The sequence below is a fragment of the Marmota marmota genome, unplaced genomic scaffold (genome assembly GCF_001458135.2).
Source record: "Marmota marmota marmota unplaced genomic scaffold, marMar, whole genome shotgun sequence".
In the NCBI taxonomy this organism is placed as follows: domain Eukaryota; kingdom Metazoa; phylum Chordata; class Mammalia; order Rodentia; family Sciuridae; genus Marmota; species Marmota marmota.
In genome coordinates, this window is record NW_026000051.1 from 9,714,287 (window position 1) to 9,771,889 (window position 57,603).

The following is a 57,603-nucleotide window of genomic DNA, read 5'->3' on the forward strand; positions in this document are numbered from 1 at the left end:
TGGTGGAATGAGGGGAATGAATGACTGTGAAGATATTCTTGTGTTCAGAAACATGGGCATATCTTTGTGGTGATGGAATATTTTGTATCATGGTTGTGGGTTTGATTACAGGAGTTTGTTCACATGATAAAATGGCATGGTACTAAACACACACTATGTACCATTGCCACTCTCTTGGTTTTGATACTGTACTACAGTTATACAAGTTACAACTTTGGGGAGGAACTGGGTGAAGGCTAGCTGTAACTCTCTGAACTATCTTTGTAAATTTTTGTAAATATATAATTATTTCAAAATAAAAAGTTAAAAAAAAAACATGTAACCTCAGTAAGGTCTTGCATGCCTGGCATTTTAAAAAATGCAATCCAACCTATTTCCTTCCTATCCCTTTCTCTAATTATTTTCTTTTTAAAAAATTTTTTTAGTTTTTTAGGTGGACACAATATTTTATTTTATGTGGTGCTGAGAATCGAACCCAGTGCCTCACGCATGCTAGGCGAGCACACTACCACTTGAGCCCCTTCTCTAATTATTTTCATCATAGCACTTATCACCATTTAAAGTACTAAACATTTATCATTTATTTATTTATTTTCCCTCACTAGAATGTAAGCTATGGGGGCAAGGAGGGCAGGACCAAGGTTGTGGGCTGTCTGGGGGGCATAAGTGCCCAGGGGTATCTTAACCAAACAGAAAGGCTTCTGGCTTCATTCTTCTTTTTCCAAGATTGTCCTGGTTCTTCTTGATCCTTTCATTTCTATATCCTAGAAGGTATTCATATTCAATCAAATTTATCAAACGAGCAAATGAATGAATGAATAAGTGAATGAATAAACGAACAAATGACAATTTTGGAAACAGTCCTGATTCTTAATTCATCTGCCTTCTTTCAATCCTCTAACTAGGACACAAGAAGTACATAAGAATTGACACTAGATGGCACAACATAACAAAGAAAGTAACCCTAATCAACACATGAATGAAATTGCTTCCGGAGAAGCCAGTTAACCTTGCCTTTGTTGTAACAACTCAATTTTCACTGATTAATGCCCCACATGCCTGGCTGGATATTATTCTGCTCTTCTAAGAATTTCCATTCTCCCGTGTGCCAGTACAGGATACCAAGTTCTTCCTTCTCCCTCTTCCCCGTTTTCCCCATCCCTTGCAACTCTCCCAACCTATAGTCAACTGAACTTTAGTATACTAAAGCCCTCAAGTTCCAGAGCTGTAGGTGATCTATGTTGAGAAAGAATCTATCCCCTCTGGGTTACAATCTGTTAGAGTGGGTTACAGATTAGTGAATCAGTTCTTTTGTATTTTATTTCTAATCTCTTCTCCCCCTGGAAACTCAGATTGAATACATTGGGGAATGGATTTAAATGGCAGCTACCATGCAGTAAAATTACCACTCCCTCTGACCACTAAAAGTTCTTACTGGGTCATTGGTATCCAAAGTTTCTTAGTGCTTATGTCAATAAGCTCCTGCCACTAATATTCCCACCCATATTACTTTAGTGTGACCAACTTGTCCCAGTTTGCTAGGGACTTTCCCAGTTTCAGTGCAGGAACTCTCATATCCCAAGAAACCCCTTACTCTGGAACAAACCAAAACAGCTGGTAGCTTTAAATTAGCTCCAGATCTGTCTGAACCTAACTCAGTCTCAAACCAGGATTGTGCCACCCAGATATAAAATTCTTTGATCATATATATTAATTCTTGTCCTCTTCTCCAACACCACATGTAGTCACTTACCAAGTCCTTTAATCTCACCTCCTATGTGTCACTTAAATTCATTTTCTCCTCTAGATTCTCACTGCCCTACTTAGTTCAGGCCTCATCATTTTACCTCAAGATTACTAAGGAATCTTAAACAATGATCCCACCCCCAGAATTGCTCATCTCTGATTCTCCCTTCTTTTTGTTACAGATTATCTTTCATACAAACTGGATTATACTATAACCCTACAAAAAATCATCAACTACATTCCTTGAGCCCCTCCCTAGAATATTGTTCATAATTTGGCATGATACATAAATCTCATTGCAGTATAGCCCTACCCAATCCTTCCAATTTTCTCTCTCACCTCTCCACTCCTTATATGGAGTGCTACTTCCCCCCAAATGCTACTTCCTGCTCATACTGAACAAATTGCTGCTCCCAGAACTCACCATGCCTACAGACCTTTGCTTCTGTAGTTGTCATTTTCTAGAATGCCTTCTATCTGGTAACTTCTACTCATAGAAATACCTACTTGGGAAGGGAATTTTGCCTACAGTAGAGGATGCTTTGTATACAAAGGGAAAGGAAGAAAAAGAAAAGAAAAGGGAAAAAAAGAAAAGTCCTCTCAATTCCACCCTTAGCTGGAAGGATGAACATGTACCCTTCTTCCTTCTTACCATCATATAAGTCCCAAAAAGCTCCTACCTAACAAAATGTACTATGCTATGTACAACCACATATGAAGAGAAAGCAGACAGTTAGTTACATCTAGTGTGACCAACTTGTCCCAGTTTGCTAGGGACAAGTAATGTTATGAAATCCTTGTTTTCCAAGTTCAAAATCAATAGCATGCCAGTCCTGGGCCTCTTTAGACATTGTAGGTACAAATGCACCACATTCAGGTGAATATCTCTGACTTGTTTATACCCAGTAATTTCCATGGCTGCTACTTCTGGATAGTGCCTGGAACAGAAGGTGGCTCTGGAGTAGGACAGGGCAGTGGTAAGAGCCACACTCTCACTACAGTCTATCCAATTATGCCCAAATTGTCAGTGATTAAGAATGCTGCATGGCTCCTCTGCAAGCCTCTACAGGAAAATTAAAGAATAAATATCTATGGTTTTGAAAGAGAACCATGGCCTTCTTATGCTGGTAATTATTCTTCTTTAGAGAAGGAACTCATAGCTTACCACTATGCCCTGGCAGGAACTGAATGTTTAATGTGGAATTCAAAATCATTATATGACCTATACTGCCCATTATGAACAAGAGTTATCTGGGCAAGACATTAAAAACAGTGCCAAGGCTGGGCATTTGCAGTAGCAATCTATCATCAAATGGAAATTGTATATATAAATTCAGGGTCAAGCAAGTTCAGAAGACACAGTAGTACATGAACAAGTAGGTAGCTCAGGCCCCCACAACCTATTCCTGCTGCCTTGTGGTCCCTCCCACCCCACATTTATGGTTTCATATGACCTGCTGAAGAAGGAAGAATAAAAACCGTGGGCCTAATTTACAAAAGAGTGTCCACACTCTGCTGACACCAGCATACTCACTCAGGAATGCCACTGAAGGGGAACAGTGAAGGAAAATCCTCTCAGAGGGAAGAACTTCTGGCAGTTCAACTTGTAGTCCCCTTGGCCAGGAAAGAGAAGTGACCTATGATATAGGTGTATACTCATTCAAAGACAGTAATACTCTAGTAAATCAGGAACTTGAAAAAACAAGCCTAAAAGACTGAAAACAAGGAAGTCTAAAGCAGAGATACATACATGATCTTTCAGAAATGAGCACAAAATATGAACACTGGCCAATAAATAGCAACCACAGAGGAGGTCTCAATAATAGGGGTGAGCAAGACAGCTTGTCTTGTGGCTGTCCGTCATCATCCTTCCTTACACTATGTTTAATAGGCCTGTGTACAAAGTATCTATAGCGGAAGGGATGGAAACAGACTCAGAAACACAGAGACTTTTCTGCATTTGAGCTAACCTGGCTATTGGCACTGTTGAGTGCCCAAATTACCAAGAGCAGAATCTAAACTGCCAGTACCCAATACAGCACCATTTCTCAAGGGGGATAAGTCAACCATATGTTGATAGATTCATTACAGTGTACTTTTCCATCATGGAAGGGAAAGCCATTTTTACTGAATAGATGCCTATTCTGTTTATGGATATGCTTTGCTGCTCATTGTGTTTCTGCCAATACCACCACATGATCCCTCACTAACTGTCATAATATTCTACTCAACACAGCTTCTGACCAAGGAATCATCTCACAAGAGAATTGTGACTATGTTTTATAAATTATAGATTTCACTATTCTTTTTTAAAAAATATTTTTTAGTTTAAGGTGGACACACAATATCTTTATTTCATTTTTATGTGGTGCTGAGGATTGAACCAGTGCCTCACGCATGCTAAGCGAGCACTCTACCACTGAGCCTCAACCCCAGCCCCAGAAATCACTATTCTTACATACACCCCATCACCCAGAGACAGCTGGCCTGATCCAATAATGGGGTGGCCTACTGAAGACTTGGAGCATTAGCCAAGGGACATTTTGTAAGGTTTTTTTTTTTTGAGATTCTATCTTAAAAGAACAATATATGTGGCCTAGGGTAATAAGAGGAAAAGAGCTTGCCTAGCAAGTGTAAGGCCCTAGGATTGATCCCCAGCACTGGAAAAAAAAAAAAAAAAAGACCAACATATGTGTTGAACTATCAAACAATATATGGTGCCATTTCTCCCGTAGCCAGAATACATGGGTCCATGGTCTGGGAATGGAAGAGAAAGTAGCTTCTCTCACTGTTATACTTATTCACAGAATTTCTGTTTCTCATAACTTCACAACTTAAATTTGTTGGTTTAGAGGTCTTAATTTCCAAAGGAGGAATGATTTCTTTGAATTTCTAACAGCTCCTTGGCCATTTTGGACCCCTTATGCAACTGAACCAAAGGGGCAAAGAATGACTGATACTGACTGATCACTAAAGAAAAATTGGATTGCTGCTACACAGTGAGGCCAAGGGATGGCAATATTATGTGGAACATTAATGACAGTGAGTAAGAGATCATGTGGTATTACTGGCAGAAACACAATGAGCAAGCAGGGCAAATCCATACCCAGAATAAGCATCTATTCAGTACAAAGCATCTTGGGATGTTTTGGAGACCTCTTGATATTCTCATTGCTGTTATTAAAATATGATGGAAAACTATAATTAAACAGGAAAAGACAGGACCTCTGATGAGACAGAATAAAAGGACTAACACCCAAGCATAATTTTATTCATTGCTTAGTGTATATGTGTAAATGTGTATATTTATGTATTTTTGTTTATATTAACTTTACTTCTTTCCCACTGTAATTTTAAGAACTCAAGGCAGTGATTAACTTTATAATTTCATCTTTGGGACTTCAAGTGAATTGAGGAGTAATTAACATAACCTGGAGATTCATGTAATGACACTGGAATTTTCTTTTGGGGTGGGGGGGAAGAGTGGGAGTGTATATTCTACCAAAGATAGTATCTTCTTGAGGAAATTTGTTATTACTACATGGGAAGTTCAAATATATGTAGAAGGTTGCATGAGGCTATTGAGTAGGCAAAGTAATTCACTGCCCCAGTTATTATGCACTGTCTCTTGGCTCAAACTCACACTCTCAATATTTTTCTTGTGCTACTCGGGCCAGGACTATGAGAACAGAATTTCTACCTTGCTATTTGGCTTCTGAAAAGTTTTTCAAGGCAGTAGGGGAGGATATGTTCCTTTCCTGACAAGTGGCTACCAATTATAATACCCAGCTTTTGTGTAGGGGGTGGGGTACCCCTAGGATTGGCATCATCATAGCTAAGCAAAGATACAGCCATATTTGGCAGTGGCCCCTCCTCAGAGGCTGAAGCTGATTCTTCAGGTTTCCTCTTTTTTGGCAAAATTACTTTTTAGCCTTTCCAGCTCTAGGAGTGGTAGCTTCCTCCTATAGATACTGTCTCTGTTGGTTTAGCATCATCATCATTGTCCTGTTTTTTTTTTTTTTTGGGGGGGGGGGTCAGTTCCCCAAAATGGCTTACCCAATTTCTAATATTAAAATCTCTCCATTGAAACACCAAATGTGATCTTTGTTGTTCTGAATGTTTCCTAATTGATACAGTCATACTACTAAGTAAAAAAAAAAAAACAAAAAAAAAACCTAATCACTTGGGTCCTAGTAACTGTAAAAAGAAATATGAAATAATAAGAAAAAGGTAATAAAAATCTATCATGACCTTCTGACTTTTTACAGAAACAAGCACTTGTTTTTGTTATGCATATAATAACTAATGACTTCTATTTTGTCTTCCTCTCTTTGGTGGTTATTTAATTAACAATTTAAGTCATAGGTCACCAGGCCACAGAAAGTCATATCTGGTCCTAATGGAGAGGAATGTGCATTACCGGTCCTGATCCTGAGCTGGTTACAATGATTGATGGGATTTTGAGTCTCTCTTCTTATTTGTATGAGCATATTAAATATGGGTAGAAGGACGAAGTTGAACACTAAAGAGAAAAAGGGGTAGACCACAAGTGTTCTGAGTCCATTTGTACTCAGATTCATCGCTTGCCCTTCCCCTTCTCTGCTGACTGCTATTCCCAGGCTCTCAGCTGGTGTCTGCGGCTAGCTGTCTACTTCACCCTTTTATCTCAGGCACTTCTCTGGCAGTGACTGCATCTTCTCAGTGGCCCCAGCTCCTACCACACAGGTCAGTAGAGGCCCTAGCCTCCAACAAATGACCCACCCCCAGCTCTGGGACTTGGTGACCTGGCCTTCTAATTTAGGCTTTTCAGGCTTCTAACTATGTTTTTTCCATTGCTACTAGTCTCTGTCACTTTTGCAGTTAGGTGTTCACTTCCTCCATCACCTGGTAACCATTTTCTGCATTAAATTTTCTCCATTAAAAAGTAAAAAACAGGGGCTGGAGTTGTGGCTCAGTGGTAGAGCACTCACCTAGCACATGCGAGGCCCTGGGTTCGATCCTTAGAACCACATAAAAATAAATAAATAAAACAAAGATATTGTATCAACTACAACTAAAAAAATTTTTAAAAAAGTAAAAACCAAAAAATTTTAAATTTCCCAGGTATGATGGCATACACCTGTAATCCCAGCGGATCTGGAGGCTGAGGAAGAGGATCATGAGTTCAAAGCCAGCCTCAGCAAAATCGAGGTGCTAAGTATCTCAATGAGACTCTATCTCTAAATAAAATACAAAATAGGGCTGGGGATGTGGCTCAGTGGTCGAGTGCCCCTGAGTTCCACCCCTGGTAACCAACCCCCGCCCCCCCCAAAAAAAAGAAAAAGAAAAAAATTTTAATTTAAAACAAGAAAACATTTAATAAAGTTTTCTGTATTATAAATGCTACATATGATTGCTATTTTCCTCATTGTCTCTATTAAAACAGATTATAACTAATCCACTCTAGATACACCATTATACTAAGTCAATATTCTGCAACTCTTCCACATCTGGGAATTTTTATACAAATATACGTATACACCTAAAAATGAGGTTTGTATGAGGTTATTTGTGGCAGTATTGTTTGTAAAGAAAAAAAATGGGAAGCAAACCCAAGTCACTTGCTATAGGGAACTGGTTAAATAAATACTGATATACCCATAGGGCCATAAAAAAGAATAAGGAAACTCCCTACATACTAATATATATGATTCAATAAGGAAAGCAGAGTACAGAACAGTATAAACAGTTGTGTAATTTTTGTGTAAGAAGGGGGAGAATAAGAATATGTTTGCATTTGCATAAAGAAATAACAAAAACACAAAGAAGAGACTAATAAACATATTTACAATAGGGGACAGAATAAGGGGGTAAGAGGCAGTGAGGGACAACAACAAGAATTCTCAATACCTATTCTTTCACATTTTTCTGGTTCAAAAACCACACAGACATACTCCCTAATAAGAAACTAATGAGCCAGGCCTATGGTGGTGCATACCTGTAAGCCCAGCCACTTGCAACACCAAGGCAGGATGGTCCCAAGTTCAAAGCCAGCCTGGATAACTTAGCAAGATCCTGTCTCAAAAATAAAAATAAAAAGAGCCAGATGTATAGCTCAGTAGTAGAGTACCCCTGGGTTCAATTCCCAGTAGAGAGAGAGAGAGGAAGAAAGAAAAGAGAAATAGTTTATTAAAATGTATAAAGAAGAAGAAGAAAACAACCTAGTCACTAAATGATAAAAACAACCAATATCAAAAAGCCTATATAAAACTGTTGGAAAATGAAAGGTGAAAGAGAAGGGAGGGAGAAAGGAAGAGCCAATATACAGAGGACGACAGCCCTCATTCCTGTAGCCCGTCAAGACTCCACAGCAGATACCTGAATTCCCCTCCTATACCCATTCAAGTTTTGATGGCCTTTGGTTAACTCAAGCCTGTTGAGGTTCTTGCCTGTCAAACTGATCCAAACTTTTATTCCTGAGGTGTCCAAACCTGCTTTCCTTTTTGTTAACTTTAACAACTGGGTGTAGTAGTATGAGAAAGAACCCTAAACTCCTTGCAAGTCCCACTTCATCATTTACCTTCATAAATCAGGGCCTGACACATCAAACAGTTCCTAGCTGTAAACTGAGTTTCTGACTGATCTCAATGCTTCATAGACTACAACAATAGTACAAAACAAAATCATTCAGTGATTCTATGGATTATGTAGATGGAACAATTATGACAAACAGAAATGACAAATACAGACACAGATTAAATATCAACTTTGTTGATTAGAAAGTGTTTACCCCAAAGCTTCTAGGTAAAGATGGCAGATTAAACATAATCCAATTTCACTCCTTCTGAAACTCCACTAAAATATAATAAAGGGATTATTAAAATCCCATAAGCCTGTAAATACAGATAGAAAATGAGACAATAGGAACAAATTTTGGAAGCTGAACTACAGAAAAAAGGCTTAGGATATAGTGATGAAAGCCAAGAATTAAACTGACATATGCCATAGAATCTTCCAAAGACTCAAGAACTATTAGAAGTGAGGTGAAGAAGGGTATCAAATAAGAACTGGTAGAATGAAAGTTTTAAATACATTCCCCACTCCTTGCATGTGGGCTGACTTGCTTCTAAACAACAGAATATGAAAAGATAAAATAGTAAGTAGAAAACCTTGCAGAGACCACCTCAAACAAGTGATCAAGATTAACAGCACGTTATAGCCATGTAGATATCAAGTTCCCTGCTATGATACAATAGAAAGGGAAGTTCACCTCTGTGGTATTCTCCCCCAAAACTTATATTCCCAATTTAATCAAAGAAAATTTAAATATCAAACAAACCTAAACTAGGAACATCCTTCAAAATACCTGACCAGAACTGTTCAAAACTGCAAGATCAGGAAAGACCAAAAAGCTATCACAGATTGGAGATAAGGAGACATGATAATTAAAGGCAATGTGAGATTCAAAACAAAAAAAGGATCAGTAGGAAAGTGGTGAGATCCAAATGAGGTCTGTGGTTTAGTTAATAGCAAGGTACTCATATTAATTCTTAGTTTTTATAAGTGTACCATCATTATATGAGATATGCACATTAGGAGAGGCTTAATGAAGGGTATTAGGAACTCTCTTTCCATTTTTAAGACCTTTTTATAAATCTAAAAATGCAAATTTTAAAAATGCACATCTCTCATTCATAATAAAAGATGACTGCCCTGGCATGCTATGTGGTCTGTGGGTTGCACCTTTGATGCCAGAGATAGACTGTGCTTTGGGCCATGGAAAAATTTGAATAGTAGAAGTACTTTGGTAAGGGAAAATATAAGTGAATTAGTTTGACAAATCCCTTCTCTCTGAGAGCAAAATAAAATAGACACTGGATATCAAATACTGAGAATATAAAATGTCCTTTTTTTGTTTTGTTTCTTTAGGTTTCAGGTGTTTCCAGTGTAGTCTCCAGTAATCCAGTAATAATCACTACTTAGTATACTATTCAACACTGTTATACAAGGCAGCTGGGAAACTTTGTAATATTAAACAATTCATATCACTCTTAAATCTTATGTGTGTATCTAGATGCAATATATGTAAAGCAAATTATTGGTATTTTGCACTGACCGATGAACATTGCTTCTAAAATTATGATTCTTTTACTTTTATATAATCTTTAGTATTATTTAATTAAATTTTAAATGATAAATTAAAATTTCCAGTTTTAAACATTTTATTTAAATTTTTATATTCCTTAATTATAATTTGTTCCTGCATTTTAACTTTAATAAATATTTAAAATGTTTTAAAAGAAAAATAAGTGAGGTTTAAAATGATTTAGGAAGGGTCTAATTTAGCCTTATTGTCAAAATGTATGTAAAGTCTCACTGTGATATTCTGCTAAAATTATGAAAAATTAATTTTTTTAATTTATTAGTTTTTAAAGCCTTTACTACTCATCTAAATATCATTGACCCAGACCTTTTAAATAAAAATTAAACTCAAATGTCTGATACTTTCAGACTTTCAGCCATATAAAAACCACAGTTTGGCATAAAATTTTCAATTTTGTTGGGAAGGTCTATATGGCAAGACAGAAGAAAAGAGATTTTATTTAGTTGTTTGATCTATTGCTTTTTAAAATTTTTTTAGTTGGTAGTTGGACTCAATACCTTTATTTACTTATTTTTATGTGGTGCTGAGGATCTAATTCAGGGCCTCACATGTGCTAGGCAAACACTCTACCGATGAGCCACAACCCTAGCCCTGATCTATAGCTTTTAAATATTATATAGGTAGTGTGTCATTAGTTTAGATATGAGTTGCTTATGTGTTAAGCAATGCAGGAAGGTCTGGAGGGGACACAATTAGATTATGAGAGCTTAACCTCATCAGTGGATTAATCCATTTGATAGACTAATAATTTGAATAGATTACTGGGTGGGGTGTAGCTGCAGGAGGTGGGTCACTGAGGGTTAAATTTCTTTCCTGGATCCTCCTCTCTCTGCTTCCCAGCTTCCATGAGCTGGGCATCTTTCCTCTCCCACACCCTTCTACCTCACGTGAGGCCCAGAGTAATGGCGTGAGCCAACTACAAACTGAATTTCTTAAACCAGGAGTCAAAATAAACTTTTCCTCCTTTAAGTTGTTCTTGCCAGGTATTTTAGTCAAAGCAATGGGAAGCTGATTAGTACAGGTGTGGACCTCCATTTGCATTTTTCTTGTGCCACTTGAAACTGTATTGAAAGGCTATTTGAATCAACAAGTACAAAGTAAAATAAGCAATTTTTTAAAGACTTTTTTTAGTTGTTTATGGACAACAACACCTTTATTTTATTTATTTATGTGGTACTGAGGATTGAACCCAGTGCCCCACACATGTGAGACAAGCGTTCTACCACTGAGCCACAATCCCAGCCCATAAGCAATTTTTTTAATAAGCAATTCTTAACTTTAAAAAATCTCAAAAATTAAAAAGATTATGATCATAATATATTATAAAGGTCAGCTATGAAAACATTTGCATGGGACACTGTAAATACTGTATAGTTACTTAACCAAAAATTATGCTAAGAAGATAGAGGAAACAGAGACAATGACAGATAAAAGAAGAATCCTCAACTATAAGAAAGTTTGTCCTCTGTGAAGTCTAAAAATGTGGGTCTCTGGTCCCCACAATAGAAGGGTTCTAATGTAATACATCTGCCAAAAGAGAGATGGACAGACCCTCTATAATGCTAAGTCAGGACTCAGAATTGGCTGTTGCTGCTGAGGACTGAATCCCCAGCAATGGTCATAACCAGACCAGACTCAAGAAGGGAAGTGCATTTGCTGAAATCAGTGCTACAACCTTTGTCACTGACACATAGCTGCTTTGTTTACTGCCTACTAAGCAAGCACTGGGCTGCCTGGAAACAGTAGAGAATTAGCATCTACAGAGAGAGGCAACTTGAATGTCTTATTAGGAAGAGCCTCTTTGGCTGTGGGGAATTTCTGGTGAGCATTTCATGAAAGCAAGAGGGATTAGAAGAAAGGAGTCAAGGGAGGGAACTTTATTCTGTTTAAATCTTTAACAATAAGAAACATTCATATATTGCTCCTATAACTAGAAATAAATTTTATAAAAACTACAAGTGAGGTGATATGTTAATTAGCTTTATTTAATCATTGCACAATGTCTACTTAAATCAAAATACTACATTTTATATGATAAATATATACAATTTTTGTTAATTATACCTTAATAAAGCTAGGGGGAAATAAAATTTTAATGATAGAACTTCCCGAGATTTGATTATCATACTTATCCTGCTGTCTATTTGATAAGCATGCCCATTTCTGTCATAGGGTTTTGCCACCCCCACTGAGATTAGGACTCAAGTTCAAACATAATCTTTCTCATTAGCTTCTCAGTCTAGAAATGGTAGCCAGTAAGAAAAAAAAATAGCACTTTCTAAAGATTCACATACTTCTTTCTTTAATCTGATCCTTTTGCCAAAGGTAAACAGTCTTCTGGACCATATCAGAGGACATATGAGGGTTGTATAGGAAAATTGCATGATAGATCTAACCTAGCACTCCTATTCCCTAACATTTTCTTATTCTTTCCATTACATTAGGCCAAATTCTTTCTAGCCTTTTAGACATTAGCCAGCTCAGTATACTGTTAGAACTATCACTGGCTACCCAAGCAAGTTCATGGACTGCCAAACCTCTGACACATATGATCTGGTCAATAAATTCAGCTTAAACTAAAATTATACCGCCATTTTCATAGTCAGGCATTCTCAAATAACCATTCCCCACAGTTTCATAACATAAATTAGAAAATTCTAATAATTTTGTGGATATAACAGATAACCTTCCCTATTTTGATCCTACATTTTGCCTTCCCAAATATGTTAAATATACATCCTAGCTACCAATAAGCAATAATGAGAAAAAGGGCATAAGTTATGGTTTAGGTCTTACATGTTCCCCAAAGCCCCAGATGCTAAAGGTTTGTTGCCAGCCTGTAGCACTATTGAGAAATGGTGGAATCTTTAGGAGATAGTACCTTGTGGAAGGAAGTTAGGTTATAGGGTCGGGGGTCAGGCCCTTGAAGGAGTTATTGGAACCTGACCCCCTCCCCCCTCCCCCTCCTCCTCCTCCTCTTCTTCTTCTTTTTCTTTCTCTCTCTCTCTCTCTCTCTCTCTCTCTCTCTCTCTCTGTTTCTGGCTGCCATCAGGGGAAGTTTCCTCTCCAGGTGCTCACAATGTAACACCTTGCCATAGGCTCAAAGCAACATGGCCAATGAAACCTTTGAAACTATGAAAATAAACCTTTCCTTCTTTAAGATGATCATCTCACACATTTTGTCACAACAACAGAGATGACTAGCACAGGCATCTTAGTTTTCTCTCTTTTTTTTGTTGTTGTTGTTGTTGTTCGGCAACAGGGATTAAACCCAGGGGCACTTAACCACCAAGCCACATCCCCAGTCCTTTTTATATTTTATTTACAGACAGGTTCTCTCTGAGATTCTTAGGGCCTCACTAAGTTTCTGCAGCTGGCTTTGAACTCTCGATCTTCCTGCCTCAGCCTCCTGAGCTGCTGGGATTACAAGTGTTCGCCACCGCACCTGACCTTAATTTTCTCTCACTGAGCCATAATTTCCTCAGACAAGAATAATACAATAGGAAAATATTCTGGACCAGCATTTTTCAAACCAGAGGCAATTTCATCCCTCACCTCACCTGGTGAGACATTAGACCATATATAGAGACACTTGATTGTCATGATTCAGTAATGGAATGCTACTGTCGTCTGGCAGGTGGGGATCTAAGATGTGGCTGAATATCTTACAATGCAGAGAGAAACTCCCCATTTAAAAAAAAAATCCAGTCCAAAATATTACTAGTATCATAGTCAAGAATTCTGTTTCAGATTAATCTAGATGTTTGAGACTTTCTAAATTCTAATTTCTCCCATATATATCTCTTCTATTTGTCAAGACCCCATACTTCATTAATCTGTCTTAACCTAAAATTTCTATAAAATAGTGCTACAAAGCCTATGCTATTAACTACTACTCTAAATTTTCCCCCATGTGACTTTGACTAATTATTTGACCTCTTCGAAGCTCAGTTTCCTCCAATTAGAATGGAGATGAAAGCTACCATGCAGAGGTTTTTAAGAAATTATAAAATAGTTAATGTGATTTGTAGCATAAAGTATATATTTAAGTTATAGTGGCTATTATTTTATATTAGCTAATGTGTCACTCATTTACCTCTTCTATAAAAAGAAATTAGTCAATATGAAAAAAGTAAAACATGAATGTAACTTATAAAGGAACTTGTCAAGTCCTATTCCTATATAAATTCAATACTGTAAAACATAAGTAACAAAAATATAACAATCAAATTCTACATTATTCTGATTGCATTGCTTAATAGCCAATATTAAAATGACGATTGCTGACTTCTCGGAACAAGTTTTAAAAAATAAAGATACAGTATATAAACAATCAGCACTCTTTAAAATTCTCAATTATATTGTAAGAAAACCTAGTCACTCCCAAGCCATTATGTCTGAAAGCCCAAGAAAAAAGATTTTAAGGATAACAGGATATTTTATGCTCAGTTAGTCACAGATGATACACCAGAATTGATTTGCTTAAATAATCTTTTCTTCACATATTCACAAACTACATGAGTCAACACCATATTAAATGTAAAACTATTTATTCTGAATCTTTTGTTTATTTAATTCCCTCCTGCATTTTGTTTCCTTATGGTATATATGTTTACAAGAAGCTTTTTTGTCTGGCAGGATCATCAGTGTTAAATTCTAAATCTGTTTTTTCAAAATCAATTTAAAATTATGTAAAAAGGATGCCTGAGGTGAATTCATTCAAGAATGAAACATTGAAATCTGGGGTGGCTTACTGATATCATAGTTTTTTAAAAAATTAGTTTTACTGTGCAGAGCAGTTTTAAGTTCAGAGAAAAATTGAGTGGAAAGTACTGGGAATTCCCATTTATCCTCTTCTTTCCCCCACTGCCTCCCCATTAACATCTCTTATACTTGTTACACTCAATGAACCTACATTGACATATTATTATCACCGAAAGTCTGTACTTTACATTAGGGTTCACTTTTGCGGGTGGGTACCAGGGATTGAACTAAGAGGCACTCGACCACTGAGCCACATTACCAGCCCTATTTTGCATTTTATTTAAAGATAGGGTTTCACTGAGTAACTTCCACCTCACTTTTGCTGAGGCTGGCTTTAAACTCGCAATCCTCCTGTCTCAGCCTCCAGAGCCTCTGGGATTTCAGGCATGCGCCACCAGGCCCAGCCTAGGGTTCACTTTTGATGATAGACATTCTTTGGGTTTTGATAAACATATAATGAATAGCACATTATAGTACCAACATTATAGTACCATACAGAGTATTTTCACTACTGTCCAAATTCTTTGTGCTCTTCTTTTTTCATCCCTCCCTCTCCCTACAACTCCTCACAACCACTGATCTTTTTACTATCTTTGTAGTTTTGTCTTTTCCAGAATGTTATATAGTTGGAATAACACAGTATATGCTTAATAATATGCATTTAAAGTTCTTCTGTGTCTTTTCATAGCTTGATAGTTCTTTTTTTTCTATCACTGAAAAATATTCCATTGGATGTACCAAAGTTTTTCTATTTACCTTTCTATTTGAAAGACTATTTGGTTACATCCAAGTTCTAGTAATTATGAATAAACCTGCTACAAATATCCATGTATAGGTTTTTGTGCAAACATAACTTTTCAACTCAGTTGAGTAAATACCAAGAAGCATAATTACTGAATCATACAGTGAAAGTTTGTTTAGTTTTGTAAGAAATCATCCAACTGGCTATTGCAGACTGTACCATTTGCACTCCTACCAGCAATGAATGAGAGTCCCTATTGTTCCACACGTCTCATTAGCATTTGGTGTTGTCAGTGTTTTGGATTTTGACCTTCTAATAGGTGTACAGAGACATCTCATTGTTGTTTTAATTTGTAAATCCCTAATGATATATAATGTTGAAAATCTTCAGATGCTTATTGGCCAACTGTTTGTCTGTTTTAGTAAAGTATCTGTTCAGATATTTTAGCCATTTTTAAATCATGTTGTTTGTTTTCTTATCCCTGAGTTTTAAGAGTTCTTTGAATATTTTGGATAATAGTCCTTTATCAGATATGTCTTTCACAAATATTTGTTCCAGCATGTGGTCTGTTTTTCCATTCTTTTGATGGTGTCTTTTACGGTGAGTTTTTAATTTAATGAAGAACAGCTTATCAATTTTTTTTAAAGAATTATACCTTTGGTGTTAGAATACAAAATTCAACACAAACCCAAATTCTCCTCTGTCATCATCTAGTTTTAACATTTAGCATTTTTCATATAGGTCTATGATCCATTTTGAGTTAATTTTTGCAGTAAATGTAAAGTCTGTATCTAGATTCACTTTTTTTGCATGTGAATATACAGTTGTTCAGCACGTTTTACTAAAAACCCTGCCTTTTCTTCATCATATTGCCTTTGCTTTTTTTTTTTAAATCAAAGATTGGTTCACTATATTTGTGTGGGCCTATATCTGGGCTCTACAATCTGTTCCACTGATCTGTCTTTTCTCCTGCAAATACCACACTGTAACTTTATGACAAATCTTGAAGTTGAATAGTTGTCAAACTTGCAACTTTGTTCTTCTCCTTCAATATTATTTCTTATACTGGTTCTTTTGACTCTTCATATAAACTTAAGAATAAGTTGGTTGGTATCCAGAAAATTATTTGCTGGCATTTTGATTAGGATGGCATTAAATGTACAGATCAAGTTGGGAAGAACTGATATCTTGACAATGTCTTCCCATTCTTGAACATGGAATATCCTTCATTTATTTAGTTTTTAGTTAGTTTGTTTCATCAGTATCTTGTAATTTTCCTCATAAAGATCTTATATATTTTTGTTAGCATTATGTTTAAATATTTAGTTTTTGCAGTGTTAATGTAAATTACATTTTGTTTTTAACTTCAGACTCTACTTGTTTATTGTTGGCATGTAGGAAAACAATTCACTTTTATATATTAACCTACTTCTGTCACTTTGCTATTGCTCATTAGTCCCGACAAGACTTCTGTTGGTTTCTTTCAGATTTTCTACATACAAAATCATGTCATCTGCAGACAGAGTTTTACTTTCTTCCTTCTTATTGTGTATCCCTTTGACTTCTTATTACATTAGCTAAGACATCTAACATGATGTTGAAAAGAGGTGGTGAGAAGTAAAATCTTTGCCTTGCTCCTCATAGGAAAGCTTCAATTTTTCACCATTAAGTATGATGGTAAGCTATAAGATTTATATGCATATTCTTTTTTTTTTGTACCAGGGATTGAATCTAGGAGTGCTTAATCACTGAGCCACATTTACAGCCATATATATATATATATATATATATATATATATATATAGAGAGAGAGAGAGAGAGAGAGAGAGACAGGGTCTTGCTGAATTGCTCAGGGCCTCCCTAAACTGCTGAGGATGGCTTTGAACTCATGATTCTCCTGTCTCCCAAGCTGCTGGGATTACAGGCCTGCGCCACCATGTCCAGGCTATATGCATATTCTTAATTGAGATGAATAAATTCCCTATCTCCCTAGTTTGCTGAGAATTTTTATCATGAACCAGTGTTGGATTTTTTCAAATGATTTTCTTTGTCTATTGATATGATCATGTGATTTTTTTCTTTAGCATGTTCAAGTGGTGGATTACATTAGTTGATTTTCTTTTTCTTCTTTCATATTTATTTCTTTTGTGGTGCTAGAATTGAACCCAGGTCTTTGTGCAGAATAGGCAAACATTCTACTACTGAGCTTCATTCCCATCCCACATTAATTTTCAAATATTGTTATCAATCTTGCAAATGTGGACTAAATCATACTTGGTCATGATGTATAATTGTTTTTATATACTGTTGGATTAAATTTGTTAATATTTTGTTGAGTTTTGCATCTATATTCATGAAAGATATTGTTCTTTAGTTTTCTTTTCTTGTAATGTCTTTGTTTTATTTGCTTTTAGAATAATGCTGGCCTCATAGAATGATTTAGGAAATATTTCTTCTGCTTCTGTCTTATAGACGAGATCATAGAGAATTGTTACAATTTCTTTCTTAAACATTTGCATAATTTGCCAGCAAATGCATTTGGGCCCAGTGCTTTCTGTTTTACGTTATTATTTATTCAATTTCTTTACTAGCCATAGCCTATTCAGAATAGCTGTAACATGATGTTTTGATAAGTCCAATATGTTCATTCCATGTTCTTGTTAAGATCTTTCAGCAGCTTCATAATTACCTTCTAATATGCCTTTTAATCTATCATCTCTCACCACCACTCCTGACGTGTAACTATTTACATTTCCCTCAAAATATCAAGCTCTAGCAAACCCTTATGCATTTACAAGTTTTGCTGTATTTCTAAAACATCCTTTCCTAACTCAAATTTATCTACTAACTCTGCTTTCCTTAGAAACTTTTCCTGACAGCTTTAGGCAGTTAAGTTGTCCCATCCAACTTATAGAAGAGAAAACCAAAAACTAATCTTTAAAACTGCAAAGAGATACTCAAGGGGTTGAGGCAGGAGGAGGAAAGTTCAAGGCCAGCCTCAGCAACTTAGTGAGACACTGTCACAAAATAAATTTATAAATAGGTCTGGGGACATAGCTTAGTGGTACAGCACTATTAGGGTCAATCCCCAGTATCCCCCCACCCCCATAACTGTAAACAAGAAACTGAAGAGAAAAATTTAAACTTGAACATTTATTTACATTTTTAAATTTAACTTGAGATGTACAGTGAAATAAACTATAAAATGCTGATCTCACTTTGGATTATGTCCTGTCCTTTATAAATTAAATATCTAAGATGGACACATTTTGATACAGTATACCAACAGTGATACAAATACTGAACAAACATTGCAATATAAGATAAAGGTTAAATACCTATTTAGATTTATGCTTAGTGTGGTCATATCTCAGGAATGCATTCTGACAAGTTTATGTCGTTTTTGCTTCTTTTTATACATTCAGAATAACTAAGAGATCAAAGCCAGCAGATTTGAGGCGCAGTATCTCTACCACTTTATAATCTCTGAGATCTTGGGCAAGTGACAAACCCCAGTTCCAGACTCCTCATGCAATAAAAAATAAATAGCAGCTGGGTGTGGTTGTGCATGCCTACAATCCCAGCAGCTTGGGAGGCTGAGGCTGGAGGATCGCAAGTTTAAAGCCAGCCTCAGCAAAAGTGAGGTGCTAAGCAACTCAGTGAGATCCTGTCTCTAAATAAAATAAAAAATAGGGCTGGGGATATGGCTCAGTGGCCGAGTGCCCCTGAATTCAATCCCCACATCTCCAAAAAAATAAATAAATAGCAACTGGTGGTAATGATAAATAATGATAATGATATTACCTGACTTTTTAAGAATAATGCAATTATATAGGCCCCTCTTTCCACATACAGTATTTTAAACTCTATACATATATAGTTTAAAATACATATTACCATGAATCCTTCGGCTTTTTGAATAATTACCTAATAGTTGAATAGAGAACCCCTTCTCCAACATGGTTCCCCTTAATTTGTTTTTAGAACTAGTAAAAGTAGTAAAGAATATGGTGGACACTAGATGGAGCAACATTCCAAGTAGAGTAATCCTTCCTAACCAAGACCTTTCTTTTTAATATTGTTTAAAAATAAGCCATGTCTAGAAAAGAAATCATTCATAATTACAGGTTCCCAAAACATATTTTGCAGATAAACATAAATGGCTGTGCATATTTCAAAAAAGAAAACAAGCAAGATAAAGATTTGGATATACTGTTGCCTTATGTGATATTTTGTACTGTATTTACCTGGAAGTTCACATGCTAGAATTCTAGCCCCAATACCTCCACATGTGACTATATTTGCAGACAGGATTTTTAAAGAAATAATTAAGTTAAAATGGGTCATTAGGATGACCCCTAACCCAATATGACTGGTGTCCTTATAAGAAGAGGAAACTTGGAAATAGTCACAGAGGAAAGATGTTATAAAGGCACAGGAAGAACTCAACCACCCACAAGTCAAAGAGAGAGGCCTGAAATAGATTCCTTCCTTATGGCCCTTAGAAGAAACTGCCCTGACAACACATTGGTCTTGGACTTCTAGCCTTCAGAACCATAAGAAAGATAATCTTCTGTTGTTTAAGTCACTTACTCTGTGGTATTTTGTTATAGAAACATTGGCAAACTGGTACATATGGAAAGAAATATGACAATGTAAGATCCATGAGAATAGGGATTCTTGTCTTTTTGTTCATTGATATATCCCAAACACCTAGTATGATACCTGGCACATAGCTGGTGTTTAATAAATATTTTCTGAGTGAACTCATAAATTAAAAAACATTTATAAGATTCTTCTCTTAGATAACTATTAAATACCACCAATGTTACAGTAATGCTTTCTATTTTCATAAGACATGAGGACCAGGACTCCTAGTATCTTACCAGGTAAAGTGATATAATCAATCTGCTTCCACACCCCAAATGTATAAAATCCTCTAGTGAAACTCTTGTGATGATTCAAGTCCTGAAGTAATTTCCTGTAGAAGAGATAAGACAATAATCTCACTATAATGCAATAAATGTAAATTAATCCATATAGAGAAACAGACCATATTTGTTAGTCCCATCCTGGGTGGAATGTCACAAACTGCTGGTATCGCTGTTGCCACAAAGTATCAGATTAGCTGACTTCATTAAAGGCATTGAGAACAGCCTGGATTAGAGGTTTCAAGGAAAAAATAAGTAAGGACTTTCATGTTGTTCTTATCGAAGCATTAGCACAGGAAAAAGACTAATTAAATTTCCTTCTGGTTTATTCAATTATGGATTCATGATACATCCTCACAACTCCATCTCTATGTCATAATTTCATCACTATCATCATCAATCAATACTTAATTTGGTACCTAAATATGGTAGACAAATAACAGCAAAATAAAATATAAAATTAGCCTAGAATATATGTTCTGATTTCAACTACATGTAAATATTCTTTAAATAAAAATTACAGGAAAAATTCACCAAAATTACAATAACACTTTTGAGGTGATAAGATTATAAGTAATTCTCCCTTCAATTTATTTATAATTTTATGTGTTTTCATTTTTAAAATATAAGGTTATTTTAAAAAATTCTAACTTCAAGTCAATACTGGGAGAAAATTTAGGATTAAAAATCTAAAGGGCACTGTGGCGCATGCCTGTAATCCCAGTGGCTCATGCCTGTAATCCCAGTGGCTCAGGAGTCTGAGACAGGAAGATCTTGAGTTCAAAGGCAGCCTCAGCAAAAGTGAGGTGCTAAGCAACTCAGTAAGACCTTGTCTCTAAATAAAATACAAAATGGGGCTGGGGATATGGCTCAGTGATCGAGTGCCGGTGAATTAAATCCCTGGTACCCCACTCCTCAAAAAAATCTAAAGGAAGAGAGTTGCTAATGTTTATTTTAAAAGTGCATTAAACACATATATTTATACAAAATACTTTGAGAAAGCCAAAATATACAAGTTTCATGGGCAAGTGGAAGTCAACATATTTAAATCAAAATTAGAAACATTCAACTACTCTGAAAGTAATTTGAAGATCAAGTCAAAACTTGTTCTTAGTTTGGGGCCTTGAATTAGCTCTAGAACTGATGCAATCTGAATCCAGCCAACAAGTGTTTACTAAAGTCTTTGTCCCAAAGGGATAAGCTTCAGAAGTGACGCTGTTGGGATTGCCTTGAGACTTGAACTGACGTAGCAGGGAGGCATACAGATATTGAATTCATTTTGAAATATCATTTTTCTTTCCAGCAAAAATGAAACCCAAATATTTTCTTTGCAATATGCAATTGTAATCAAGCCTTTCTCTACTGAAGGGTTTACTTGGTTTCTCCCATGTTTTCCTCCTTGTTCCTGGGAACCACAGCATAAACAGGAAGTTCATGCCTCTGGGGTTTATTTGAGGCAGAATGGAAAAAATGAAGCTGTGCACTTTATCAAGAATGATTAAGAGAAGAGGATCATTAAATTATTGTACTTCTCTCCTTATCTTCAGAAGGCTAATAGCAAAGTGACTGCATGAATTATATAACATCTTCAGGAATATAAACAGTTCTTTTGCCCCATTTGACTGGAAGTCAACTTGAAAGCTCTGAATCAGGCTTTTTATGAAACTACATCACCTTCATCCTCAATCAAAGATCATTTTAACACCTCTCTGTTGATTGTACACGTTCTAGTTTCCTTTCTGACAGCCCCAAGTCTCCAGAGCCATAAAATCAGAGAAAGTCTACCATTTCATGACCTAAGCACCACAAGGTGGCTGCTATGAGACAACTGAATATTGGACGCATTTTTTTAATGCTTCTCATGAGGTAGATCTTTGTGGTGATGAAATAGTTCTGTATCTTGATTACCTTGGTAATCTACATATGATAAAATGACATATAACTATATTGTGCCACTGTACACTTCCTGGCCCTGAGACTATAGTTAAGTAATAAGTAACTACAGAGGAAATTGGGTAGAGGGTACAGTATGACCTCTCTGTTGTCTTTGTGACTTCCAGTAATTCTGTACTTGATTCAAAACAAATTGTTTTAAAGGTGCACCTTCTTGTGTACATTAGCATACCCTGAACAGTTTGCATTAGGACAAGTCATGGAAATTAAAACATAGTGTCGTTTTCAAATGTGATGTTTCAGTCACAACCCCCGACCTAGAAAGCTTGAGGCTGGGAATGTCCTTGCATATGCTTTTCCCTCTCTCTGGATTCCCCCCTTTCCCCTCCTGCACAGTCCAACACCTTCCCGAGGTTGGCTTCTTCTCATCTCAAGGCCACCTCCCTACAGAAGCCTTCCCTTATCCATCTAACCAGAGTAGGTTCCCGCTTCACTCCCTTCCCAGCGCCCTTCGCCAGGCGTCCTGCTCCGTTTGCTTCTTGGTGACAGACCCGCCACCAGGTGAATTTAAACTCCACGAGGCGACGCGGGTCGCCCGGTCCGGCATCCCCAGCAGTGCGCACACCACCGCCAAAGGACAGGGGCTCACAAACGATTTTGTTTGAATACAGCCAAGTGCACCTCACTCGAATTCGTGCGTTTTGGCTAGAGGGTGGTCTCGTCGGGCCCTTCCCCTCTCACCACCCGCCCTCGCGGCTCAGGGAGTGCCTCAGCGCGCTCTCTTGGGCATGTCAGTGACCCCGTCCCGTCGCCGGGGGGTGCCATTTTCTCTCCGCTAATTCCTCCGCTGGAGGAGGCGCCTTGCTCTAATAACTCCACCCAGTAGGGCTCCTTTCCCTATTTCTCACCTTTTCCTCAGGCCAGCCCGCCAGCCGCCTCCGCTACACCCTGAGCCTCCGCCCCTCCCTTCCCGCGCTGCCTCAGGGGCCGGCTCAGCCTCAGGGGGCGCCACACCGCTCAGGCCACGCCCCTCAGCCCGAACCTCTAGGGAAGCCAAGGCGGCGCGGCGCGGCGCAGCCCGAGGGAGGGAGAGAGCGGGGGCGTGCCCTCCTCATTCTTGAGCTTCTATTGGCTGATTTTGGAGGGGGGCGTGCCCTAGGAGAGGGCGGGGCCGCAGCCTGGGTCTTGCGCCCCTTGAGGTGCTTGCTGCATTCCCGGAGGCTCAGGCTTGGGTGGTTGTGGATTCCAGCTCAGGCAGCATGTCTGATAAACGGCGCACCGAGGAAACCCAGGCCCGGCGGCTCCCAGACTCCTTCAAGGGTGAGTCCACGCCCCCGGGGAGGCCTGAGAGTCCCCCAACCCTTAACCTTCCTCTAGGGACCAAGCCCCTGCCTGCAGCGTGAGTTCCGAGGTCTGACAACCCAGATCCAGGGCTGGTCTCCGCCGCTTTTGGATGCACGAACGCTTCTCAAAGCCCGGGTTTTCTCATACCTTGTTTTGCAGTCCGGGGGTCATGATTTCGACATGATGTGGGGGGAGGACAAAGGGCACATCCTGGCCCTCCACGCGGTGGATGCGCCAAAGGCAGGGGGCGTTTCAATGCACAGACCGTGCAGAAGCGCTTGTTATTCTTAGGTCTTCGGATGCCAGGCCAGATGCCAGCGCTTCCTTATCTTGTGCCATCCACGCGGTCGAGGAAACGCACTAGTAACTGGCAGCCAGAGACTGGTGGAGTGGAGACTCCCGTGTTATCACTCCTTGTCCACTCCCCTTTCTATCCCTCCCAACCCCTCGGAGGCCATCTCCTCCACTCAGCCTTCAACCGCCCCCAATGTGAGCCCCTCTGGACGTGATCATAACCCCTGCACGCTACGGCCACTGCCCACTTCTAGAACCTGGCCTTTTTCATAGTAAGATGCAAAGCTCCAGCTCCCCACACTTAGTAGGCCTTATTTGCAAAAGAAAGGAGTCTCTGGCTTTCTTCCCTCCCCTTCTAGCTCCACCCTCTGCCCCATTCTGCCCCACTCCACTTTACTCTTGGTGTTAGGGAACTCTCCTTCAGGACCCTCACCACGAGACTAGGGTCTTCCCTGTCTGGAAGGCAGGAACTGTGAGTGGCAATCTTGTTCCCCTGTGAAGAAATTAGTGCCTTTGATGAGAGAGCTTCCACCTTGAGCCTTTATTGGCCAACTCCTTAGGGTGGAGGGAAAGAGGTGATAACCCTCCCAGGAGTATTGCTATCCTCTTAGGAGCCCTTAGGAATTTCAAAGGAATTCTTTCTAAAGATGGAATTTCAAACAGGAGGATATAATGAAAGCAGTCTTAGGGGGCTGGGTGGCTTCTCCAGCACCCCACAAAGAACACTGTATTGGGAATCATCTATTCTGCTTATTTTGGTAAAGCCAGCTTTGTCCACCTGCCTAATTTAAGTGCCATTTCCTTGCCCAGGGATCTCTGGCTTTAATAACTTCCCAGGAGTATGAAAAAAAATTATAGAGGGCTGTGGTGTAGATCAGCCTTAGAAAGAAAAAGAGAACGAATTAAAGAAATCTTCATCAGTTCCTTTATCTACTATACACCTTATAGAGATAGCTTCCCAAATGAACATTGAGAGTTACTGAGAGAGAATAATAGCAAAAAATAAAAATAAAAAAATTTTGAACACTAAATAGCTCAAGATCAGTGCCACATATTTTATATGCATTATTTTATTGAATGCCCCCAACCGACTTGGTAGGTACTATTCCTGTCACCACATTATATTCAAGGAAACTGATACTCAAAGAGGTTAAATTACTTAAAGTCACACTATTGGAGTTAAGGTTAGTGGAGCCAAATTTTAAATTTTAATTTTAAGTTCAGATTTAAACAGGGAAAAAAGAGTACAGGACCATCTCTTCCTTCATTGTCTTTTCCTAGATAAGAAGGTGGATAGGATCCTTTCCTCTGTACCCTGATCTCCTAATTAGGTAGGGAAAACAGTTTGGAGTTCTTTGGGAATAAACATGATCTTGTACTTAATGTTCATTTAGTTTTCTCATGGTCACATATCAGTTTTTTACTTCTAAGATCTTTTTTTTTTTTTTTTTTGATTCTTCACTTAACTTTTTTAAATTTTTAGATAGAAATCTTCTAAAAAACTGATGAAAACAAATGAATCCTCTTGGAAAAGTACACATACAGAGGAAATTTTGCTCAGTCACTTTTTCTTGTTTTATAAATGGTAAACCTCAAAAAGTGGGCACTGATAGGAAAACTATTTCTAGAATGTATTAAATAGAATTTCTTGAATGTTGGTCATGTGCCAAACACAGCCTAAGTGGTTTACAAACATTTATCTCTTATAATTATGCAATAGGTGCAAAAGGAAAATGTCATTATTCGCCATTTTACCATAAGGAAACTGACAGTGATAAAATAAAACAGCTCATATTTCAGAGGCGGGTTTCAAACCTAGTCTATCTGGTTTTCCAAACCATTTTCCCATTCTAGAACTCTCTAACATGAATACCAAAGTTCAGGGTCTTGTCTAACTTCAGGACTTCACTGAAAGTGAGAGAAAGTAAGCAAAGAAAGCCCAGAGGAACCCAGCTTCAGTCAAGACCTCTTGGAGAAGGCAACTCCAGAGGACTGCTTCTGAGGGGAGCAGTGGAATTTCATAAACCCAAACTCTATCTCCTGACGTTTTTTGGGAATTAGTCCCAGGCAGGTAAATATAACCAAACCCAGGACAGGACTAAATTTTCCTAAAGCCAGTACATTTACTTCGTAATGAAATCATGCAGGTGTATTGCAAAGAAATATATCATTATAATTAAGAGCATGTCAACAGGATAAATCCTTTGGGAGAATCACTGAAAATAAGCAGAATCATGGGACTGATTTGTTTATTTCAGTTGTTATAGTTGATCAGATTGGGGAGAACTCCATGACTTCTTCAATAATTAATCTGAGTTAAACTGATAGTGATCAGAAATTAACTCAAATATCAAAGCCCAACACCACAAAAACTGTCACTTATGTGGGTTTTTTTTTAATGATTAAGTATGTTCTTGGTACCACCTAATAGTGTAAATTTTACATTATAAAAACCGACTGCCTAGTCAGCTTTGAAAAAAAAATTTTGAAGATGTTGATAAAGTGACATAGATGGAATACAAAAATCAGTTTTTTAAGCCCTAGAAGACAGTTTCTTAAAAACTATTGTAACCATAAAAAACTGTACACTTCTATATCTGCCTAGAATCCTGTGTATACCTCTATCATGATATTTATTACATAGTGTTATAATTATCATTTGATTTATTCATTACCCCCAAAAGCCATGAGAGCTTTTGAAAATAGACTATGTCCTTCTTTATTGTAATTGCTCCGAATCAAGTACATATAGATGAGCACATTTGTTGAAAGAAAAAGGAAGCAAAAGGAGACTAAATCACATGACTGAATGTTTGTTAAGTGTCGACAACTTGTTTTAGTGTTTCTTCTACCCAAAACTGTTGGTTTCAGGGTGTGACCGTCACATTCTTTATTACATATTGTTACTATAACTAGACTATTTCGGTTTGCGTTACTAACAGAGAAGGGACTGTAATTGTCAAGATAATATATCTAGTAAGGAACCTCATTTATGATAACAAGGAAAAAAAGAAGTTAGAGATCCCAGTCAATAAAAAGGAGAAAGTATTAATTCTCTGTTGATGGACTTTTTCCTCCAATCTTTTTGTATCTTTGTGCTCTGGGACTAGTTTAAGAAAAAAAAAAAAAAAAAAACTTGAACCCCTAGCATAGCATTTGCCTTGAGAGTTCAGTAGATTGGCCTTGAAGATACAACCAAGAAAATGTCTGTCTTCAAGTTAGACAATTAAATGATACCAAACTAGTCCACCGTTCTGAGCACTTACAGGAAGGTAGTGTAGTATAGTGTGGGTGAAATTTAGAATGAAAAGATCTAGATTGAGAACCCAGTGTCTTTGCCTACTGTCTGGGTCACCCTGGGCAAATCTCAACCTCCAGAGAGCCAGTTCCTCATCTATATATTGGGCATGATCTTACTGCCCTATTTATCTCCCAGGAATTTAGGTATCAAGTGTGAAAACATGTCCTTTTGAAATTTTTAAAATAAAAAAATTTTAAGATATTATTTAGTGGAGAAAACAAAAAATAAAAAACTTAACAATTACTTAGACCTACAACTTAAAACAGTATATTTGGAGTACTACTGAAAAAGCCTTCAAATTTAGGGAAAGATTTGAAAGATTTGTAGGACAGATGGCCTAATGAAGTTTAGAACTCTGACTTATCACCCTGAGCATGGTCTTTTCTCCTCCAGAGATAGAGTCCCCAAGCAGATTGTTAAGTCTTGATATTTTCTCCATGGTGTATAGGTCCCAGAAGACAATTCACTTAATAAAAAGTTTATTCCTGTAAACGGGATCAATAATGATCTTAAAGTTGTAGTAATAATAATATTTACCAACACTGACTGGACACTTCGAAGTGTCAAGCACTTTACCTATTTTCTCATTTAATCTTCATAACACTATGTGAAATCATTACCACCATTTTCTCCTATTTTACTGCTGAAAAGATGTAGTGGCAGAATTAGAATCTTATACCAAACCCTCAAACTCTTACTGCTTAACCATGCATCTTCAGGAAAGAATCCAGAACCTTCTGATCTAGTTTCCTTAGGCTCGCATTTTCCATTTTTAAGTGAGAGTAATGTTACCCTCCAAAGAGGTTATTTTTATGAGAATAACTTAATTATGTATGCTTCTAAGATATCCAAATAAAAGAGTTGGGAACAAAACAGCACTAGAACGTAGGAGGGTTTGGTCCCATTTTCATGTGTTTCGGGCCTCCTCTAAATTTAATGAACTTAATACCCATTATGAAATTGTTTTTCTCTCCAATTTTTATGAACATAGATGTTTTGGTGTTTCCAGACATAGGCTATATTCAGCTTGTCCGTCTCCCTGCCTGAGTTTTTTACCCTTGTTGTTAGTTTGTCTTATGTGATAAGTAGTCTCTTTTCTTCCCCAAAGAAACAGGTTTAATTCACCATTCAACAACTGTTTACTTAACAAATGTGTTTTGAGCATCCATTATGCATTAGGTGTCTTCCATATTAGCTCATTTCCTCATCACACTCACCCTCTAAGGAGGCTCTCTTGTTAACCCTGTTTTCAGATGAGTAGACTGAGGCACAGAAAGATAAGGTACTTTCCCATGAGGCCATTATGATGCTACATGTTTTAACAGGATCAATATTGTGAAGAGGACAGGCATTGAATAAGATATTTATAAGTGTGGTAAACATTGTTTAAGCAGAATAGAATGATCTATAGCAGCTTAGAAAGATGTAGGCATCCATATTTTACATTATTGGTATTCCTTTACCTATTTTTTCCCTCCTGTTTTATGGTCTGAAACATTCAAATGAAAGAAAGTTGCAGAAAGTCTTCAAAATGTTTTGGAAATAGAATATTTATGCTTATTTAATTTCCTTATTTTTAAGCCAAGCAAAGGGATTCCCTTTGTTACAAATTTTGCTGAAAATCTAGTCCATTTCCTTGCCTTAATATTTCATGGTAAACACATTTTTAAGCTTTGTAATTTAAACCATGTAGTGCATTGTCAGATCAGTTCTTCTGGACTAGCGTCATCAGTAGCTATAGATGGCTTATGATAGAGAGAAAGTGACAGTTTTCAGATGGCTCTTAACTTGATAGCTTCTGGCTTGAAGTCATTCTGGGCCAGAGAATAATTTCTTCCCTGGAGATTTAAGAATAAGGGCTTTCTAATAACAACTGGGCCTAATGAAAATAATCATTTGAAAGACCAGTTATAGTGTAGGCTTGTTTGCTTTGAAATCCTCTGTCTCGATGAGTTGCAAGCTGTGATCTCCAAGTAGAGACCCTACCATGTGCTAACCTCTGCCCTCTCTCCCCTCTGTCTTTTCATCTGTCTCTTTGTGGGATGCAGCCTTCATTTTTAATTTTTCTCCTCTTCTCCTGTTTCTCTTATTTTCCTTCTTTTCTACTGTTTTCTTCCCTTCTTTGTCTTTCTCCTAAAATTCCATTTGAAAATGACCCTTTTAACTATTTTTTACCTTGAGATTTTATTTGTCAGATCTTAGGAAGATTTGCTTCAAAACAAGCAAAGGAGAGAAACTATGGCACTGGAAAACATCCCTATTTGAATAGCAGGAAGAAAGATCAAGCGCACTGTTTAATTTATGAAAGTCTTCCTTCACAAATAAATAACTGTATGACATAGAACAAGAATAGGGGTCATAACAACCTGTGGAGCAAACCTGGCTGGCTGGCTGTTTCTGTATGGCCCACAAGGTGTGAATAGCTTTTGTATTTTGAAATGGCTTTAAGAAACAAAACAGAAAGAATAATGTTGCATTGCCTATGAAAGATTTCAGTGTCCATAAATTAAGTTTTATTGGAGCCCAGCCATGTTCGCTTATGTCTGTTTTGCCAGTGAGGGCTCACACGCTGTGGTAGCGGATTTGATGGTCTGCAAAGTCTAACATGTCTCTCTGGCTCTTTACAGGAGCCGTTGGCCCAATCCTGCTGTAGAATTTCTGATATGGAATAATAATGGCCCCAAAGAACTCATATCCTAAATATAATTGCTTTTAAGAAGAAAATTCAAAAACTGCCTAGACCTTTTATTTTGACCTACTATTACCCCTTATAAAATGCTGCTAAAACCGATAGCATGTGTTTTGAGATAAAATTCCCAACCATCCTATCTTTCCCCACCCAGACCACACTGTTGACAGTTTATAACACAGTGCTTCACACACTCTGGAAGGAGAAGGAAAAGATTGCCTTTAAATGTTGCAACTTAGGTTATTTCAATAACTCTTGAGCCCATCCAGTTCTTTTTGTGCAATAATGAATATGATTCTGGAGTCCAGTTTTTAGCCATGGTGAAAGGTGTGGTTCTGGCCTTTCTCAGCAGAGGAAATCCAGTGTGTTTTGAACTTCAGGGTAATTAAGTCCCAGTGATTTATGGGATTTATTACTCCATATGACTTCCAGACGTGACAAGTATAATATATCTTAGAGGAAATCTGCTGTTATAGGATGGCTGACAACATACAGTGCTCTGAACATTGGCCTGGGTTATGATCTTAGAAAGAATGTGTCACTGCTTCTCCTTAAAAGCTGATCCAACACAAATTACTATACAACTTCTCTTTTTTCATCTGCTTTATGGTTTGGTTTGGTTTCTTCACAGATCTTTTGCTTTGTTATTTTAGGTATCCAGGAGGAATATTTTACAGATTTTTGTAAGCATTAGAAATAGTGTATATGATGAGCTAACATATATTAGATATTCAAGAAATGGTAGTCATTTGGGCTGGGGTTCTGGATCAGTAGTAGAGTGCTTGCCTGGTATGTGAGAGGCCCTGGGTTTGATCTTCAGCACCACATTAAAATAAAGGTATTGTGTCCATCTACAACTAAAAAATAAATATTTTTTTTTAAAAAAAGAAAAATAATAGTTATTGCCAGGCATAGTGACCCGTGCAACTCAGGAGGCTGAGGCAGGAGGATGGCAAGTTTGAGGCTAGCTTCAGCAACTTAATTAGACCCTGTGTCAAAATAAATAATTGTGGGGCTGGGACTTAGTGGTAGAGTGCTTGCCTTGCATGTGTGAGGCATTGACTTCAATCCTCAGCACCACATAAAAATAAATAAACAAAATAAAGGTATTGTGTCCATCTACAACTAAAATATGTATTTTTATTTTAAAAAGTTTTTTTAAGGGGCTGTGGCTCAAGTGGTAGCGCGCTCGCCTGTCATGCGTGCGGCCCGGGTTCGATCCTCAGCACCACAAACAAACAAAGATGTTGTGTCCGCCGAGAACTAAAAAAATAAATAAATATTAAAAAAAAAAAAAAAGTTTTTTTAAAAAATTGGACTGGGGCTATAGCTCAGTGTGAAGTTACCCTGAATTCAATCCCCAGTACTAAAAAAAAAGAAAAAAAGAAATGGTAGTTGCTATTGGTAGTAATAAAAGATACCAGAATGAGAGGAACTTAATTGTATTATTTCATCTTTTCAGCAAAATTAATTTACATAACACATAAATAAGGATTTCAGAAACTTTACTAAAAGCATATTCAATGCAGCAGAGTTTCTAGTTGAGAAATTTGGACACAACCTAAACGTTCATCACATGCAACAATAGACTATTGTATAGCCACTAATAATGATAAAGATTATGTTCTGGAATGAAAAGATGTTCACAGTATGTGGGGTGTAAACTTTAAATCATTCAGTATTCCATTATTCCACTTGTGGTGGGGGAAAGATACAAAAGGCTTAAATAATGTATCACCCCATCCAGAGATGAGAGTATACATAAGTTTTCATTGAGCTGTAATTTCTAATTGTTACAGTGACTATTTTGCTTTTTATAAAAGTATATTTTTAAAAACATTATTTTCCTGGAGATAAGCTTAATTTGAATGCTCAGTACAGAAATTTAAATATCTAGGCTTATATCCAGACCCTGGCTTTGATTGGCTAAAAATGTATTCTAATGCAGCTTTCAGGAAAGATCTTGGCAGAAAAAAAAAAAAATGCTCTAAACCTAGCAAAGTAGTATTTACAACCTAGTATCATCAGATCCCTCATCTTTAAGAGTATTGCACCTGGCTAACTTGACAAGTATATCAACCAAAATATCTCAGGAATACAGATTGCCTGTTGTCATTTACCTGGTAAAGCTGTTACCAAGGATTCACTTCTGAAGTAGTGAGTGGGAAACCTGAAGGGCAGGAATTTCATGAAATGACTGAGAGTGGATCTTCCTCTCTGGGTGGGTAAGGAAGAATGGCAGGTGACTGGGGTTCACTTATCAGCCTTGCAGTGTCTAAGTCTCACCTCTTGGGAATGTGGTTTAAACACCTTTTTTAGCTGTAACCAGTTTGGGAAGGATTTTGAGGGTTGCGAATGGGGTAGTTTTGTTGTGAAGGCATTAGGAGAATAAGAAAATGTCATTTCCCCAGCATGTGCACACTCTAGCCGAGTGTCTGCTGTGTGAAGAAGCAAGCCCAGTTTTCACAATATCCATGTCACTTCTTGTTCCTCTTGATTTGCAATCCCTTATACTTTTTTAAAAATATTTTTTAGTTGTTGATATACCATTCTTTTTTATTTATTTATGTGTGGTGCTGAGGATTGAACCCAGTGCCTCACACATGTGAGGCAAGTGCTCTGCCACTGAGCCAGTGTGACACATGTAACAATGAACACAGTGTGACAATGAACACAGCACAGAACAAATTTGCCTGATCTTTCTGTCTTGTCCCCTGTGGATCTCTTTGGGTATTTTTGCCAATTCTATGCTGGCTGGGAATGGCATAAAGCAAGGGGCAAATAAAGTCATTTAAGAAGTTTCATTAAAAAAATAAAAAGTCAGCCAGGTGCAGTGGCGCATGCTTGTAGTCCCAGCTGTTTTGGAGGCTGACACAGAGGGTTGTGAGTTTAAAGCCAGCGAGGCGCTAAGCAATTCATGGAGACCCTGTCTCTAAATAAAATACAAAACAGGGCTGAGGATGTGACTCAGTGACTGAGTGCCCCTGAGTTCAATCCCTGATACCAAATTATATAAATATATATAATCAAGTGTCCTGAGGTCAGTGTGCATGCTAATACTTCCAGCAACTCAGGAGGCTGAGGCAGGAAAATTGCAAATTCAAGGCCAGCCCAGGCAATTTAGGGAGATTCTCTCTCAAAATAAAAAATGAAAAGGGTTTGAGATGTTGCTCAGTGGTAGAGCACTCTTAGGTTAAGTACTAACTCTTTTTCCATTTTTCATTATGGTGATTTAAACACTTGAGTCAAATGGAAGGATTACAGAAAACTATCATCTATATTTACTGAGGACTATCTCATATTAAGGCCAGCCTAATAATCCTTTTTTTTTTTTTTTTTTTAATAGTTGAAGAAACTTAGGGCTCAAAGAAGTAAAGATCAGACAACTAAGAAACTGCAGAATTGAAATTCAAACCTAGACACACTCCCTGTGCTCAGGAAAGCTCAGTCTAAGGAGGGGTATAAATACACAAGAAATTAAAGTATTAGCCAAAATTTAAGTGCCATAGAGAGATTTTTTTAAGTGTTGTCAGGATTTAGAGGAAAGAAAAAAACACATCTAGCTGGAAAGCTGGGTAAGAAGTATTTTATTTTATGCCCACTTTCTGCAGGACACTGTGCTAGACATTGGAAATACAGAAAGAGGCAAGAAGTGCTGGGTATAGCTCAGTGGTAGAGCTCATGCTTAGTATGCACAAGGCCCTGGGATGGATCCCCAGCACCAAAAAAGAAAGAAAAAAGAATAAGAACCATCTCTGCCCTCAGGGGTCTTCAGTGTAGTAATTCCAGGACACAGAGCTATGTACTTTGCCTAGAATATGGGAGACCTGAGGCAGTAGTTTGGAAAGCACCAAATGCTGTCAGATAAGTGTTTGTGGCCAATCTGTTGCTTGTTTGGAATCTGTTTCACTCAAAATCTAGGCCAGAGCCTGGCACAGAGCCTTGAATCTGTCTTTTACTATAAATAGGCACAGCTGGAATTAAAAGGGCTTCCTCCGAAGAATATTAGATTTCATTCTCGAAACTCCTGCCGTGCCATCCCAGTTTGGACACTTTATCAAGAAAGTGCTCCAAACTTGAAAACATCTCTAATGAGGTCTTTAAATTCAGTGGTGAAAGATCAGAGATTTAGAACAGGAGCTTTGGAGTCAGTGACTTCTATTTGAATCCCCAGTGCTCTGTTAGGTGACCTTGGGAAAGTGAGGTTGTTTCGTTACATCATTGGTTAAAATACTTAGCTTCACAGGGCTATTGTGAGAGTTAAATGATACACATGTCTCAAGTAACTTTACACAATGCCTAGGGTATAGAACACCCTGTGATCCGCTCCTGTGTTATCAGTTGTGATAATGCCTGACAGGGCTTTCTCCACAAGAGCACGGAGGCCCAGCTTTGAATATTTGCTCAGTGAATATCTGTACCCCCAAAACTATAGCTTAATATCCAGGATTAATTTATGTCACTTTATGCATGAGGACACTAACCTCTCTCTGACACAGAATCAAAAATTACAAATTCAATATGACCAAGGTTCTCAGTGTGTGTTTCTGTTTTGTTTTTGTTTTTTTAATCCTGTGTTCCAGAGCACTTGCCCTGGGAGCCAGCATGGGCCCCCTCTTCTCCCATGCTCCTGGCCTGCACCCTCTGCATATCTCTTGGTCTCCTGTTTTTCCAAAGCCTGTCTCACTGCTTTTTTGCGCTTCCTTCTAAGTAGTACACATGGAGGCCTGCCTCTATCCTTCCTGTCAAACTTGTATCATCAAAACAGCTCCTGAAAAAATGGCAGAAAAGCCTTAAAAAATCAATCTGGCCTTCTCAGTTCCTATAGTCTCCAAGAAAGGAAAAACAAACTGAAAATCAGGAAGACACTAGATGGAGAAAATAGAAAACCCAACACAAGAGGCAATGGTGAATTCCCAGAATGACAGCGCAGGGCAGTCACAGAATGATGACTGTATAGACCTGAAGAGAGGAGTCCGCACCAGGCTCCCAGAGACTTCCTTCAGAAGAAGATATCAGTAGACTACCTGACTGTTTCGGAAGGAGATTCAGACAAGGATGAAGGGCTTGAGGTTGGACAGGGAAAAGTACATAGAAGACTAAGCAAAGGGAAAACCAAACATTACAAAAAGTAAAAATAAAAAGTTGTACAGGAAAAGAAAGGTAAGTATCAGGGACTGGGGTTGTGGCTCAGTGTCAGAGCGCTTGCCTAGCAAGCACATGTGAGGCACTGGGTTCCATCCTCAGCACCACATAAAAGTAAATAAATAAAGATATTTTAAAAAAGAAAGCTGATTATCTATACTGTCTTGAGTTAGCTTTGAATAGCATTTGCATATTCATGGTAATGTAACATTTTATATACATCTAACCAAAATGATGATGTACTTATGATGGAGGAGTAAGTATGTGCATATGGGGGAGGGAGAAGGAAAAGAACTAAATGTTTCTCCATAGAGGAAAATTAATAAATAATTCTTTTTTTTTAATTTTATTTTTTTTTATTAGCTACACATGACATTACAATGATCTTGGCAATTCATACATTTGAATCATTGGGGTATAATTTCTCATTTTTCTAACTGTACAGATTGCAGAATCACACTGGTCATAGAGTTACCTATATACATACAGCAATCATAATGTCTATAATTCTTAAAACTGAAAAAGCAGGGGCCGGGGTTGTACTCAGCAGTAGAGCACTTGCCTAGTATGTGTGAGTTACTGGGTTCGATCCTCAGCACCATGTAAAGTAAACAAATAAAATAAAGGTATTGTGTCCATCTACACCTAAAAAAATACTTTTAAAAAACTGTAAAAGCACAAAGTACTAAAAACACACACATACACACGCACACACACACATACACACATTATTTAAAAGCATGAAGGTAAATACTTAGCCAAAAGAGCAATTACTTTTGAGATGGAAGAAATGGGAAGAGGCAAGCAGGGATGGCCTTTTTTCATTTATCTTATAGAATGTTTGACTTTTTAAATTTTATGCAAGTGTAACTTTGATAAAGAATTAAAACAAAAACAGGAAAAGTACAAAACAGCTACAGAGGCTAAAAAAGCAGGTAAAAGAACATAACAAAAGAAGAGAAAAGTAGCTTACAGATTTTATTTGGTTTTAAAATATTGTTGTATGTACAAGGAAAAGGTTTAGAAGAATCCACCAGAACATTTCTTATCCCTGGATTTTGAGTACCTTTTCTCACTATTATTTTTCTGAATTTTTTTGCAGTAGGGTGTATGTTACTCTCTGGAACCAGACAGATACGCTCTTTCACACACAGAGAAGGGAAACAGTTTGAAATGTGGGCCGAAGGCTGTGTAGGAAAATGCTCATTACAGCCTTATTTTCAGTAGTTAGGAATCAGAAGCAACCTTTGTGAAGATTAGGATATGGATAATAAATGATGGTTCATAGACCCAGTGACATATTTTGCTGGTGTAATTTTTAAAAGGAAGTTCTGCACAATTTTTCTCATATGTAATGGTTTTCACCTTGAATCATGCTATACCCTGGACTAAAGTTCCCTTTTTTTTTTCCTTCTTCCTTTTTTTCCATACTTTTCCTTTCTTTAGGAAACCCTCAGACAAACAGCAGCTCCCATTGTCCCCACCATCCCACTCCACTGTCACCTGTATTGTGCGTGGCCCTGTTCTGTGTTTTCAAGATATTCCTAACAGATACTCTATACTTACTCCCTAGGATTATAATTAATTCTGTCTTTCTTCCCCACTGTACTTGATCCTTTTTGGGAGCTGGGACTGAGTTTTATTTATTGTTATTGCTTTAGTACCAAGCACAGGGCAGAGGAAATAGGAGGTTCTTAATAAATGTTTGCTGGAGAAAGTAACGAGTAATGTGGGGAAGTATTGGTGGTAAGTAGACCAGGGAAGGTAACATACCTGCATTTCAGAGGTGAATGGGAATTGAGCAGGAAAAGTTCAAAGTTCGTGTGAAGCAGCTGGCAGAAGGCCAAGCACATGAGGTTCAGTGAATAGCAGGGACAAAGCTGGGGGTGATCAAGCTGATAACAGTGATAAGAGCTGCTCGGTTATTGTTTTCAACAGATAGCCCCAGTACAGGCCTTGGACCTTGTGGATGGATTTTGGTGGCTGTCTCATTCCTGTTCACGCTTATAACTTTTCCCATATCAATATGGATGTGCATAAAGGTAAAAGAACATTTCACTCACATCAGCAAAGGGGTTAAACTCCTACCTATGTAAGCCTGCTTTGTCTGTGTGGATCATCATTAAAAATTTTCTGGGCCAGGGCTTGGGATGTAGTTCCATGGTCAAGTGCTTGCCTGTCATGCAGGAGGCCTTGGGTGCCATCCCCAATGCCATGGTGGGGAGCAGGGGGTGAAATTCTGGGTCAGGGGTTTGAGGTGGCCTTTGAGAACAAGTTCTCCAGAGTTGTGGGGGCGGTGTTTGACTGCTGGCTCTGCTGTTTACCATTTGAGGCACACATTGCCTTTTGTAATCAGAAACTGTTTCATATATAGGAAAGGGAAACATTTGGAAATATTTGCCATGTTTCTTCACTTGTAAAATGGGAGAAATAACAGTATCTACTCTGCAGGTGTGACAATTAAATGAACTAGTGTGCCAAACTTACTTACTGCAGAGCCTGGCACATGGTAAAGTGCTCTCATGCTGGTGTTTTTTTTTTTTTTCTACAAAGTTGTTAATTCTTGGATAAATGATTTTCATTTACATAATCCTAAAAATATAACATAGGCTCCAAGCATTCTCAGATAAATGTATTATTATAATTAAAAGTATCAGAGTGTTGGGTTCAATGACACAGCCCTATAATCCCAGATATTTGGGAGACTGAGGCAAGAGGATTACAAGTTGAAGGCCACCCTCAGCAATTTAGGAAGATCCTGCCTTAAGAAAAAAAAAAATTAAAAGCTACATTAATGTAGCTCAGTGGTAAAGCACCTAGCACTGGAAAAAAATTAATTAAAACAAAGGTATTGGAAGAAAAAATAATAAGTTCTTTTTCTGAATAAATGAGTAATTGAATAATAATATTTATGACTAAAGAGTAAGGTAATGAATTTATTTCCATATGTTATTCTGTACTTTCCAAATTTATACAATGAGTGTCTATTGTTTTTATAATCAGTTAAAAATAGTAAATGGATATGCTTGGAGAGCATTGGACAACATCAAACATATTATTTATAGACATCATCTGGATATAGAGGAAGAAATAATGAAGCGTCTAACCTTTTTAGAACAAAAATATATTTAAGAAGCTATGCATATAAATGTTTGCACTCCTCATGTTAAATTATCATCCGTGTTTTTATTCCAGATTATAAAAGAATACGAAAGAGCCATCATCTTTAGACTGGGTCGTATTTTACAAGGAGGAGCCAAAGGACCTGGTTAGTACCGGGATTCTGGGTTGCTTTTCTGGAGACTGTAGTTCTTTTTACTGATGTGATTTCTAAGGGAGCAGAAGTTGCCTTTCAGTAGCGGCGGTTCTAGAGCCAGTCTGTTGTTCCCCTTCCCATTGGAGCTGATAAGATTATATGGAGCCAGAATAGCTATAGCTATGGACGTCTGAGCAGAGAATTCTACCAAAGACTTTTAGTTATTCCTTTGGCAGATGTTGACAGTGCTCCTGTGTATTCTAGGCTCTGGGAATTTAAGGGAGGCTAGAACATGGTCCCTCCCCTCAAGGATTTTATTATCTAGCAGTGGGACACCAAGAAGGAAACGGCTAGTACATTTTACATGATAAATACTATGATCAAGTAGCTACACAGAGGCCTGAGAAGACAGAAACTCAGAGGAGATTGACTGCCCCAAACTAGGAATAGGTGACACCATGCTTTCTGGGGTGACAGCTTGGCTGAGTCTCAGGCACATGAAGGTGTTGACTGTTCCCAGCAGAAATAGCAACAAGTGTGTAGCAGTGTAGGGAGGAAGTACTCCAGCTCAGTCCTGTCAGAGTGCAGGGGATGAAGAGAAGGGACCTGGCTGAGTAGGTGAGCCCAAGCAGGTCAGGCAGGAGCACGGATGGGGCAAGGTTTGTATCCTAGGAAAGAACACTCTGCTTGCAGCTTAGGAAATGGGTTGTAGGAGAGAAAGGTGGCTTTGGGAGCAATCACACTGATCCAAGTGAAGGAAGAGGTGCAGCAGCAGTGGTATAGAGCCCTAGTGGGGACAATCAGAGTGGGCAGTAAGCAAGAGGAGTCAGGCTTCTGGCTCATGCACTAAGATGGTCTGGTGGCTTCCATTGATGAGGTTGATTCTATCAGAATTGAGCAGAGGAGGGAGCTGCCAAGGTGTGGGTGTCTGATGCTCTGTGCATCTTTCTTGCAGGTCTGTTTTTTATTCTGCCCTGCACGGACAGCTTCATCAAAGTAGACATGAGAACCATCTCCTTTGACATTCCTCCTCAGGAGGTGAGGCTGTCTTCTGTGTGGCTAAATGAGGGATCAGTGGAAATGTGCTTTCTACTGAGAGGCATGTGCTTTCAGTCCTGTCTTCCCCTTTTCCACCTCCATGATCTTGAGCAAGATCTTTAATTTCTGTGTCTCAGTTTCCTCATCTATAAAATGAAGGTTATAATAGTAGGGTCCACTTTATAGGGTTATGGTGAAAGCTAATGAGATAGTACATGTGAAGTGCTTAGGACAGCATCCAATAAATAGCAAACACTATATGTTGCTTGCTATTATTATTAAAAAACAGTGTAATGATAATGGAAGTGTAATGCTTAAAACCACCATTCTTGTCATGATTTTACTACCACAATTCTGTATAGGTTTCAGGTAGAGAATCCTATTTAGTTCAATATTTTTTTAATTTTATTTTTAGTTGTTGATGGACCTTTATTTTATTCATTTATTTATATGCGGGTACTGAGAATCAAACCCAGTGCCTCATAATGCTAGGCAGGTGCTCTACCACTGAGCCATAATCCCTGCCCTGGTTCATCATTCTTTTGTGTATGCATTTGTGATACTGGAAATCAAACCCAGGACCTATGCATGCTAGGAAAATATTCTACCACTGAGCTACAACCCCAGCCCCAATATTTTTCCTTTTTAAGGTTCTTGACTTTATTCTAGATAAATTGGTTAGAAGCCAAATAATGAGAAGTACTCACTTGGCATTTTAGATATATTGGTAGTTATTTTGTGCTTTTTTTTTTTTTTTTTTTTTTTTTTTACTACTTTCCAAATATCGTCACAGTTGACACTCACAACAGAATCCCTAGAAAGAATATAGTTGCAGTGAGACAAAGGAATCCCTCAGAACAGAGGGCAGAATGAGGACTGAACTCCAGCCCTTCAGATTCCATGTCCAGGGCTAAATGCATTCTACATTAGCTCCACCTTGGCCTTGGGGAAGCGATGGCTGTCCTGGGACCCATGTCTCAGGAGGCACCGTCACCACTGCAGACAAAAAACCTGTGAACCTGGTGAAGAGAGGGATGGAATGGTACTGTCTGTGTTTCCTGGCCACAGGCCAGATCCTTAGCATGATGGCAGAGCCTGGCCACATTGCCTTCTCTTGTCACAAAAGGTAGAAACCCACTCAGGGACTCCCTTGTTGGTGCTGATCCACATAGTTGGTGAGGTCAGACTTTTTAATCCACACATACTTCATGAAGCCAGAAATCATTTTTACCCACATCTTATAAGAACAAGCCTGAGAACTCCACATTATTCTCTGCATTTTTTAAAAGCCATCTTTCAAGGAAGATTGACTCTCAGAAGGAATAAATAAATGGAATGAATAAAAATGTTCTGAGGGTGGAGCAGCAAGGGTTCCAGGCAGAGAGAATCATGTGTGAAAAGACACAGAGGCAGGAGGGAGCCAAGTTCCAANCAATATCTTTATTTAGTTATTTTTATGTGGTGCTGAGGATCGAACCCAGCCTCACGTGTGCCAATCAAGTGCCCAACCCCTGAGCTCCAAACCCAGCCCCTTATTTGATCTTAACAGAAATTTGGGTAGAATTGGGCAGTTATTATTAGCCCCACAGAGGGATGTCTAGGTCAGAGGCTTAAAGTACTGCTAATGGTCACCTGGGTGGGGGCGGGGGCAGATACACAGAGCTGGAAGCACAGTCCAGGGCTTGGACTTCACGCCTGTGCTTTTCACCCGTCATTCTTCCGGAGACCACATTTCAATTTGGTTCATCTCCCACTTCCTGACCGCCTGCCATGTATCAAGCGCTCTGCCAGTGCTGGAGATACAAAGAAAAACCTCCCCCAAGAAATGCACAGTCTAATATAGAAGTGGAGGGACCATTAAACAATGTTACTCCAGCACAGTGCAGCGGATGTGCAGGGGAGGGTGCTGACTCTGGCAGGTGGGGCTGGGAAGTTGCACAGAGAGGGACACTTGAATGATGACTAGAAACATGCCAGTCTCTTTTTGTGAGGGACAGAGCAGAGGACAGCCAAGCAGAGGACAGTACTAGCATAAAGGCCTTGGGACACAAACTTGGCGTATGCAGGGAACCCACATGTGGCCTGATATGAAGTGTGCAGGAGCAGGGAGCAGAGAGGTATTATAGGGCCAGATGTCAAAGGACTTTGTCTTGAAGGTGGTAGGGAGCATTGAAGCATTTGTGTCAGAGATAACTGAATTAGGGATGAAGTTGCAAGACCATTTTTGCATAGATACAGGTGCTTCTTTACATGACCCAGTTTTATCCTGATAAACAAGTTGAAAATATTGTGCACTTAAGACATCCACCCTACTGAGCCACATAGTAACCCCTATGCTACAGGGAGTCATCGGGTGTTTTGCCTCATGGTCCTGGGCCAACGGAGAGCTGCAGCTCACTGCTGCTCCCCAGGGTCATAAGAGACTCACATGACACTGCATATTGCTGGACAGAATTCAAAATTTGAACTTCAGTTTCTACTAAACACCTATTGATTTTGAACCTCATAAATAAGCTGAACTATCTTAAGTCAACCTGCTGTATTGGGGATGAATTCCAAACAAATTGAAATGGCTTTTTTCCTCATTGTTTAACTTCTTACAGCTAACAAGGTCGGCGTTTTACCTAATTCAGTTAACATCATTATTTAAGAGGAAAAAAATAATAATAAAGATAGCTCTTGTCACGTGTCAGGCACTATTCTTAGCACGTAAATGGATTAACGCACTAATTCAAAGAATGATCTTCGGAAGCAGGTACTGTTATTTGTCTTCACTATATAAGCGAGGAAACTGAATCCCAGAGAGGTTTTCCTGGTGCCTCTCACTCAGAAAACATTTTAGTTCAAAACAGAGTTCTGCCATGTTAAGCATTTTTATGTATCATGCTGTAAATCTAGACATATGTTTTGTTGTTTTTGATGTACTGGGGATTGAACCCAGGGGCACTCTGTATTTACCTGCACCCCCAGCTCTTTTTATTTTGAGACAGGGTCTCACTAAGTTGCTGAGGCCGGCCTTTAACTTGCAATCCTCCTGCCTCAACCTCCCCAGTTGCTGGGATTACAGGCTTGCACCACGGTGTCTGGCTGTGAATATACTCTTTCCCTGACCTTGCCCTATAAACATTCCTCATGCACTTTTGTTCCAGTTAGGCTGTGCTACTTGTGGTTCATTGGAACTTGGCTCCCTCCTGCCTCTGTGTCTTTTCACACATGATTCTCTCTGCCTGGAACCCTTGCTGCTCCACCCTCAGAACATTTTTATTCATTCCATTTATTTATTCCTTCTGAGAGTCAATCTTCCTTGAAAGATGGCTTTTAAAAAATGCAGAGAATAATGTGGAGTTCTCAGGCTTGTTCTTATAAGATGTGGGTATGATTTCTGGCATCACAAAGTATGTGTGGATTCAGTTGAGTTTTCACCCCTGTGTGAATAAGTTCCCATCTCATCTCTTAAAGCCTCCTTGATTCCCCCACAGCCTTAAAAGTAGTGGCCAAGTTTTTTCATATCTTTATGCCTAATCTGGTTCCTGCTGTTGAGTGGCATCTCAAAGTATGTTGACTGACTGAAGGAGTTAATGGACTTAATGAATAAATGAGTGTGTTTTATTAAGTTTCTGAAGATAACTTTCTGATACTTTATTAAAGAAAATCAGCTAGCATTCTACCATGCTCTATAGATAACATTTCTTACAATTAGGAAATGGTTGGTTGACAGAAGTAGAATTGCTTCCCTCATCTTGCAGATCCTCACAAAGGATTCGGTGACCATCAGTGTGGATGGGGTGGTCTATTACCGTGTTCAGAATGCCACCCTGGCTGTGGCAAATATCACCAACGCAGACTCAGCCACCCGTCTTTTGGCACAAACTACTCTCAGGAATGTTCTGGGCACCAAGAACCTTTCTCAGATCCTCTCTGACAGAGAAGAAATTGCACACAACATGCAGGTAAGGAATGCACCCACTAGAGACTAGAAACCGAAGCAAAGCGCTGGTGGTTGTGTGAGAATCTGGCCTTTTTTTTTTTTTACCTTCATAGTAAGGTTCCTCAGGCTTGATGGAAGGAGATGCTTTTCATACTTAGAGTTCATGGGTTCATAACACCCTGACACAAGTGTCGTTTTTATACATATACTTTTGTATTTCTTTTTTCCAGTATCAGCATTAACCTTTTTATTTAAGCATAATAGTTCAGAGGTTGTCCTGCAAGGCAGGCAGGTTTTGAAGCTTTATTCTGTGTGTGAGTCCCAAGAAGTCTCTCGTGCCTGTTTCCCAATCTTCTTGAGTAGTAGATGTTAAGTAAAGAGTTAAAAGTCTGAATTCTTACTATTTGTGCAGACTTCATTGTGGGTCAAATCTCATTTGATATTCTCCACAACCTTATGAAATAATATGGTTTCATTTCTGCCTTTTTAAAGGAGGAAAGTGAAACACAAGGAAGTAATATGGTTTACACATGAGCTTAGGGGTCATATGTATAGCCCCCAGCCTGGCCACCTGTTTCTGAAAGTAAAGTTTCATTGGAATACAGCCACGTGCATTCCCTTGTGTATTCCCATGGCTGCCATTGACCTGTAGCAGCGGGTTGAACAGTTGTGACCAGACTGCAAAGAAGCGAATCTTGCGCGGCCCTGCTAGAAGAAGCACGACAAGCCCTGCATTAGCTTATTAGCAGCCAAGTCAGGGTCAGTTCTCCAGTGACCCAGTCCCTCCCCAGCATATTCCTTCCACTGCAGGTTAACCCTTCCTCTGCCACTCCCCCAGCACCTTATCTGCTCCACATCCCAGTGGGTGCAGCCGTCTGGGCTGGGCTGACCACTCTTACTTGCCTTCTCTCCTCCTGACAGTGTACTCTGGACGATGCCACCGACGACTGGGGAATAAAGGTGGAACGTGTGGAAATTAAGGATGTGAAGCTGCCCGTGCAGCTCCAGAGAGCTATGGCTGCCGAGGCAGAAGCGTCCCGGGAGGCTCGAGCCAAGGTAATGTTTTCTGGGCTGTTTTTCTTTTACTCATTATTTTATTTATTTATTTTAGTTTCTTTTTATTTTATTTATTTATTTATTTATTATGTGTTATACATGACAGCAGAATGCATTTTCAACTCATAGTACACATATAGAGCACAATTTTTCATGTCTCTGGTTGTACACAAAGTAGTGTCACAACATTTGTGTCTTCATACATGTACTTAGGGTAATTCCACCATCTTTCCTACCCCCATGCCTCCTCCCTTCCCTTCCCTCCCTTTTGCCCTTAGTTTGTTTTCTTACTGAAATTTTAAATTTCAAATACAGTAAAACACACTTGTTGTAAAACATCAAAACAATTCCACAGTGTTTAGTGAAAGTGGAAGCACCCCTCATCACCCCAAATCCTGTTCCCCAGAGGCCACACTCTTAACATATCCCTGTACTGAGATGTTTTTTTTATTGGGTTGTTGCATTATTGGCTTGTTTGTTTTATGAAGCAGGGTCACAGGGTTCATAGTGCCCTGTACCTTGCTCTTTTCCCTTAATACCTGATGGGCATATCATTCCATTAGAGTCAGCTCATTCTTTCATGACAGTGAGCCCCAACTTTATTCTTTATTCCAACTTTATTCAGCCCACTGTCAAGGGCAGATTGACAGTTTGAGAGCAGATGGGCATCATGTCAGTTTGTTGTCATCCATTCCTCACTTATTCTGTCTTCTCTTTCACTCTTTCTCTTTTCAGGACCTTCTTCCTTCTTCCTATTACCTCTTCCTCTTCTTTCCTTTCTCTGACATTTGCTCTTTCTCCTTTCTTTATGTCACCACCCTTGCCTTTGAGACATTAATGTATAACAATATAGGAATATCTCACCAAACCCCAAGATAGGAAGTAGAGTCAGGCCTCACCAAAACCTGATGCAGGAACCAGAAGGCGCTAACACTAAAGGGAGCTGGTCATCCCATTTCTGAGCCACATCCCTCTGGAACTACTGTGTGGGGAGGACATCGGACTCCAAGATTCACCTGCATTCACAGGTGACCAGTAAAGGAGGCCAACCAGTCCTGATTGCACATGTGCAGAAGAAAGATTCTCTTCAGTCCAACTTTGGCCAAAGGGCAAAGTCATATACTAACATGGCCCCACAGCCCCACTCTGCCACAGAACCCTGACCTTTTCTTCTCTTAGGATGCCCTTTAAATGATAAATTGGTCACTATAATTTCTTAGTACCAAATAGAAAAGTACCCCATTTGACATGCTGCCTCCAGAATATTCTATTAATCATAATTTTTAGGTTTTCCTAATGTGATCGTCAGTGTTCATGATAATAACCTGAAGATACTTCAGAATCCTCAAGTGTCTTCTTTCAAAATTGTCACTTCTAGCCAAGCCTGCTGGCAGCACACATCATGATCCCAGCTCCTTGGGAGACTGAGGCAGGGGCTCACAAATTTGACGCTTGTCTGGGAAACTTAGTGAGGCCCTGTCTCGAAAATAAAATGAAAAATTTAAAAAGGATTGGGGATGTAGCTAAGTGATAGAGAGCTTGCCTAGCATGCACAAGGCCCTGGGTTCAATCCATACATGTGCACGCACGTGCACACACACACACCTGTCCCTTTTAAAAGACTAATTATATTTATGACAATGTTATCAAATGTTCCCTATTAGTGTCTAATTATTCTGAAAATCAGGAATTGCTTTTACTAGAATCTGTCATTAATCAAAAGCCCCTTTTCTAAACCATATTAAATAATATACTTTCCTACACAGACTACATAGACTGTCAGCACTTGAAGAATCCTCAGAAACTGTCTTCCAAAAGTGACACATACCTCACCCAGTTGTGCACACACACACACCCTTGTTCCTATGCCAGTAATTAAGCACTGTACGGTTTCCACTAAGCTTGACCTCAGAATCCTTCTGTAACAGTCTAAGTAACAACCCTCAACTGCTAGGAGTTAGCCCTAAAAATGAAATTTGTTTGCCATCATTGTCAAAACAAAAATAGAAGCCATGGGCATAAATTCATGTTCTCATGGAAAATAGGGGGTTATCATTTCTTCAACAAATAAATTGCAGAGGAACAGAGAGAGGGGTTAGGAGAACCTATAGATGAAAAGTCAGAGAAAATTTCCTGAAGTTAATTAGCCATCAGAGAAATGCAGATTCAAATTATAGGCAGATGCCACCCTAGATAGCCACCAGAATGGCTTGGGTGGGGGAAAAAAAAAAAGTAAGAAAGGGACCAAAAGTGGCAGGAGAAGAACTGGAAATTCGCTGCTCAGGAGAGTGTCTGTTGGTCCAAGCAGTGTGGAAAAGAGTATGGTAGCATCTATCCAAACTGAAAGTTTACATACCAACCTGTGAGCCTATAGCTCCCCTGGTAAGTATGTATCTCATGAAAATGCTTTCATTCATTCTGTTTCCCAAAAGGCAGGCACTGGGAGATTCACTGTAGCACTGCCTCGTTGACACAAACTAGAAACTACCCAAATGTCCCTTGCTAGGTGAAGAGATAAATTGTGGTTTAGTCACATGAAAGAACAATGTAGTAGAAGATGAATGTGTAACTGCTCATGACATAATTTGAGAAGAAGCAGCCAGACACAAAAGAGGACCGATTTTCTACACATTGTACTGCACATTAGTCAAACCTCTTTTTAAAGTTTTTAGACCTATACTCAGAATGTAGCATCTACCGTGCTTCATGCTCCCTTCCTTCTTTTGATAGCTCTCAGAAAAAATGCCTGGCACGTGCTGTCCAGCTCTTATTTCTGGGGTTAGTGGTCTATTGAAAGAATGGAGGGCAAAACCAAACAAGATCTTTTTTCTCTTCCCTTCCCTCTGACCAGCCCACCTGGTCTCAGGAAGAGTACAAACAATGCCAGTCTCACGCATGTGAAAAGGTTACTATTTAAAACGTCAGATCTGGGCTGGGGATTTGGCTCAAGCGGTAGCGCGCTCGCCTGGCATGCATGCGGCCCGGGTTCGATCCTCAGCACCACATACAAATAAAGATGTTGTGTCCGCCGAGGACTAACAAATAAATATTAAAATTCTCTCTCTCTTTAAAAAAAAATAAATAAAACATCAGATCTGTGTGGCTGGCAGTGAAGCTCAGTGGTAGAGTACTTGCCTAGCGTGCACAAGGCTCTGGGTTCCATCCCCAGCACCACAAAAACAAATAAAATGATGATCTGTGAACGTGGAGTATTGATTGATGTGCAGTTACTGCACGCTTAGCAAAAGCCGCACACACCCACAAGGAGCTTGCTTTGCTGAACAGAGTGTACTCAGCCTGTATCTAGACAAAGCCTGCGGTGTTATGTTCACGTCTTTGGCAGCTTGCTTAGAGCAGCTTTTCTGCAAACAAAATGTGTGCCCATCCTGGTGGTCTGGCTTCCCGGCCAAGAGATTGAGTATTGATTGGTGGTGGGAAATGAGATATCTTTGCAGTTGGTCCATGTCCAGAGGAAAAAAAGTGCCTAATTGGACATATGAGATGATATGGAAAAAAAAAATCAGAGCCTGCTGTTCCTATGCAGGCCTCTGTAAGGCTTGCCTTGGAGTACAGTTACATAGCTCTCTTTGAGTGTGTCTGGCACTCGCCCCTTCTCCTAGAGCTAGCTAGGACACAATGGTTTGCCTTGATAAGGTTTTTATCCTGCAAATTGCGTCCCTTCTCTCACTAAGTACTATCCCTTGTCTCTCTGTTAATGGCACTTCCAGTGCAACCAAAACCTCAAAACTTGGGACTCAGCCCCTGTCCGCTCCCTCCCCATGCCCAGTCAGCCTCTAAGTACTGTTGTTTCCCACTCCCATCACTCCCCAGTCCAACTTGTCCCCAGTCCCCAACACCAATGAATCCCACCGACCCCTCTAAAGCAGTTCCACTAACGGCTCCCAATCTCCTCCTTTCTAAATTCAGCACCCCTCAGTGTTTTCCAGCTAGAACTGATGAGTTTACTCATCTACAGAACGGAGACCAAACACCTTGGCCTTCACTGCCCTGGGAGCCCTGGCCCTGTTCACCTCTTCCTCACAGTGTTCAGCTTGTCACGGTTTTGTCAGCATTTATCACACTAGAAAGAAAAGGTCTGTCCCAGCTCTGTGTCCCCTACTTGACCAGGAGCTGTAGGAAGCCAGTGTTGCTGCCCTCCATCCCCAGCTCCTGCAGGCGCTCACTAATACCTAGAAGGCCCCCAAAGTTTTCTGTATAAGCAAATGAAATCTCCTTGGGCACAAGAGCATTGCTGCCATTCTGACAATCACAAAATACTATGAAGTATGTATTTTGAGATCCCTGTGGGACAACATGGTGAAACTGCAATTTTAATCTTGATAATTATGGTATTTTTGTACCTTTTCCTCTTCTAGGACTTATGAATTGAAATTAGCAGCCTTGATTTAGATTCTAAATCTTGTATGCATTAAAGCATAGTTGGATTCAAAGATCAGGTCTTGGCTTGTCACTTGCCATTCTTTTGTAGCAATTTCTGCTCATTCATGTAACCCTTTATATGCCTTCTTTCTTCCTCACACTGGTCCTATGAATAAGTTGTGTCTTGTTTTAAGAACAAGAAGCTGAGCCAGGTAAGGTGGCACATGCCTGTAATCCCAGCATCTCAGGAGGCTGAGGCAGGAGGATCCCAAGTTCAAAGCCAGTCTCAGCAACAGTGAGGCACTAACCCTGCCTCTAAATAAAATACAAAATAGGGCTGGGGATGTGGCTCAGTGGTTGAGTGCTCCTGGGTTGAATCCCCAATCCCAACCCCCACCAAAAAAAAGAATAACAAACTGAGATTCAGGATGTAAAATAATCCCTGAGAACATACGACTAGTAAGTGTTAGATTTGGGATTTTAGCTTAAGTATCTTTAGCTCCCTCCAAAACCCCTGTTCTCTCCACCATCCAGTGATCTGCAAATATTTTTGCCCATATAAACCCTTAAAGAATTTGAAAGTTATATATTCCACTTCAAATTGCATGTAAAAATTTTTATCTTCAATGTAGGTACTTGCCAAGCATCTAATTTCTGGCATGTTGTAAAAATTGACATTTTAAAGTGAAACTGTTAACATCATTCTTATAAATGTATCCTATGAAATTTAAGCAACATAATGACTCAATCCCCTATTTAAAAATATGTGGATAATACCCTTTTTAACATCAGGTATATTGTGTCTTTTTCTTCTTGATCTTATATTTCCATTCCACCTCCCCAGATAGTCTTTCCCTAGTATATTTTACTACCGTATTGTGACACATTTAGTATATGTTAGAATTAATTTTAAAATTTTTCCTATGATTATAAATAAGATTCTACAAATGTTTCGGAGTTTCTCCTAAATAAGAAACATTTTTTTTTTTTGTACTAGAAATGGTTCTCTTAAATGCAACAAATGAGGAATTAAACCATAACTATGTGTATGGCTATTAACCATTGCTAGAATATGACAATTCAGCATCAATTTTATTCCCTTTTTTAGTTTTACAAACATAAGAACTAGAAAACTTATGAGAAGTAAAGTTTTGTTTGAAGTAACATTGTGTAATTCTTAGTGCTCCCTTTGAGCACTAAGAATTTGTGCTCAAAAAAAATTGAATTTGTGTGGTAAAAAGTCGTAGAGCAATCTTTCGTCAAAATATATTTTTACTTTTTAATGATCTATCAGTTTGCAGTTCAGTAAGATTCTCTTTTCTTTCTTTGAAATCAAAGCATTGGAAAGCTGTCTGACTGCCAGAGGATTTGTATTCAGTCCTCACCGTCGCTCACCTTCTCAACCCCCACACAGTATTGTGACTTGTCCCTGGTAAAAGAGAGTGTCTTGAGCCAGGCACAGCCTCAGGCAAATCAGTTAGGAAACCAAATCTAGAAACTGAGTATCTAGAAATCTTGGGGTTGATTTCCTTGGAACTATTCTGGCATACTCCTGGGCAGTTTGGGGTACCACCTAAGGTACCCCAGTTTGAAGATGGCTGCATGACAGAACCTGGGGATTTCCAGGCTGACCTCTCCTCCCTCCTCCATAGGTTATTGCAGCTGAGGGAGAAATGAATGCATCCAGAGCTCTGAAAGAAGCGTCTATGGTTATCACCGAGTCTCCTGCAGCCCTTCAGCTCCGGTACCTTCAGACACTGACCACCATTGCTGCGGAGAAAAATTCGACTATTGTCTTCCCTCTGCCCATAGATATGCTGCAAGGCATCATGGGGGCAAAACGCTGAGCCACCTAGGTCAGTGCAGAGGTGAGCTCTGTGCTGCCAAGGATGAAGTAGGGGACCAAATTAGCCTTCAGCTCACAAAGAGTAGGGCAGGGAGCCTTGATTATCCTCCCTCTTTCCTTTTCTATATGTATGTGGAATATGGGGTTCTTAGAACGTATAGTGATCATAAAAGTAGATGAAAGAATTGATAGCTTATAAATACTGAGAAAGATTGGTGATTTATAAGATAATCTACTGTTTTAAATATTTAAGAGTTTGCATTTGTAAGTTGGTCTGTAGTAGGTGAAGTCCTTCTTTCCACTTCTGTTGAGTAGTTCTGCACCCTCTCTCAACAGCAGGCCAGAGGCGAGAGCATAGTTCAGGACTGCCACCTGATACCCCTGGCGGATACATGATTTGCAGAAAGTGATGTCCTTGTGCTATAACCAGCCCCTCTGGGCCGCATGTGCCTTACTTCTAGGGAATCTTTTAAGGACATTTTTCCTAATGTCCATTTACTTTCTGAACCCAGACTATATTTCAAAATGATGCTCATTGGATGGTAGGTATTTTCTTGTCTACAACTGCCAGAGTTTGAGGAAGTGGTCAAGATCAGTGAAAACGATTTTTTAAAGTCACTATTGGGCAGTCCCTTTGAAAATAGTAGATACATTTTTAACTTCTTTGAGCCTCCTTCATGAGTAAATGATTCCTCCGTGGTCTCCTTCAAGCCAGCTGAATAGTGATCATAAAAACGATATGATCATAAAAACAAATGTGTTTTTTCTGACTTTTGCCTATTTTCATATATCAGGTTTTGAATAGTTCTGATTTTTTTAATAAAAGTTTTCTCTAAGTTCTATGAACAATTGTTATATACGCATTTGAATCACCAAGGGCTAAGAGACTTTTTTATAAATGTCTTCAGAAAACTATTATATTTTCCTGTCTGCATGCTGTTAACTGTGGTACTCTGTGAAATATTCTGATTACCAATCCCATTCATTTAGCTGTACAAGGAGTTCACCATATATTGGGCATGTAATTCCCAATGATCTGGGGCAGACCCTGTTAAGCTTTGGATGTCAAGATAGATGTGAGATTTTCGTTTGCCTCGTTGTTACTTTCTCAATCACATATGCCTATGCTGAAAGAGGAAGAGGTCAGCCCCTTTGGACCACGGTTTCTTAGTCTATAACATCAGGAAGCTCCTTCCATTTTGCAAGTGCCTATAAATTTGAGCAACCTGGCCTGGACAGCTATCTGGTGACATTTGCGACACTTCCTCTTTGAGGCTCTAAATTCACCTACAGAAGTCTAAAAATAACAGTTTCCTTTCCCGGCACCACTCTTGATTCCTGTCCCTAGCTAAAAGCCCTCTGATGGTCCCAGCCTGTGGATGTCACTTCCCCTACACCCCATTTCCAAGCTTATTTTTAAGAAAGCTTTGAATGCAGCTATCCAGGTTCCAAGCTATATTAGAAGCCTAGGCAGCCTTTCAGCTCGGTACTCGAATTGCATTTATATTTTGAATTTTGAATGATGGCATTGTTTGTTTTGTGACGGGGCTCACCCTTGGCCACTGAGGACCAAGAAACCCCAAATCCTGATGAGACTGTCTTCTCAGATGAAGAGCAACAGTGCTCTTGGTTCCATGACTTTCCCTTTCTGCAGATACAAAATGACCTTCGCTTTTCATCTTTGTGTATTCCTAGCCCATTAGGCTACATGGCAGGGATGGGGAGCATATAGGTAGCTCTGGGGGATGAGAGCCCTGGTGCAAGGGATCTTTCCACACGGCCTCCCCTCCCAAAAATGTACATAATAAAGTGTGTGCAGTTGAACTCGTTTTCTCTGGGTGAGAGTCTATTTCCATCCCTACTTAGTATATGTGTATTTCATTTTTCCGAAGTGTCCCATCAGATCTCCCAGGTGCTGTCTGCCTTGGCCACACTCTCCCTGAGGAGTTTGAGAACCACATAACCCCCACAGAGCTTCATCCAGCTTCATCTCCCCTTGCCTTCTTCCAACTGGGATAGGAACCCGCTTCTTACTGTCACTCAGATAATCACACAGACCTACTTCTACTTAAAATAATGACATAAACCAGGCACAGGCCTGTAATCCCAGCATCTTGGGAGGCTGAGTCACGAGGATCGTGAGTTCAAAGCCAGCCTCAGCAATGGTGAGGCACTTAGCAACTCAGTGAGACCCTGTCTCTGAATAAAATTACAAAAATAGGGTTGGGAATGTGGTTCGTGGTTGAGTGCCCCTGAGTTCAATCCCCAATACCAAAAATAATAATAATAATGACATAAAACCAATGGGTTTCACTTGCAACATTTGACCTTTGAAGAACTATCTCGAGTGAATGGTGACCTACCATTTGTACAGCACCAAACACCAATCATCTGGCCCTGTCAAGTATTTGTACATATATTCTCAAAACAGTTTCATGAAATACTTTGTTATCCCCACTTTGTAGATGAGGACATTGCGGCTCAAAGGTAAAAACTTAGCCAAAGTCACATGGATGGTAAGGAACAGAGCTGGCATTCAAACCTCTTCAATGCCAAAACTTCCTAAGGTGTCTTAACATATCCTCGCTGCTTACCTCCATCCCTTTTACACGCATTACACTACGGTTGTTTTTTATGTAGATCACAAGTTTTTCAAAACTGTCATGCCCAAGCAAGCCTTAAACTTTACTTTGGGGTCGTCTGATCTAGCCAAAGTCCGGTACAAATGAGGGTAGTTGAGTGGGTGTTTATAACCAGAGTGTGTTAACAAATCACTGGCCTGAGCGGAAGGAAATCAGGGTTCTGTGGACTTTGAGCTTATGCAGCCTTGGCAGTACATTATATCTTGTGATGCCCATGGCACCAGGTCCTCCCGAGGTCAGATAGTTAAGAGTGAACTTGGAGTCCTTCCTACTCATCAATGGTTTTCAAACTTCTTCTTAGCAGCAAGCCCCTTTTTTCAAAGGAAACTATATGCTAGCAAAAGATTTAAATTACCTTTTACCAGGTTAAATTCTTAAATGCACATTTATAACCCTGTAAAGTAAATCAGAGTTATGCAAGAGTTATAATCTTAAATCAGCCTCTGTACTCAACTCATTTCTCTGTTTTGCTTCTAAGTATCAGTGATTCTTATTACCACTTGAAAGATAAAATTTGAATCATATTTTTCAAATCATGGAGACAACTCAGAATTCTGGCATGGTTTATTAACCATCCAGTACAGCTTGCAATGTGACCCGAGAGGAGTCACATCCCTTCTCGGCCTCATTTTCCTCACCTGTAAAAGGAGACTGCAGTCCACCTGTTTGGGTCTCAGACCTTTTAACAATGTGTTGGACGGGCTGGGGACATAGCTCAGTTTGTAGACTGCTTGCCTTACATGCACAAGGCCATGGGTGGGTTCAGTCCTCAGCACCACACACACACACACACACACACACACACACACACACACACAGAATCTGTTGAAAGTTGCAGAGCTTCATCTTTGGAAAGTGCATGCAGAGAATGCACATTCAAATTTGTACACTTAATGGGGAACACTGACCCCACTACCAATATCTACTCAAAGACTTTGGTACCACTGGACTAGATCATCTCTAAGGTCCTAACTTCAAAGCTATACAGCTGGCTGAATTGCTCTTACTTCACCGAAACCAAGAAGGCTAAAGGAACCCTATGAATAGATTGCCAAGCTTTCTGCATGATCCCATTTCCCAGGCTATGGGAAACCCCTGGATTCGCTGAGGTTATTTGTGACCATCTCATACAATGATGCTGATAACAGCAGGCCCACAGCAGATCCAGTCTCAGATCATGCTAAGAAAGGAATTGGACTTGTTAATAAAATTCAGCCCTTTTCAAGCTACTCCACAGCCAGAAGAGAAGACATGGGCGAGAGAGGACACTGAAACCGCTGTTAAAACCGAGGTGTTGGGGGTGGGGACTTAGCTCAGTGTGGAATGCTTGCCCAGCATGCTTGAGGCCCCTGAATTAGACCTCTAGCATCTTAAAAAGTTTTTTTTTAAAGTTCTAGAGGTTTAGTAACAAGAGTGGCTAGGAAGTTTCCCAAAACATTCCTAGAGAAAAAAAAAATGGCTATAAATTAAACCCCCTGAAAATTACAAGATGCCACAAGACTATAAGGATTCACTACCAATAATATTCTTTATTTTCAGCATCAGGATCCAAAATGTCTCCACTAAAATAGTTGTCTACCTCTTCCTCCTTCCTGGGAGCCACGACTTTGTTCAGTTGTCCCCTCGCCCCCTTAGAGCTCTTACCTCCCAAGAGGAGTTCACCCCTAGCAGCTGGGATGATTTAGCCCATGGATAACTCCTCACTCCTGGCCTACCGTAGGTCATGTGACCCAATATGGACTCTTGTGAATTTGGGAGGGGTTCCTTCCTCTTCCCTTTCTAGGAAAAATTCTAGAAACATCCTTTCGCTTTTCCTCTGGGCATTGCCATGCATGTGTGCAGAGCCAGATATTTCACTACCAGACTGGGGATGGCAGAGCCAGGAGAATCAACAGGAATCCCAGACCCTTTGGTTTGAGTCAACCACAAAGGCCCCCTAAACCCTGGACTGTCATATGTGTGAGCACTGCAGTGTGCTCAGGGTTTGATTTGGTTTGAGTTGGTTCCCATTGCTCTCAGCCTAATACATCTATTTGGCCCACAGCACCCAGGGCCTTTACCTCCATAAATGTATACCATGGACAACGCTTTTTAAATTTTTCATTTTTGAGCACTTACTCTGGTCATATATTGTGTCAAGTGTTGCCTCCTGTATCTTTATAAAAATTCTCAGAGGCTAGACACTGTTCTCATTCCCATTTTGCATCTAAGGAAACTAAAGAGCTTAAGACTGCATTGCTAAGAAGTGGTGGAGCTGGAATTGGAACCCTGATGCCAAGCCCAGCTATTGCCCACAATAGTATGTCGCCTCTCAGGAGGTAACAGATGAATACAACATTACCATTTTGCAAATGGAGAATTGGAAGTTCAGAAAAAAAAAAAATTGATGCTAAGGATTGAAACCTCATGCTGCTAAATATGAATCTATCACTGATCTACACCCCCAGCTCAGAGGAGAATTTTTAATTAATTTCTAATGGCTTGCACAAAATAAGTACAAAGTAAGTATCTGTTGAACTGAATTGCCCAAGATCCCACCCAGGATCCTTCAAGATCCTGGCCTGTCTCTAATAAGAGATGCCACTTTGGCATCTAGTTCTAGTTTCACTGTGGCTTCTCAGTTGTGGGACCATCTAATGTGATGGTGAAATCTCAGTTGTAGGACAGCTAAAATCTAAAAGTATTAGGAAGAGAAAATATATGGCTGAAGTGAAACTGTTACTGATTTCATTCTTTTGCCCTTGAAGGAAAACTAGGAAGTCAGAGCAATCCAGTGGCCCCAGGCAATTTCCTCTCAGGGCTTTGCACAGTTCTCCCTAGAAGTCACAGCCACATCCTGCACCACCGGGTAGACCAAAACAACTGCCAGGAAGGTCCACCTCCAGTAACCTCCCATGAATTCCCAGGAAGTAAACTGGCTTTGTCCAACAGGTCTCCACTTGCCTCTAATGAATTCCTAGAAGCTTCAGCTGGTAACTGTTGATTGCGTTCCAAGTGTTAAGTTGATTGCTTGCTTTGACCACTTGAAAGCAACTTTTTGCGGGTAGCAGACATCATAGGATCAAGTCCAAACCCATCCATGTGGCATTCAAGGGCCCTGCCCACAAGTGGCTCAGCTCCAAAGACTGGCACCACCAGCTTCTATCCAGCCACATCCGCTGTCTGCCCCTGAGCACACCATTCTCCTTCCTGGCTTCCTGCCAGTGTCCCTGCTGCACCCTCTGCCCGAGAGGACCTACCCATCCCCCATGTTTCACCCGGAAAATTCCTTCTCCACTACCCTCGTCATTTCTGTGATGAATCAGAATCTCAGGAGGTAGGGCTCATGGGAACTCATGCTTTTAAAAAGCTCCCTGGATAATTTCAGGGCCCAACCAGCTTTGGAAACAACAGTGTAAACACACACACACTCTCTCTCTCTCTCTTCTCATCACATCACCCTCACACTGGTGTCTGTCTTCTACAGTCTCACATAAAAGAGCTTCACTACATAACTTGGATTGGGACAGGGTGGAGGGAGTAGCATGGAACAAGAGGGGGAAACTTGGTGAGAAGAGTCCACATGAAGGAGGAGAGGGAATGGGCTCTTCCCTTCAGCAGGTTCCTTGGACTGGTTTGCAATGTCCACAAGGAAAAGATTTTGAGGCAGTTCATGAAAATGTTGAAGAGGGACCTCTGACACCCTGAGCATGAACAGAGATTCAAACCCAAGAGATCACACAGGGCACTGAGGAATCCCTCCCCCACGCGTCCCAAAGCCTGCAAACTTGGGCACAACCAGGGACAGCTCCTAGGATGGTAGCTGCAGCAGCAGAGATTTCTCCAAACAGCTCTGGGACAGCAGAATAAACCTGTGGGAACCAGCAGTGGAGAGAAAGATCCAGAAAGATGTCACAGGGTGTGACAGCTATGACGATGCACCTTGCCCAGTTTCTATGAGGGAATGTAACTAAGGGCTTTAGGCTACCCCACAGCTGCCTCAAGGTCATGCCCCTTGATGGCAGAACTCAGTGGGGACATAAGACACACCTGCTTATGAGAGACATGCAACTCCTTCCTTGGCTGACTTTGACTCTGGCCCACAACACTTTGAATGAAACCGATATTTGTACACTTATGTTCACAACAGCATTAACACAACAGCCAAAGTGTGGACGCAACCCATGTGTCCATTAGTGGACGTGTGAATAAACAAGATGTGGCGTATACGGACAATGGAATATTATCCTGCCAGATAAAGGAATGAAATGCTGGTACATGCTCTAACACAGATGAATTTTGAAAATGCTATTCTAAATGAAACAAGTCCAACACAGACAACAGCTATCACGTGACTCCACAGAGTGGGCAACTTCAGAGACAAAGTAGGACAGAGATTTCCTGGGGTTGCGGGGGTGGGGGGGGCGGATGAAGAATTATCATTTAATTAATGTGCAAGTTACATTACGTATGTTGAGGATTATGA

The 57,603-nt window shown here is 39.5% G+C and overlaps 1 protein-coding gene across 1 annotated transcript; it reads left to right on the forward strand.

Annotated features, from left to right (window-relative positions):
* Window positions 1-23,382: 23,382 nt before the first annotated feature.
* Stom (stomatin) lies at window positions 23,383-52,325 on the forward strand. Its single transcript, XM_015497648.2, has 7 exons — window positions 23,383-23,539; window positions 36,931-37,034; window positions 38,188-38,260; window positions 39,204-39,286; window positions 43,033-43,236; window positions 44,136-44,270; window positions 50,303-52,325. The coding sequence occupies exons 1-7, from the start codon at window positions 23,479-23,481 to the stop codon at window positions 50,495-50,497; spliced, it is 855 nt and encodes a 284-aa protein (XP_015353134.1). The 5' UTR covers window positions 23,383-23,478; the 3' UTR covers window positions 50,498-52,325.
* Window positions 52,326-57,603: the final 5,278 nt, after the last annotated feature.

Coding starts and splice junctions, on each gene's coding strand:
- Stom (XM_015497648.2), top strand. CDS start 23,479: ATGTCTGATAAACGGCGCACCGAGGAAACCCAGGCCCGGCGGCTCCCA. Junction 39,287..43,032: donor TTGACATTCCTCCTCAGGAG/GTGAGGCTGTCT, acceptor CTCATCTTGCAG/ATCCTCACAAAGGATTCGGT. Junction 44,271..50,302: donor CCCGGGAGGCTCGAGCCAAG/GTAATGTTTTCT, acceptor CCTCCTCCATAG/GTTATTGCAGCTGAGGGAGA.